Here is a 72,089-nt window from a genome sequence, read left to right as displayed (position 1 = left end):
TTAGGTCGTGTGGGAGTGAAAATATTTCTAATAAAATGTTTTACTCCTCTGTACCTTGATAACGAAAATCTCTATGATTAGGCACCTAATGAAGTACTTTTTGTGATACAGAATTTTGTGCTTTAATACATAACTAATCTGACTTCAAATTAAATGTATAAAAATTACTGAGGGAAGTTGAATGATCACAGTCAAAGTAAAAAAAACAGAAATTACAAAAAGCCTTTTTATATGTAATCCATCAAGAACTTAATCAAACTGCTCATTTAAGAGGCATTCCAAAAGGCTAACATTAGGTATGGTCAGAGAAGGCTTTTCAGAGAAGGAGAGACATTTGTGGATGGATTATAAAACAGGGAGGCAGTCTCAGGAGAATGACTTCAGCAAAGGCTCAAAGCTGCACTTTATTTGGCATACTTAGAGTTAGTTCTTTTATTTCAAAAACTAAAATTTAACCAGAACTATCTTTAAGTAAAAATAGGCTATTATAAATATATTGTAATATCCCATGAGAGTCCCTTTTTTATGTCTATTCATTCTTCTCTTTCTCTAAAGATTGGCTGCTGCTTCTTTTTTGTACATAGTAAAAAAACTTATCTAGTATAAATCCTCAGCATTATTTCTTAGACTTTAAACTCTATATCCAAATGTCCTAGAGAAGGGGTTTATTGGCCCAGCTTGGGTTAGATTTCTTTCCCTAGGTCAATCTGTAATGCCAAGGGTCAGAAAAAAATTAAAACATAGCTGCTGGCCAGGAATGGCGGCTCACGCCTGTAATCCCAGCACTTTGGGAGGCCGAGATGGGCAGATTACTTAAGGTCAAGAGTTCGAGGCCATCTTGGCCAACATAATGAAACCCTGTTTCTACTAAAAATACAAAAATTAGCCAGACATGGTGGCAGACACCTGTAATCCCAGCTACCCAGGAGGTTGAGGCAGGAGAATCACTTGAACTCAGAAGACGGAGGTTGCCCTACTGCATTCCAGCCTAGGCAACAGAGCAGGATTCTGTCTTAAAAAAACAAACAAACAAACAAAAAACACAACACAGAAAAAAAAAGGAAAAAAAAAGAAACAAGAAACAAGAAAAAAATCCCAGCTGCTTCCACTGCAAACATAAGTTTGGGTGGAGCAGTGATTCCTGGAAATGGAGTATTGAGCAGAAAATACTGTATATGTCTACTACACACAATGTTTCTTTAACTGCTTTATTTCTAACAATTTTAAGGCCACAAAAACCCTATAAAAAGCCACTGCTTTCTTCAGAAAGGAATTGTCCTAGGTTACACCTCCCACTCTCCGAAGCAAACCCTTACTGTCCGTTCTTACTGGATCTCCATAGAACCTGCAATGCTCTGTTTCATGTCCTGATTCTTTCTGAGTCCATCCTCTTTGGAGTGCTGACTGATTTAGAAGGTCCCACCTAGCGCCTTATTGCACTTCTGAAGCACAGCCCCTCTGGTTACTCTAGCTTCGTGCTTTACTCCAGCCCCAGATACAGCAACTTGGTTCCATCTATCTTGAGAGATAGTCCACTAATCCATGAGTACATCAAGTCCAAATAAAAGATATCCAGTCAAAAAGATATCCAAGAATGCCAGAGGGCTGGAAATATATTCAGTGCTAAAGAATAACACAAGAATTAAATGCTAGAAAAAGTGAAAAATTGGTAACCAGGGCAGTCAAGAAAATGAAGTGAAAAGTATAGCATGGAACAGTCGAGTTAGAGGTTCAAGAAATCAGATGTCCAGAGTGCTATAAATGCAGTAGGGAATCCTTTTCCCACTGAGCAGGATCTGTGCTGCAGGGAGTGGGACACTTAAAAGGCACTCATACTCTGGCATGGACACAGCTCATTTTCTTTCCACCGCAGTAAAATATATGATTATCAAATGGATATTATGGATTGAGAAGACGAGAAGGGAATTCCCTTCCTCTAGGGGCAGAGAACAAGTGCTATATCCTGAAAAAAAAGAAAAAGAACATTACGGAAAAAATGGTTGGTGGTGGGGTGGTTGAGCGGTTGTGATGATCAATATGGTAAAATTTTTGAGGAATCTATTAGAAATACCCATTGTAGAGAAGCGATCAACATTTGCTGATTTAGACACTGCTCTAGTTGCATTATACTCTTTATATCATTTAGTCAGCAAGTGAAATCTGCAAGGTAGATATAATTCCTGTTTTATAGAGAAGCAAAATGGAGGCTACATGAGATTAAAGAATGGACAGTGGTTAGATATGCCAGGACCAGAATTTTTTTTTTTCTTTTTTTTGAGGTGAAGTCTCGCTCTGTTGCCCAGGCTGGAGTACAGTGGCGCGATGTCCGCTCACTGCAGGCTCCGCCCCCCGGGTTCATGCCATTCACGTGCCTCAGCCTCCCGAGTAGTTGGGACTACAGGCGCCCGTCACCACAGCTGGCTAATTTTTTTTTTTTTTTTTTTTTTTTTTTGTATTTTTAGTAGAGACGGGGTTTCACAGTGTTCGCCAGGATGGTCTCCATCTCCTGACCTCTTGATCCGCCCGCCTCGGCCTCCCAAAGTGCTAGGATTACAGGCGTGAGCCACCGCGCCTGGCCCAGAACTAGAATTTTATACTGGTTATATCTGATTCTTAATTCTGTATACTTTCAACAACGTAATACTGAAGGCTAATTAAATTCTTATTATATCTGGGACATAGTGTGGAATGTGTATCCTAATTAATCCATAGCAATCCAGTGTGTGTGCACGTGTGCCTGTGTGTACGAGTGCATATCTATCTATCTCACCATTTAGGGAGAATCCTTGAAACACTTGTATTTAAATAATAGAAGGGCATCTTTACTGACTTTGCTGTCTTTCCAAACAAGTGGCTCAGGGTGGCTTATGTGTTGGTGGGGGATGGGTGTGAGGCAGAGGGAGGGACTGAAAAAATAACGGCCTTGGTATTCATGAAGCAAGAGGAAAAAATAAACAAATCCTTTGTTCCAGCCCACTTCCTTTCTCCCACTTCTCAGGTCTCCGAAGTGTAAATTCAGGCAATAGATTTTCGGTTTTTCTTCTTTCTTTATAGGTTCCTTAAAAGGCACAAATAGTTGGTGCAAACTACCTCACTGCATCGCCATCCTGGACCATGGAACCCCCAGCCTACCTCAAAGCCTGACTGATTTGCACATCCCAGCCAACTTTTGAGCCCTGGGCTGGTCATATAAACCCATGCTGACTGATGACTGGCAGTCAGCCTCACTTGGCAACTCCACATGAGTGAGTAAAAAAAAAAAAAAAATTCCCCTCCTCAGACTGAGACGAGAACTCCCCCTACACACACAAACATGCATTCAACTATGAGATCAATCTTTATTTTTAACAAGTTGTGCTGATCCTGAGGCTGTGGTGAGGCACTCTTCATGCATTACCTCAGTTAAATCTCAGAACAAGACAGGAAGGAGAAATTCTGACCTCCATTTCACTGACAATGAATCTAAAGTTCAACAATATTAAGTAATTTACTGAAAATCACAGAGATACTATAGTGATGTGGTTATGTCCTAAATGACCTGGAATGCAAATCCAGGTGCCTCTTACTAGCTGTCTTACATTGGATGAGTTGCTTAACCTTGCTAAGTCTCAGGCTACTCACCAGTGAAATGAAAAATACTCGTAACAAAGCAATACTATGCTTCTATGAGGTTGTTCTAAGAATGAGATAAAACTCGACACACACACACACAGTGCTTATCACCTTATTAAAGTTTCAAAAATAGTAGGTATTAATTTGAGGCAGAGTCAAGATTTGAATCCAAAGCACTGTTTTATTCCTCCTACCCTACTGACTCCCTCTAAATGTTAACCACTTCAGGAAGATTTTAAAGCACTGGCGTAGTTCTGCAGAAAGAGTTAGTGGCTGCTCTGCTCTTATAGGACAGCGTTAAGTTTCATCATCCTCAGGGGCCATTGTTTCTACCTTGTCCGGCCATAGATACCCTGAACTCCCAGCATATCTCTTGCAGTCAGAATAGACAACATTATAGAAGTCACTCAGCTGCTTCTGCTAAACATCTTATTCATCTTCCCACCCTTATCTCATTTAATCCTTATTATACACCTATGCCCACTTCATGATTGAAGCCTCTGAGAGGTTAAAAACACCTACGAGATGGCATGCTGAGATTAAGCTCTTCCTCCTTCTGTTATGTCACACAGCACACTGCAAGATTTTCAACGAAGATCCTCATTACAAAAATCTGGAAGAATATACAGTTATTAATCCATGATCTACTTGCGAAATATTCCAACTAATTTTACTGATGATTGTGTAGTTAGAGTATGGGGAATAAATAAGTCATCTTTTAAAATCTTACGGTGTTAGATATTCCTGTAACACTTCCAAGCCAGTAATTCCAGTGTTTAGCAGTTAATCCTGAAGAATGCACCTTAATTAAATCAGATTCCTTGTAAATATTTCTTCCTAATACGTTGAGATATTTGGCCAAACCAATTTTCCAAACAGGGACGTGTTCCAAAAATTATCTTAGTTAGAATCTCTAAAAGCATTCGATTCCATAAATGTCTCTCAGAGCCTCTGCTTTCAAAAGTAATGGGAATTTTGGGCCGGGTGTGGTGGCTCATGCCTGTAATCACAGGAGTTTGGGATGCCGAGGCGGGTGGATTGCTTGAGGTCAGGAGTTAGAGACCAGCTTCACCGACATGGTTAAACCCTGTCTCTACTAGAAATACAAAAATTAGCTGGGCATGGTGGCATGCGCCTGTAATCCCAGCTACTTGGGAGGCTGAGGCAAGGAGAATCGCTTAAACCTGGAAGGCAGAGGTTGAAGCAAGCTGAGATCATGCCACTGCACACCTTGAGAGGTGAGTAATAAATGATTAATGTTTTTTAAGTTACTTTCCAATATAGGAGATCCACATGCCAACAAATAATTAGAATAGAGTGACTCATGCTGTATAGAAGTTGGTGCAATATACTGTGAGTAAAGATGTAAGTGAGCAATCCTGATGGGTGGGGAGAGACAACTAAGGAGAAGTTAGTTTTCAGAGCTGGCTCAGGAAGGCTCTGTGAGAGTTTGCCAGAAAAATTAGAAAGAAAGGGCAGACGAAAGGGTATAAACAAATACTCTGAGGCATGATGAGCATGACATATTTTAAGAAACTGAAGTATTCAGGGTCTTGCTTGGGGTCAGGGATATGGCAGGAATTGATTGGAGAATGGAAGACGAAAGCATGTCCTACCTGAAGGAATGGCAGGACCATTTAAAGAGTCTGGAGTTTCCTATAAATAGCAGGACCTTTAAAACCAAAGTTCTTAATCTGGATATCAGGGGTTATATAAACACTCCAAAATTGCACAAAACAATGTGTAGGGGTGTTTGGAGTGCTGAGCGGAGAGGGAAGAGGGCTCAGAGCTTTTCTCAAGTTCTCAAAATCACCATTATTTAAGAAAAAGACTCACATATTCCACTTTATAATTTCTTGGCAAGAATGGATTCAGAAAGAATTGGAGTCGAGTGCATTGTTTGAATCTCTTTAATCGTGCTAGAGTGTTCCAGGTTTATGACAGAAAGCAGAAGGGATGTAGTAGTAGTGCTCTGCCAGTCTCATCCCTGACTGGCTCAGGGGCAAGGGGGTGGGGGAAGAAAGAGCATACTTTAGGGCCTTCAGAAATATTATAATTCAGCAGCCGTTGTTTGAGCCCTGTCATATTTCCTCTACCTCTTCTGTAACTTGGCTCTTCACAGCTTGAGCAACACACAGGCTCATTCCCGCTCCACTCAGCCTGTTGTAATTTCAGGTCTGGAAGCAATAAATGAAGACCAAAATCAACAACACATTTCTTCATAATATCTTTAAATATTAGCTCTGCTCTCTTTCAGTTAATTATCAAAACATATCTGCACTCAGTTTGTGCTGGAGAATATAAACTATAATTCTTTGTTTACCAGTTATAATCAAGTCTGTTTGTAGGAATTAATATTTCCAGGTTAGCTTTTTCATATTCCCTTCATTTTTTCTCTCTGCATCATTCACATTTTGTTCTTAAATGAACAAAAATATATCGGAGAGATGAATACCTGTACTACATTGTTTTGACCCATCTTAATAAAATTGCTTTTACTAAATTGTAATTGATATGGAAGAGATTAAACTTCATTCAGGAATATTAAAAATCAGTTTTAATATTGATTATAGGATCATGACTGAAGATGTTGATCACTGTAATCTCACAGAGAACTCCGTTACAGAGACCCCCTCAATGTGCTGTTCCAGGAGAAATTTATATCAAATCTCATTATTGTGTAAAATATACTGCCAAGAAACTAGAAAGTTTATACCATATGTCTATAGTAAACTTTGAAATTTGCTTTAAGTTTTTGCTTTGGCTGCTAGAAAATTTAGAGTCACATAGATGACTTATCTCTAGCGATGATGTAGGATTGCATGGTATAGATTTTGGGAAGAATGCTTTTTTAATTCCTTACTTTAGCTTCATTGTTACCTCTATTATTATTATTATTATTATTTTTTGCCTCATATCTGTGTTACCCAGTGGCATTACATGCATTTGTGTAAACTGGTATTTTGGATCAGGTTGAGTGTTATCAATGTATACAAGAAATACATAATTTTTAGAAGCATATATTGCTTTAAATTTATGAACTGAATATGAACTAAATAAAACCCTAGGTGTCAGACCTGTGTATTGTATTTCATCTTTAAATTTGAAAGATCTTTCCTCTGTACTCACTCCACAGAGGTGTCTGTCACAGTTCAGTGAAGCACCCAGAGGTCACTACAAGTGACCTGTGAATTTACATCCCCATAAATAATCATTCGCAAGCAGGCTATGGCCCCAGTGTTCACCCCAAACACAGAGGAACCTTGCATGGGTTAAATTAACCAGCGAGGAGAACATGTGAGCTGAACATATGGTGAAGTGTTTTGAGGTTTAGAAAAGCAAGTTTCTAGTGCAAACAGAGTCTGGCCTCTGAGACCCCACTGTCAGCATGAAAAAAGATCTCCTTACTTACCAGAGTGAAAAGAAGGGCGCTTTCAATTACTTCACCTTCTTAGCTCTACACAATGAAACAGGAGGAGAAATTGCAGATTAATGGAGAGGAAAACAAGTGTAAGTTCCTCAGGGAAGTCATATAAGGCTGCAGAAGGTGCGTAAAAAGTAGTTTGCAGCTCTGATTGGAAGTGAAAAGAGAAGAAATCAGAAGTGAAATCCCACAAATTAAAATTAAAACTGCAATTCCCTTGAGCTCTCTGATCCACACATCCCCCAGACCATCCCCCACACTGCTCTAATTGTACCACTTCAAACCTAATGAGTTGGGTTTGGAAGTACCAAGGTCTCTAAATGAAACCGTTTATCATTGTAACACTCTTATTAGATATTTGATTGAGCACTTGTTTTTAAGGCTTAGAAATACAACATAGAAATCAGTCATTGGAGGCATCTTCACCTGTGTTTAGAAAAAAATGAAAAAAAGTATGCTTAGACTAAGAAACAGTGAGTTGTTAAAGATATTATTTGGCTGACTCCTTAATTTACTCTTAGGAAGATTTGAAGCTGGAATTTTAATTCCTATTCTACTCATTGAGATTGGCATTTTAAAACAGTTGTTGGTTGATTTCAACATGTGAGAAATAAGAGGAGTCTCCTCTTGCAGCTGAGTAGTTAGTAAAATATCTTATTTTCTCTATGTATCTCTGAAATTATATGTAAAATGAAGATTATAACATTACCTATGTCATAGAATTATTACAATTAAATGTTATAATATGACAAAAGTGCTTAGGGTAGTGTCTAGCACATGGTAAATGCTTCACAAGTAGTAGCTGTTATTATTCTTGCACTTGTGCCCAACCTTCTGGAGTTAGAATAGCAAATCAACATTTGTTTGATAGCATAACATTATTCCCCATCATTCTCAAATACATAATTAAAGAAACACAAAATTAAAAAAAATACAATGCCTGTAATCTTGGCAAAGATTTAAACGTTTGCTAATTCTCAGTATTAGTGAAAGTAAAGATACTTTCAATAATTATAGGTAGAAATGCTTTTTGAGCCTTTTTTTTTTTTGAAGTGAAATTTGGCAATATCTGTCAAACTATTAAATGCTGATACACCTGAATGCAGGAATTCCACTTCTAGGAGTATTAATCACAGCAATGTTTATAGTTGCAAAAAAATTTGGAAATGACTTAAATGTTTATAAATGTGCTAACAGTTAATTAAATTGTGGTACATCCATACAATGGGATTTTAGCTAGTTATTAAAAAGCAGGGTAGATCTTTATAATATATTGATTATGAACAAATAACCAAGATAAAGAATTAAGTGTCAACAGGTTATAAAACAAAATGTATAAATGTATAAATGCATGAATTATATTAAAAATTCCTGTAATGTATGCATATGTAAATTAAACCATCGTGTTAACAGGTTAAAAAGTAAAAACTGTATGATAGTCTTAATAGATTCAGAAAAAGCATTTAACAAAACTCAATACCCATTGATAACTAAAAAATAACCTCTCAGAAAGCTAGGAATAGGCCGGGAGTGGTGACTCACTCTTGTAATCCCAACACTTTGGGAGGCTAAGGTGGGCAGATTGCTTGAGGCCAGGGGTTCAAGACCATCCTGGCCAACATTGCGAAACCTTGTCTTCACTAAAACTACAAAAAAAAAAAAAAAAAAACAACCCAGCAGGCTGTGGTGGTGCACACCTGTAATCCCAGCTACTTGAAAGGCTGAAGCAGGAGAATCACTTGAGTCCGAAAGGCAGAGGTTGTAGTGAGCCGAGATTGCACCTGGGCAATGGAGCAAGACTGTCTCAAGAACAAACAAACAAAGCTAGGAATAAAAATAATAATTTCTCAATCAGATAATAAATATCTATGAAAAACCTGTAGTTAGTATCATAATTAATGGTAAAAGACTAAGTGTTTTCTTCTTAAGATTACAAACAATACGGGGCCAGGCACGGTGGCTCACGCCTGTAATCCCAGCACTTTGGGAGGCTGAGGCGGGTGGATCACGAGATCAGGAGATCGAGACCATCCTGGCTAACACGGTGAAACCCCGTCTCTATTAAAAATACAGAAAATTAGCCGGGCGCGTGGTGGCGGGTGCCTATACTCCCAGCTCCTTGGGAGGCTGAGGCAGGAGAATGGCGTGAACCCAGGGAGGCGGGGGGGTGGGGGGGGTGTGGTGTGGAGCTTGCAGCGAGCTGAGATCGCGCCACCGCTCTCAAGCCTGGGAGACACAGCAAGACTCCGTCTCAAAAAAAAAAAAAAAAAAAAGATTGGAAACAATACAAGGATGTCCTCTCTCTACACTTTTACTAAACACCATATTGGAAGTCTTAGGACAAGAGGAAGTCATACGATTGTATTATATCCAGTTAATATTGATGTTTATACAGAAAACTCTATTTGACTTATAAAAATAAGTTACTAGAATTAATAAGTACATTAACGTTACTGAATATAAAGTATGCATAATAAATGGATTGTACTTCTATTAGCAAGAAGTAGAAATTGACCTTTAAAAATAATAGCATTTACAGCAGCATCAAAATTATTAATATTCAGGAATAAAGTTAACAAAATATGTGCAAAAGCTGTGCACTGAAAATTACAAAATATTGCTGAGAGAAATTGAAGAAAACCTAAATAAATAGAGAGACTGGAAGAGTTAACATCAAAATGTTAGTTTTCTACAAGTTAATCCACAATTCACAGTAAAATCTCAGTAAGATTTTTTTTTACGTGGTAGAATTGATGAGCTAAATGTTAAGTTTATTTTTTAAATGTGAAGGACCCAGAATAACAAAATGGGTTAGAAAAAAATTAAAGTTTAAGGACTTTTACTACTAAATTTACACACTTAATATAAAACTCGGATAATTAAAACAGTATGGTACAAATGTAAAAATATACCTAAGTGGAAGAGAATAGAGATCCCAGAAATAGGTTCCTTCTTATCAATTGATGTTCAACGAAGTCACCGAAGCAACCCAAAATATAATCTTTCAAACAAATTATGCTGGACTGATTAGATAACCATACACAAAAAATTAACCTACACCCTTGCCACATACTACACACAAATTTAATTTGAAATGAATAAAAAAACTAAAGGTAATAGTCACACATATAAAACTTCCAGGAAAACAAAGGTAGAAGAAAATCAGTGTGACCCTAGGTTGAGGAAAGTTAGCCAGGACACAAAAAGCAATAGATGATAAAGAAAACACGATAGATCTCATTAAAAGACATTGTAATGAGAATTAAAAGGCAAGCCACAGCATGAGAGTAATATTTGCCAAACATATATCTGATAAAGAACTTTGTTTCTGAACCAAACAACACAGGTTCTCAGTTATAAGTGGGAGCGGGACAATGAGAACACTTGGATACAGGGAGGGAAACAACACATACTGGAGCCTGTATGGCGAGGGCGGGGGCTGGGGAGAGCATCAGGAAAAATAGCTAATGCATGCCAGGCTTAATACTTAGGTAATGCGTTGATAGGTGCAGCAAACCACCATGACACATGTTTACCAATGTAACAAACCTGCACATCCTGCATATGTACCCCAGAACTTAAAATAAAATTAAAAAAAGAATTTGTTTCCAGAATATATAGAAAGAACACTTTATTAATCAATAACAAGAGTAAAAATAGCCCAATCAAAAATGGAAAAAATTTTGAAGAAATATTTTACCAAGAAGATATAAGAATAGCAAATATGCATATAAGAAGATGCTCAAAAACTTTAGTTATTAGAGAAATGCAAATTAAAATCACCACAATGGCATACAACTACATAGCCATTAAAATAGCTAAAATTACAAAGATTAACAATAGCAGGTGTGGCAAGGACATATACGCTAGCAGTGTATGAGACTGTAGGCTTCATACACTGCTAGTAGAATGTGGTTTGGTGAAAATCAGTTTGGCAGTTTCTCAATGACATACACTTACCACATAAACCAGCAATTCCACATCTAGGTGTTTACCAGGAGAAATGAAAACACATATTTACACAAAGATTTGTGCTTAAGTGTTCATAGTATATTTATTTAAATAGCCAAAAATTGAGCACCATGCAAATGTCCATCACCTGGTGAGTAGATAAATAAACCATGGTATATTCAGATAATGGAATAATATTTGGCAATGAAAAGAAATGAACTATTAATACATGTAACAATTGGATAAACCACAATGGCATTTTGGTAGGTGAAAAAAAAAAAAAGCCAGCCACAGAAGATCACACGCTGCATGGTTTCACTTATTTGAATTGTTAGAAAAGGTAAAACCAATAGAGATAGCACATCAGTGGCAGGAGGTCTAAGAAGGAGCTTGATTGTAAAGAAATTTAAAGGAAACTTTTAGAGTAATGTAAATATGACTGTGTCGGTGACTATGTTAATACACACATCAAAACTCAATAAAATGTACACTTAAAATTGGTGAATTTTCCTCTATGTAGATTATACTTCAATAAAGTTAAAAGAAAATTGATGTTTTAATGGTGAAAAGATAATCAAAATATAGAATTTAGTGTCAAGATCATTATGAACTATTATGTATAAAATGATCAATTTATTTTAAAAAATCTATATGCATATGTGTGTACCTTTCTAGAATATAAACAAGCAACAAGTAGCTACTTCTGGGGCAAAGTAGAAGAGTTTGAGGGTGGAGAAAGGGACCTTTAAAGTTTAATTATCTCATTCTCTTCTGTACTCTTAATTCCTTTTTACCATGAATGTGCCTTCTTTATTTATAAAAAATTAAATGAGTAAAAAATGAAAAATAAAGGACCGGTTTGAATACTAAGACCATACTTTCTTAAATAAACAATCAGGGCATAGGGATTCAGTAGAGGATGTGAAGTAGATATTGTCTCCACAGAAATTCTGGTAATCATAAGAATAAATTATATTTATTTTCATAAAAATGGATTCTGATTTCTATAATTTAGAAACTCTATTGGCACAGCTGGAAAAATTCTTGGGTGCTATAAATCGGTAATGGTGATCATTGATTTATGACAAATCAAGCATTTACCATAATGATGCCTATTAATTTCTGGCTTAATATACCAGTAACTCATCATTTGTGTATAGAGGCTAGTTCAGAAATAAGAGGAAAAATATTCGTAAGATTATTTTAGTTCAAAATGAAAAAAAAATTTTATTGGATACTATGGGGAAAATTGATTTTTTCACAACTCTCTATAATATATTAATGACATTATGAAAATTGACACCATTTTTAGCCTCTAAAATGCTAAAGCCTGGTTATATTTCAAGTGGTAATATATAGGCCACTAATATCCTGAAATTAGTTAGACACAGATATGGCAAAGCCAGGCAGGCCACTAATAACCAGGCAGGGAATGTGAGGTGCTCATCATGTGTTCTCTAGGAAGGCAGAGATTTTTGTTCCGTTCAGTACTGTATCCCCATAGACTAGTACAATGCCTGACACATACAGACCAATTCATTAAATATTTTTTGAATGCCTGAAGTACCTAAAAATATGGTTTGTGTAATTGATGACTGAATAAGGTCAATAAATAAATTTTTTCAGGTTATTTGATTCAACAAGTTATGATTACATTCTTCTTAAGGATAACACTGCGCAATGAGCACCATGGTGGGTAGAAGCTTCTTTAAAGCTTTTGGCTTTAAAAAAGGTTTGGCACAACTAATGTTTGTTAAATATATATTATGTGTCAAGTGTCACAGTGGACACATTATTAGCAATCCTTACAAGCCTCCGGGAAAATCAATGAGACTCAGATAATTCAAATGATTTGATAACGTTCACATTGTTGGAAAGTAGTTGAATCCCTGTTCAACTTCCAGTTGGCTTGGACATTACTATGTGCTTTCTATTATCCCAATTTTTTTATATCTGGTCAAGGATATAATAAAGCAACTAATATGTGTAAAAAACAATATACGACCAAGGATAAAATGCGTAACTTATGGAGGAATCAAAAATAGTATGTGAGATCATTGCAGGCTGGAAAAGTTGAAGGTTATTTTTTATTTATCTATTTTTTAAGAAGACAGAATTTAGCTACACCCCCAAAAAACATGATAATGTATTAATGCAGACTCTTCTGGAAGCCATGAGAAAACAAATGAAGATTTCTGACTTGATGTGTGGCATGACGATGGTGATGTTTTGGGAGGTTCATTTTGGATCAACAAGGCAAGCTGTAAGAAAAAAGGAAGCCCTTTGGATTCCCAAGATCTAAGGAGTATTTCATTTCAGTCACTGATGTGTAGTAAGTTGGAATATCAATGAGTACAAGTTTTATTGTGGATTGCTACTGTATTCTGCAATAACTAAAACATAGATAATCAAAACAATCAGAAAAGAGTAGCTAATCACCACCTATGGCATAGAAGTCTGATATATAAAAGTGATTTTTTTTTTTTGGAAAAAGGAAGAGCTGTCCTCATATTCTCTTGGAATTAGAACCCCCAAAACATACTTGTCTCTCTGAACATTCCTATGGAGCATACTTTAAAAAACGTTTGATATGCACTAAAATGTCATTTGGCTCCTCAAGAGTCTAAGATAAAGTTTGAATCCCTAGGTCTTTGGTTTTCAAGTTCTTTGGCTTCACTTAAATAATAATTTGTACTATAATTCTGATTATAACTGATAACACTGTTGTGAGATGTTCTAATCATCTCATTAAAAATGTGACCTCCAAATCAGAATTTCCAAGAGACTATTGCATGACCAAATAAATATTACAAACACAAAAACCAAAATTGAGTAAGAGATGTTAAAGGTCTTAACAGGGCAATAGTCAGTGACAATTTCCCAAAAAGTATGTATATTATAGAGTTTCCAACTTTTTTGATCATTGAAACTTTCATTGGCTACTAAGTTGAAGTACTAGAATTTTTCAAAATGTATTTTAGTAAATACTGCTCTGAATGTAGGTTTTAAACATTGGAGAAAGTAAAAAGTAGAAAACAATTAGTTATTGATATTCTCCAGGTAATAAATTATACTCTTCTCTGCCCTTTGTTGTAGTAGCCCTTATTCCTTTGTAAGCAAGATACAGTGGGAAGAGTATGGGTTTTGTTATCAAATAAATCTGGGTCTTATTCTTGTTTTATAGTGTGTGTGTGTGTGTGTGTGTGTGTTAGTGTGTGTGTGTATGTATGCATGTAAAAACATTTAAAATTTTTCAGTTCGTTTGATGTTGTTTTGCTTATTTTCTCTGAGACTTAATAAATTTAAAATCTTTTATGAATGATTGGTCCATAGCAGAACCAAGGTCCCTACCCTGGTTATATAATGTTAAAATTAAACTTACTGTGCTTTCTCCCTTGATGGCTGGCATTTTTGGCACAGATTCAATGCCAACAGTATGCCTAAAAACAGGGATCTTGTTAAAGTGAGAAGACCTGAATTCCGTTCTTTTGAAACTCTGGACTTCCCGTCCCCCAGCTTTTTTTAACCAAAGGAATAATTTCCACAGACCTCAAAGAGAGGAGAAATCCAAATAATTCAAATAAAAATTCATCTCCCAGATCTCTTTTCTGATGGTCATGTCTCTAGATAATTAGTAACTCAATGGGAAATTCATTAGTTTGGGCACAAGGCCCAATTTCAGAAACATTTTATTTTCACCTTCACACCTTTGAGGAAATTCTTCTTTTAGGTGTCTGGGTTTGGGATCTGAGTGAAACTGTCATATCTTAATTATATTCAAAGCTACCCTCTTGACTTCTATTTCAGCTGTGACATTAGCCTTCACACTTGGATTGGCTTGAATTCTCTCTGGCTTGAGAGTGAGAATTTCATGTTTTCTTTTCATCTGCAGACATCTGTATTCTGTTTAACTCAGGACTGTAATACCTACGGAGCAGGAAGGGCTTGAGCACATTGTGATCGCTGTGGGACTTGATCCTTTCAGGCCAAAAGCTACAAAAATCCTTTTACCAGCACTCCAAAGAAATTTTTTCACACCAAAGACCAAGGATAGAGAACATCAAATTATTATAATTATGATTTTAGAAAACACGATTTTTCTTTAACTGTAGTTTACCCGTCATTACTCACTTTGTCCACACCAGTGTATTAAATGAATTATTAGAAGAAAATCTATTTTTAATTTAGAGAAGTAGCTAACCTCCCTTGGTGCTGTGGAGACACAAACATGTTATTAATTTATATGTTAGATGTACTTACTAAGTGCATTCTTGTGAATGAGGAAGAGTCATGGTCCCATAATCTGTACAGAGTTTTATAATTCTTAGGGTACATTTTTATTCATTACATCATTTGATTTTTTTTTGCAATTCTATGAGGAATGGAATGGGTATTGTTGGTGGAAAATATGAAACCCAGAGATTTAAAGACTTGCTAAGGTTACGTATAAGTGGGTGAATTAAGACTATAACACAAGTTGTTTTTTTTTTGCATTTTCTTAGCTCTTCGTAGTTGTAGGTCTACAGCTTTATGTTGCCTCTTAAAAATGTGGCCACTAACTTTGAGGAAATAATTTAACTGAAGAGAAATGATAAATAAAATAAAACATAATGAAAATTAAAGAGATATCATAAAATTTCATTTTAGTTAAATTAATGTGTGTTTTCAGTTCATTACTGGACTTGTATTTCCAATTTCTGCCCAAGAATTTTGTCATTAGATTGGGCATTTGACATCTTCACTAATCCATTCCCTATAGAAACAGTTAGAGATTTTTTAGACTGGATTAATAAATAATAATAATGTTCTAACATAAGCAGGAATTACTGCTGTTTTTCAAGCTGATCACATTTCAACTGGAGCCATTTTTGAATTCATTTGATAAACTAATCAGCGACCTGGAATGGCCATGCAGAAATATCACGTTTTTCAACAAACAACAGAAGAATCTAGGGAAAAACCAGCTGTGTGTCTACCTTGGAAAAGAAAGACTCTAGAGAACATAAGTATCACCTAAATTTTTGAATGAGCCTCATGTTTAAGAAGGCATAGATTTAGTCACATATTTTTTCATGTTTGCATAACAGGGATAAATAACACTTTGAGTATTGTCAGAAAAGAAAGGAAATACAATATTTGTATATGCTAATATCCATGTAATTTATCAAAATTATTCTCTACAGAAGATATCTTATAGTTTGTGATGCTCTTGTATTGTTCAATATTCATCGCAACTTTGGGGCTTTGATTAATGATTTGAAATTTTACTTTATTTTTCAACCATTAAGTTTCATTTCATGAAAATATACTACCAGAAATGCAAAGTTCATTTTTCTATAAATAACTTGGAGTCCAAAAGAAGATAGTCATAATTTCAGTTTGGAGTAATGGAATTGGGACTTCTTAGCAAGTGGCTCGTGTGTAATGAAATATTAAATATTCTGTGTTGTTTTGGTATTTTCTGACGAGTCAATAGTGCTCCTAACAATGGATTCTGAAAGTCTAGTGGACTCTTGCAATCTTAAAAGTGACTTATTTTCTACAGTAAATTTCCTTGCTAAAGGGAACTGGCTGGTAACTCCTGAAATTGAGAGCCTGAGCATTTCTGGATTTCCAGTGGAGATAAAACAACTCAGGGGACAATATGCATGAGGGATTTTGTGCCTGTATCTAAGAAATGTAAAAGTAATTAGGTGAAAGTGATCAGGAAAAGAATAAGATAGAGATGAAGGACATGATAGAGATGTGATGACATCCAGGGATTTTTACAGTATTGCTCTTGGTCCTTCACAGGACCAAGATACATAATGAGTGAATGAATACACAAATGAGTGAATGAATAAAGTTATGCCTTCTCAAGTATTCATTTTAAGGGAACTTTAAAGAAAAGGGAAAGAGAGACTTTGTGACCAGTTAAGTGTAACATTATTTGTCCACTTTAAGGGTTTTACAGCTTTAGGAAGCATGTACAGACTTCCAGTTAAGATAGCACTATTCTAGGCCAAATGTGGCAATGCTGGATCTTGCAGGGCACTGTCTGCAGGCAGGGAGTGACCAACAGACATAACAGATCAAAAAATGAATGTGGTTGGAAAGTGAACAAAACTAGAAGACATGAATAAGTGTCAGAATTATTTATCCATCATGAACAATTTCTTTCTCTACTTAGAGTCCATCCAAGGCTTCTTTCAACCTTCCTTTTAAGCTTCAGGTCCTACAGCTTTCTCTTGCTGCATTCTATTTATCCTAGATTGTTTACTCTTTCCCAAAATGGCTTATAAATATAAATGCTATTCCTTCTGCCTGAAATGTACTTTTTTCTGTTTTTTTTTTTTTTTTTTTTTTTTTTTTTTTTTTTTTTTTTTTTTTTTGAGACAGAATCTCACTTTGTTGCCCAGGCTGGAGTGCACTGGCATGATCTTGGCTCACTGCAACCTCCACTGCCTGGGTCAAGCAATTTTCCCCCCTCAGCCTCCAGAATAGCTGGGATTACAGACGCCCACCACCACGCCCGGCTAATTTTTGTGTTTTTAGTAGATATGGAGTTTCATCATATTGGTCAGGCTGGTTTTGAACTCCTAACCTCAGGTGATCCACCTGCCTCGGCCTCCCAAAGTGCTGGGATTACAGGTGTGAGCCACTGTGCTAGGCCAAAATGTACTTCTTATCCTCCTCTTCTCACTTGTAAAAATACTCATTCCTTATGATTCAATTCAAACGTATCGTTCAATGAGAATCCTTGTTTCATTTCTGTTCCCCAACCTCCAGCAGAAATAATTTTGTTTTCCTTCAATAGAGTTCCCACTATAATGTTACTACACTAACCATATTATTTCATAATTAGATATTCACATCCTTTCCTACTAGATTAACAATTATTTGAGAGCCTTTGTATCACATTAATGTTGAAATTTCTAGCACCTACCATAGTCCTTAGCATATAACAAATCTGGTAAATAAATGAATAGATGATGTGAAAACTAGATGGTGAATATGCACCTTTGAATGACATTTATGCATCCCCTAGCCATTTATTTATTCATGCAATCATGCATGCATTTATATGGCCAAAAATAAACAAATATATTGAATAACTCCTATGCTATTATTTAGAAATATTATTTCCATCATGGGGCTGAAAGGATTGACTTTTGCCCAGTTTTACCCGCCCCCAAACCATCCCTGACATTGTGAGCTGTTCAGTCTCGCAGTCCATAATAACTAATAGCTTGCTCCCATGCTTTCTTTACCCCAGTGACTTGCTGCTGCATAGCTGGTAGCTGAGTTCTCTAGGGAACCTCTTTCCAGATTTGATTTGTGCCTGAACAAAACCCCGGTAGCCATTTGGAGGTAAGGTCAATAGTTCTGCAAGGGTTTCTGCTCTTTGATACCGTGCAGTGCCAGCCTGTGAGTAATGTGGCAAACTGGATCTAATAGCAGTTAATGAAGCCAGTCCACATTTCCTTGGCAGGCACCTTAGTCCCTGTTCTCCATATACTTGAACTAAGATGCCCTTGCTAGCTTAGCATGGTGCAGAGGGGAGGGCATGGCCTGCCAGATGTGAAAGTACGGGGGCAGAGTAAATTGGTACAAAGCACCCTGTGAGTGCACTACTTAATAATGGAAACGTGTTTCAATGAGTCACCACAATAACCCTCTGCAATAGGGATTATGATCTTCCTTTTACAGAAAGAGAAAATGAGGTATTGAGATACTGAGTAACTTAAGTAACTTAAGTTAGAGCCACAGCTAGCAAATGATAGAGTCAGGATTGAAGGCCAGACCTAGTTGATTTCAATGTTCAAGGGTACATTGTTTTTCTGTACAATCAGGTACCATCCCAGGAAGGTTAATTTCAACTCAATACGAAACAAGACTTTCTAAAAAATAGAGCTATCAAATGAATAAATGTCTTCAAAACTCAGTGAACTCATTAAGCAGAATTCAGTAAGAGGTCAGAAGAACATGACAGAATAAAACTGTCAAAGAAGCTGGAAAATGAATTACTCTATTTGTTGGAATGTTGGTTTATATATTCCCCTTTTTGTCTAAGATTCTGTGATTGCATAGCAATTATAGACAGACACACACACACACACACACACACACATAGAAAGCCCTCACGTTAATGCGTAAAAGATTAACATATGTAAAACTGTGTGTGCCCCAAATGTAAGTGCAGACAAAATTAATAATAGTGGTTAGCATTAATTGAAACTCTACACTACACTCTCCTTTATACTAGAAGATATGCCTAACACATTTCATGCATTATCTCAATTAAGGGACACAACAATAGTAGCTACCATATAGGAATTTTATACAGATTAAATTAATACATGTAAATTGCTTAGAACAATGCCTGACATATAGTAAGTGTTAAATGTTAAATGTTATCATTATTACTATTAAATATTAAATTACTACCAAATGTTTATTACTATTACTAATAACTAATAAATGTTTAACTATTACTATTACTAATAATTATTACTATTAAATGTTAAATTACTATTAAGTGTTAAATGTTACCATTATTACTATTATTCCTTGTAGCAAGGAATAATAATAGAACATCAGTAAGTCACATGTTTTGGTAGACTGCAAATTCAGTAAGGAAAGAGGGAAAGAAAATGAGAGGAGAAAGGAGCAAGTAAGTTGTCTTACTATTTACTATGATGTGGGTAAAGGCAAGTTGGTATTTTAACCCAGAGTAAATATTTAGGCAAGTGTCTTAATCTTGCAAAGCCTTAATTTCCTTACCCCTAAAAAGGGAATGATTATAGCACCTACTTCATAGGGTTGTTTTGAAGATCGTATAATATCGTGCAACCGAAGTACAAAATTTGGTGCTTTGAAAATACATGTCTTTAGAAAAATCTCCAAACACTTAAAATCATGTAAATTCACAAGTTGGCATAAAATAGCTCCAGATGTTTTTTCTTTCTGTTCTCACTGTTTTCTCTCCCCTAGATAATTCTATTGAATCTAATAGGGCTTATCAATGCCCAGTGCGGTGGCTCAAGCCTGTTAAGCCTAACGCTTTAAGAGTCCAACACGGGAGGATCGCTTGAACCCAGGAGTTCAAGACGGCCTGAGTGACACAGGGAGACCCCCATCTCTACAAGTAGTAATAATAAAATTAGCCAGGTGTGGTGGTGCATGCTTGTAGTCCCAGCTACTCGAGAGGCTGAGCAATCAGAAAGATTGCTTGAACCCAGAAGGTGGAGGCTGCAGTGAGTGATGATCATGCCACTGCACCCGAGCCTAACTGACAGAGCAAGACCCTGTATCAAAAAAGAAAGAAAGAAAGAAAGAAAGAGAGAGAGAGAGAGAGAGAGAGGGAGGGAGGGAGGGAGGGAGGGAGGAAAGGAAGGAAGGAAATTAGCCACTCATGGTGGTGCACATCTGTAGTCCCAGCTACAAGGGAGGCTGAGGTAAGAGGATTGCTTGAGCCTGGGAGATTGAGGCTGCATGAGCTGTGATCATGCCACTGCACTCCAACCTGGATAACAGAATGAGATCTTGCCTCAAAAAAAAAAAAAAAAAAAAAAAAAAAAAGGCTAGTAGGATTTATTAGAAAACAGAAAAGAACAAAGAAACAAAGATTTATATGGCTCCAAAATGAATTTCATGATTTTACTAAAAATATGATTCAATAAAAATTTATTATGAATTTATTATATTACCAGAGCAATTGTATTTTTCTCAGTAATGTGAAGGAAACATGAGTATATGAAAATGCATAACATGGAAAAGGCATGCCTTTAGTAGCCAGAGAGCCTGACTTGAAGTCCCACATATACATTGAACAATATTTTGGGCCAGTGTGTTAACAACTCTTGGCCTCAGTTTCTCCATTCATAAAATGGGAATGATAACAGTATCACATAGACAGTTGTGAGGATTAGTTAAAATAATCATGGCAAATGCTGGTGCATAACAGCCATTCCATGTGTGTTAGCCATTAATTGCATATAAAGCAACAACAATTTCCAAATAAATATCGCTATACATTGACAATTTTCATGTACATTCATAGTAACAAAACAGAATATTTAAAAACTAAAATTGGCATGAAATTTTGTGATTTAGGATCATTCCCACACACACAATGCAACCTCCAAAAATTTATAATTTTGATGAGAATAGAATACTTGCACATAAGTAACAACCAAGAATAAGAAACACATGTAAATAATGATATATTAGGCCGGGCGCAGTGGCTCAAGCCTATAATCCCTGCACTTTGGGAGGCCAAGGTGGGCGGATCATGAGGTCAGGAGATCGAGACCATCCTGGCTAACATGGTGAAACCCCGTCTCTACTAAAAATACAAAAAATTTAGCCGGGCATGGTGGCGGGCGCCTGTAGTCCCAGCTACTCGGGAGGCTGAAGCAGGAGAATGGCGTGAACCCGAGAGGCGGAGCTTGCAGTGAGGCGAGATCCGAGATCACGCCACTGCATTCCAGCCTGGGCGACAGAGCAAGACTCCGTCTCAAAAAAAAAAAAAAAAAAAGAAAAAAAAATACAGAAATGTGAAAGATCTCAACTACAGAAAAAAAGTAAGTATAAAATGGCAAGTACAATGAATGCACCCTGCACTAATGATAAGCTCTATAAGGACCAAGACCACACTTCTTTCATTGTTCATTTTACCTCCAGTCCCTCACATGGGGCCTATCACAATTTCTTTTTTCAATACTGTACTTATTGTATAAATTTTAAAAGGTCAAAAAGTGATGGTTATAAAGTCCACTGTAGAACCACTAGAAATGTTAATTTATTGTATCCTAGAGAAAAGCACAATATAATATTCTAATTATATTTTACTAAATACATTTATTTATCCGTATAAACCTTAAATAAAAGGATTTTTAAAAAAAATCTTGCTGATATGTTAATACCTTAACATGTTTTATTTCAACCACAAAGTTTGAAGGCATCTTAAAGAAATACTGATTCAATCTGCTGAGGTTACAGACAAGGAAACAGAAGCCTAGAAAGGAGAAGTGATTTACCCAAGTTTGTTCAGGATCGAGTATCAAAGGCCAGATTTCTCAGTCCCCTGTTTCTTTCTACTGGACCACACTGCTTCATTCCTACTCCACCAACACACACACACGTGCACACACACACATGCACACACAGAGTTAAGCACTTGCTTTGAGTAAATTTTATCTATTTATCCAGTGTTTCTCCATGAAGTTTAGGAAAATAATTCGTCTATATTACCCTTTATAATATAGGGCACGCAGAATGTGTTCAGTAAATATTTGTTTAAATATTGATTCCCTCCAATGGAATTAATATAGAGTTTCAAAAGATAAGATTTTTCAGATCTGGAAAAGGGGCAAGATTAGAGCCCATTTCAGTAGATAAGAATTTGACAATATTCTCTCAACAAATATTCATAACATACTTACATATTAGGCTCTAGGAATAGAGTGAAAAACAAAAACTTGTACTGTTCCTGTTCTCACAGTTATCCCTGCATTGTCAGGGAGGTAACATCAATTAATTAAATAGCTGTACAAGCAATGTATAATTACAAACTGAGAAAAATCTATGGAAGTAATTTAACATGATTTTGTGAAAGCTTATAATGAAGTAATCTTCCACTAGAAAGTGATACATGAGTTTGAATATCTGTTGAAGGATCAGTAGAAGTTAAGGAATGACACCAGTATAACATGAAGAATTTGAGGCTCTATGAGGAGACTGTCTGATCAGAGTGATGAACACATGGTGATGAGAAATGAGATATGGGAAGGATTATTACAAATAAGAATGGACAGATGGATGGAATCAAGGCAAGATTATAAAAAACCTCGAAGATATAATAAAAAGATTAACAAAAAAGGAGACATTAAATAATAGTAAGAAATAATAGAAGATATAAATAATAGAAGATACATATACAAATATAAGTAAGAAATAATAGAAGAAATAATAGTAAGAAATAATAGAAGATACTTATATTTATATGTACAAATATAAGATGACCCTGATTAAGTGCTTTACAGACATTATCTCCTTTGACCTAATTACTTCCATATTTACAGATCAGGAAACTGAGGTTCAGAGATACCAGACAATGTACTGAAATATGTCAATCAGTAAGTGCTCACTTCAAGCCGTGACTGCCTGCATTTGAGTAGAAGTTTTCCAGAAGAGGACTGAAGTAACGACAATTGATGATGCCTTATACAATAGATTGGAGAAACTATAAGACAATTGAGTATGGCTTCTAGAAGGGATTGGAGGAACTAGGATCAGGGGGCTGTTTCAGCATCCAAATGGGAAGAAATCTGGGCCTTACATCAGAGTATTGCTCATGAGAGAGGATAAATCCAGCCAAACTGACAGAATAAAATGTCTTTAAAAGGAAATTTTAATAAGAAACTGGTGTTCAAGGAGGCGGGTGTTAAATTAGGAGGGGGAGAAGTCTATTTAAATTTTATACATGGAGTGCACTAGTAAAAATATAAAACATTTTTAAAAAGTTAGTAATTCAAGGTTCAAGGTTCAAACTTGTCTGAAATGGGCTTTCAAATATTCTTCAGAATTTATGACTCAATGCCAAATGTATTCAACTAATACATATGTTAAAATGCACACTACACGTCTTACTTTTGACTAATGAGATTTCAAATCCACCCTGATTCACTCCCGTTTACAGAAGGAAATTAAAAAATTGATTGGTTACTTCCTTCGCTGCATACGAACACCTTGATTGGCCAGCTGCCGTGGCTAGGCAACCAGGCGGAGAATCTTTGGAACAAGTAGCAGACTTCATCACAGCAGGAGCCGTGAGGCAAGAAGCTCTGGGATCAATTAAAATGCCAGGCTTTTCCAGGCTGGTTTCCAGCGCATCTGTGCATGATTCCACATAAATTTAGGGAATTAGAGATCAGACAAAGGTAAACATTTCTGTGCTTTGCTTAGCATTGATTTAGAATGCGAAGATGAAATATACCACAGTCACCCAGCCTGGAGGGGGTTTACACCTTCAGCTGATTTTTTTCCCTCCTCAATTGCTTTATTATTTTAGGTATGTTGTAATCGAAGGCTGCTTAAATCATCTGTGTGTTCCTCTGGGGAGGGGAGGAGAAAAAGAAACAAAAGAAAAACCAGTTCCTACTTTCATAGACTAAACAGTAGAATGACTCATTCTTTAATTTTATAATCACACCTCTTAAAAGAAGAAATTATTAATGATCTTCATTTTCCAGCTATTAGGTTTCCTGAGCTTCGGTTAGATAAAAAGCTCACTTGTGTCCTCCTAGAAAATGAAAGACCGTTTCTCCCGTAAATCTGGAAAGTCTAACCTTTTGTGGAGTCTTCTCTCCCTCTGTTTTTTTTTTGTTGTTGTTGTTGTTGTTTGTTTGTTGTTTTCTGTTGGTTTTGTTTGTGTCCCTAGTACAGAAGGTCTTTTACTGCCTGTGTGTTGGGGAGAGGTTTAACTTCTGCACTTCCTTTGTACCTGGGGTGAGGTGAGGGTTAGAGGTTTATCTTTGAAGTACCAAGCAGCATGACAAGGACAGTACAGAGATAGGAAAAGTACAGACAAGTGGCTGGAGATAATGACAAGGCAAACAAATATAATGAACAGCAAATTATAGATTTTAAAATCCTACAGAAAAAGACAATTCCTTGATATCACAGAGGTAGCATAGACTTACCCTTTCATTAAACAAGAAGAAGAAAAGCAGAAAGCCATCAGTCTTTAGCTGAATATTAGGAAGGAATCAGAAGTGGGGCTTTAATTAAGCCATCTTCTAAACGAACGTGACCAACTCAATATCTCCTACCCTATTTCCACACCAGTAATAAGTGTTACAAAGATGTCCAAAGTTCTTTTCAGCTTTATAGTTGTAAAATTCTGTGAATTAATTCAAAATTTTAGAAAAGCTGAGGAGAAAATTAACATTTATTGAGCTCTTAGGGCTGGCCTCAATGCTCAATACATTTACTCTATTTTTTAATTCTGATGACAATCCTGTGAGGGAGACAGTATCTCAATTCTACAGGTGAGGAACCTGATGTTTTCATACAATGACAAATGACAAAGCTCTTGTCTTTCTGAATATCAATCAAGCTCATATGATTTCTGCTCCCTCTACCCTCTGAATTATGTCATCCTCAAGAATTCTTATACAATGAGGACTACCCACCTAAAGTTTGACTTAGGTGAAACAAATCGTTCGTTCTATATGTTTTATAATGTAAGTGCAGTATGATATAAATCTATAATGACCACTTCCAGGAGAACGTAAAAGCTTAAGAAAATATCAGTTTAACCATCTCTTGCCATTTGGTGAGCAGACTGTGTGAGAAATGGCAACCTCCCAACAGAACACAATATATGAGAGGGTTGAGAGTCGGACTCTCAAGTCTGATATTCCAACTCTAGATACCTTCAGAGTAAGGTGATACAGATCTTGCCAAAGTACATGGTGAAATATTTTAATGCAAGAGTGAATGTAGGTTAAAACTCTAGCAGCTTGGAGTTTTAATATTCTGTCATCTACGAGTGCCTGTAATTAATGCTGCTTACATTCAGTTGGCATATTTATGACTTGAGTTTCCTCCTTATATCCATTCTTCAGTTTTCCCCTACCTATTAGCAGTGCTCAGAGACCAGGGAGTAATTGACTGCAATTCAGTGGAAGCAGAAAAAATTGCCTAAGAAGACATCAATAAAAGAGTGATTTCCATAAAGGAACAATTACTTTTGCTACATTCTTTGAGCTGATATAAATCTAATTTTAAAAGTTCTTCATTAGTTTAGAAAAATTCTGCTTCTTCTCAAAGGGGAGTTTTGCTTTGCTTTTGCTTCTTTAGAAAGAGGAGTTCCTCAGTTATACAATGCTAGATGGTAAATTGGTATCTTAATTCCCTACCAGAAAAGGATCATACCCCTGAAGCTTCAGAAATCCCTGCCCCCATGGCTTCTGTTGGGGCTCTGCTCTGTCAAAACCTGATGCTCTCTGAATTGCCTTTGGGTAATTCTTTTTCTTCTTCTTCTTTTTATTTATTTTTTTGAAGAATACTACAAATTTACAGCTGAATAGTTTTATCATTCTGTCCTGTAGAAGCTAAGAAATTTGAAAGTCTTCCTTTATTTCCATTTATTCCACTCTCTCTGTCCCTTTTAATTCAAATTGGCTGTGATTCCACTCTCTCTGTCCCTTCAAATTGGCTGTATCTTTGCTGTATAAACCCATCTCTATTCCCGGCCTCTGCTGAGATAGCTGATTAGGTTCATGGTTCATACCATCACTTATCAACTTATCAAAATGTTGGTCAGTTACCCCCTTAGTGTTCTCTTGTGGACATACCTTCTCATTTTTACAACATAGATAGGCTGAGAATTTTCAACATCTTTAAGTTCTGGTTCCTTTTTGCTTAACAATCTCATCTTCGATTCATTTCCCTCTCCTCTCATTTCACTATAAGGAGTCAAGAGGAACCAAGATGCTCCTTGAACACTTTGTTTAGAAATCTCTCCAGCTAAATAGCCAATTCTATCACTCACAGGTTCTGCTCTCCACAAAACGCTAGAATACAAACACATTTCAGCTGAGTTCTTTGAAACTTTGTAATAAAGAACAACTTTCGTTCATTGTCCAATAATATGTTTCTTATTTTCATCTAAGACTTCTCTAGAATGGCCTTTATCATCCATATTTCTACCAACTTTCTGTATTCTTCAAGATGTGCCCTTTCTCTATAGTTATTTTCCTTTCTTTCTGAGGACTTAGCAGATTCATCTTTAATATTCCCTTCATCCCAATATTGGCTTTTTCTAGCATGCACCTCAATCTCTTCCAGCATCTACCCATTACCCAGTTCCAAAACTGCTTCCACAATTTTATGTATTTGTTATAGTGGCACCCTGTTTCTTGGTAATAATTTCTGTCTCAGTTTAGGTAGCAATAACAGAATATCATAGACTAGGTGACTTAAAAATATTAATTGATTTCTTACAGTTCTGGAGGCTGGAAAGTCTAAGATCAGGGTAACAAAATGGTTAGGTTCTAATAAACCTCAGTAGCCCTCTTCCTAGTTTGCATGTGGCCTTCTTGCTGAGTCCTCGCATGGCAGGAGGAGAGGAAGAGAAAGATAGAGACAGAAAAAGAGAGAGACACAGACACAAAGAAAGAAGATCCCCCCATGTCTCTTCTTATGAGGGTACTAATTTGATTATGAGCGCTTTACTGCAATGTCCTAATTACCTTCCAAAGGCTCCATCTCCAATACCACATCACAGTGAGAATTAGGATTTCAACATATGAATTTTAGGGGAGCATAAATGTTCAGTTCATGGAAATTATTACAGGTTTTGAATTTAATGAAACAAACAAGCTGATTGTAATAGGATTAGACATTGAATTTTCAATAATGATCCAGGGAAGGTGCATTGCACTTATTGCTAATTTTGCACAAAATGTATATTCGCAAATATGTAAGAAGAGACTTCTGATTTTGGCAACATGAATAACATATCCAACACAGACTCCTCACCCCCTCAAAAACCCACTATAGTAGAAGTTAACAATAGCAACAACAAATGCACACAAATGAATAGGTGTACTCAGGAAAATAAGTAATAATCCCAAATTTTAGAAAAAAAAAGAGAGAACTCAAAAGAAAAAGGTAAGCAATTTTATTAACCCTGTAACATCATAGGAAGGAGAAAACCCTGATATAGGCCCTATAATCTAGTACTTAGGGTATATTTCTTAGGGATAGAAAAACAGTGGTTTAAAGCTGAAACTTGGGGCCCTGAGTAAAGCTAGAAGAGCATTAGCTTAGCCTCCTTCATGTAAGTGAGACTAAAAACAACTAATCCATAAAAAAGCAAGAAAACTTGACTCTGATTGGGTCTTAGAGTATGAAAAAGTCTCCAATTAGCAACCCAAACTCAGCCTATTCCACATGCAGGTGTGGAGTCTAATTTTAGCTATCTTCTATTAATCTATATATTTGTCAGCTTGAACTACCACAGCAAGACACCTTAGCCTGCTTAAGTAACAGAAATTTATTTTCCCATGGTTCTGAAGGCTGGAAGGCCAAGATCAAGGTTCTGGTCAATTTGGTTTTGATGAGGGCTTTCTTCCTGGCTTGCAGTTGGTTGCCTTTACTATGTCCTCATGTGGTTTTTCCTTGGTGCATGCAGGTGGGGAGGCAAACAAAGAATGAGAGATGATCCATATAATTAGGAAATGCAAATTAAAACGACAAAGCCATACCATTTCACATTCACTAGAATGTCTATAATAAAAAAAAGACAGTATTATTAATGGTGAGAATGTGTAGAAAATGGAACTCCCACATATTGGTGGAAATGTAAAACTGGTACAGCCAGTTTGGAAAAGTTTAGTGGTTTCTTAAAAAGTTAATCATAAACTTACTGAATTAGTTTCCTACAGCCATCATAACAATACTACAGACAAAGAGATTTAAATAATGGAAATTAATTTTCTGAAAGTAATGGAGGTTGAAAGTCCAAGATCAAGGTGTTGGCAGTTTTGGCTTCTCTTGATGCCTTTTTGATTGTAGACATTGGGCTTCTCATTGTGCTCTCACATGGCCTTTCTTCTGTGCACATGCCTTCCTAGTGTCTGTTCCTCTTTTTATCAAGATACCAGTCATATTGGGTTAGGGTCCCACTCTTATGACCTTGTGTCACCTTAATTAACTCTTTAAAGATGCTATCTCCAAATATAGTCACATATACATTTTGGCAGAACACAATTTAGTCCATTACAAATACAATCCAGAAACTCCACCCCTACTTATCTACCAAAAGGAAATGAAATATATGTTTACACATGTATTTTACACATATAAAGACATTTATGTGCATGTCACAACAACATTATTCTAGTGGCTATAAACTTGAAATAATTTTAATGTTTGTGAACTAGTGAATACATAAACAAAATGTGGTCTATCTATCCAATGGAATAATAGCCATAAAAAACTACTGGTCTATACCACAACATGGAAGAATCTCAAAGCCATGGTAAGTTAAAGAAGCCCCTCACAAAAAACTACATATTGTATGATTACATTTGTATGAAATATCCAGAAAAGACAAGTCTATAGAGACAGAAAATAGATCAGTGTTTGCCTGAAGCTAGTTGTGGTACTAGGAATTAATCACAAAGGTGCACAAAGGAACTTTTGGGAAGGATATAAATGTTTTAATATCAGATTTTGGTGATGGCTGCTCAACTCTATAAATGTCCTAACAGTCGTTGTATTGTATATTTAAAAATGAGTGAATTTTATGTTATAAATTATACCTTAAGCCAGGTGCAGCGGCTCATGCCTGTAATCCTAGCACTTTGGGAGGCCGAGGTGGGCAGCTCACCTGAGGTCGGGAGTTCAAGATCAGCCTGACCAACATGGAGAAACCCTATCTCTACTAAAAATACAAAATTAGCCGAGTGTGGTGGTGCATGCCTGTAATTCCAGCTACTTGGGAGGCTGAGGCAGAAGAATTGCTTGAACCCAGGAGGCAGAGGATGCGGTGAGCCGAGATTGTGCCATTGCACTGCAGCCTGGGCAATAAGAGTGAAACTCTGTCTCAAAAAAAAAAAAAAAAAATTATACCTTAAAAAAGCTGTGAGGAAAAAGAAGCATATAAGGAAGTAAATAGTGTAGGTGTTCATAATCATTGCACTTTCTCCTTCTCCTTCTCCATATGCCACATTCCTTTCTGAAAATGACCTGCTTATTTTCCAAGTATTTCTGGTCATTTTTTAAAAAAGCAATTTTGAAATGAGCTATTGATCATGAGCCCTTGGTCTCAAGAGAAATTACACAGTCAGTGGTGACTTTCTCTTATGGAAGCATTCATTATATGGCATCTTTTTTTTTTTTAGCACTGTTTTGTTTTGATTCAAAACTATACAGTTAATTTCTTTCAAATGTTAAATTAAAAATATGTTTAAGCATTACTCTTTTCTGGTGGCCAATTAGAAGTCAAATGCATATACAGTTCTCATTAACGACCAAGGACACACTAGATATCATAATATAGGTAACATGTAAATTTGTTTTCTTAATAAATTGCATGTTGACAATTACATTAATTTATAAATTTTCCTTCCAGACTTTTTCCCTTAAAGGAAAAATCATAGACGATGAGATGTTCTTTCACATTCATATTTCAATTAGAAAATTTTAAGCGACTGTGGAAAGGTTAATGCCACTATGATGCTTTCTCAAATCCCAAAAGTCTTCACAATCCCTTTGGACCTGGCCCCATTTCCCAAGCCAAACATCATTTCCATCTGCATTCTGAGAGTTTCATTGAGCTTTTAGATTTGTATTGTGCTACTTAAAATTTCATACAATTTGGATACACTTTTGCATCTAGAGGCAGTTTATGTCTTAGGCCAAACCCTGAACTTAATTAACTTACCATAAACCTTTTTACCTTATAGCTATATCAGACCATAACACCAGTGCCCAGTTTGTGAAATAGAAGTAACGCATGCAGTAGGAGTATCTTTCTGTGTCAGCTAATGAGGCATTCTTTTCAAACGTCAAAACCTTCTAGCAGATAGGCATTTTTAATCATTCTATTTTCATTTTACAGGGGTCAAAGTTCAAATTATAATTGCTGTAGGACAACAGTAAGAAGCAGATTTTTTCCTAACTTCCTTGAATTGCAAGTTAAAAAAGTCAGATATTAAGTGATAAAAACAAAAACTGAAAAACTAGATTTGAAGTATGATATGATTAAAAGTGACCAAACTTGGATTCAGGTGGATCTGAATTTAGTTTCAGTATTGCTTCTCATTAGCTATGTGAACCTGGGCAAGTAATTATTTTACTTCTTTAATGTTTTATTTTTTAATTGATAGAAGGGTATAAGAATATTTATTTCTAAGACTTATTCTGAGGAATAAGTGGGAGTTCTTAAACTGAGATATTTGAACTACTTTCAGGGTTACTGTGAAGCACTGAAACTGCAAGAAAACATTTGTAGGTTGTTTGAGTGTTCATAGCTTTCATCAGTTCTCAAAGGAATTTCTGTGTTCATGAATCACTAAGAAGGGATACATAGGTGTTTGTAAATACAACTTTGACAACACTTGAGAATGTGTCAATAATGTCAATAATCTATTTCCTTCTCCTTTCTGAAACAAATGATTAGATTAAAATTACAAACAATATAAGATTTCATATTAAATACTCTTTTATACCACATGTATAGATGTTTTCAACATGCAATGAGAAACAACACTCATTTTTGTTCTATACAAGGCTTCAACGGATTGAGCAAAGCCCATCTACTTTGGGGAGAGCAATCCACTTTACTCAGTCTACTGATTCAAATGTTATTCTCATCCAGAAACACTCTCCCAGACACACCCAGAGAAATACTTAACCAAATATTGAGTTCTCATGGTTCAGTCAAATTAACACATAGAATTAATACTAGCACAATAGATTATGAAATAGCTGTCTCTAGAGGTAAAATACATATTCTTAATTTAACTTAGCAGTTATTCATGCAATAGTTTACTTCCAGTATTTAGCCTTATAGAAACCACAATTGAAACACGTATTTCCTACGTTAAATGCTTCCATGTTGACTAAAGATTGCTGACATCTAGAACTTTTATTTGTTTATAATCTGCTTTCTCCTGTTTTAATTTCCAGTTATTATCCTTGTAGAGTTTCATTTTGTCTAATAGGTTATTTGTTCTGCCCTGTAAAGTTGCACTATTTTTTTGTAGTTTCTCAGAGTTTTGCAAACCATTCAGCCATTTTCTTCAAACTTTTAAACTATTAGTAAAGAAAACCTTGAAAAAGTATGCGATGCTTACATTTTTATGCATTGAAACAAGTTCAAAGTTACTGACACAGAATTTGTAAACTTATTTTCAATGAAATTAAGTAAATAAATACTCAGAAACACACATAATTCTTAACAGCAGTAACTGCATGTCAGTTAACATTTCTAGGTTGAGCATTCCAATTCTGAAAACTCCAAATCTGAAATGCTTCAAAATCCAAAACTTTTTGAGCACTGATATGACAATAAAGGAAATGCTCATCATAGCATTTGGGATTTGGGATTTTCAACCATTAAGTAAAATGTAAATATTCCAAGTCCAATATGAAATTTCCAAGATTTGACTGGTTTGGTGTACAACTTTAGCAGTTTCACCTAGTATACACTTTAGATTTAAGGCTTATTTTTCAGGGTCTTTTCACTTAAAGAGACACATTCTCTCTTTTTTTATGAAATATTATTTTTCAGGTTCTTTTTATGATGATTCTTCTATCCTTTGAGTTTTTAGGTAAAACTTCATTTTTCTAAATGAGGTCTTTCTTGACCATAAAATGTAAAAGCACCAAATCTCACCCCCAGTGAAATTAATACTTTTTACTTCTTTAGACTCACCAGTATCTGAAGTACTCCTTTGTTGGCTTACTAAAACTTACGCTCTCTCAAAGGAAAGCACTTAGTACTTTCTATACAGAGATTGAGTATCCCTTATCCAAAGTGCTTGAGACCATATGTGTTTCAGATTTCAGTTTTTTTTTTTCAATTTTGGAATGTTTATGTTATACTTACTGATTGAGCATCCCAAATCCAAAATATTCCAGTAAACATTTTCTTTAACCATCATGTACTCAAAAGATTTTTGATTTTGGAGCATTTCAGACTTTGGATTTTTAGACTTGCGATGCTCAACCTGTAGAAATTACACAATAAACACTGAATAAATAAATGAGCTAATGAATGAATGCTTATGCTTCTGTTGCTGTGTTAGTCCATTTATGTTGCTGTAAAGGAATACCTGAGACTGGGTAATTTACAAAGAAAAGAGGTTTATTTGGAGTCACAGTTCAGCAGGCTGCACAGGAAGCATGGCACCAGCATCTGCTCAGCTTCTGGAGAGGGCCTCAGGGAACTTAGAATTACAGCAGAAGGTATATTATATATATATATATTGCCTAAAATGAGCTTCAAAAACTTTTCTCTGATGATAAGAAGACGTAAAAAGATGAAAGTCCCCAGGCACCTATGAATTAAGGGGAACAAAGATGGAACTGTGCTGAGAAGTGTGTGAGACAGAAGACTCTGGAAGAATCAGAAAAGGAGGATTCAAAAAGTAAATGCTTTGGGGACATTGTTATCCATGGATCTTTCTCATTTTTATACTGTTTGCAAACAAAGGCACTGGCTGCCATTGTTCCCCATTATATTTTCAAGGCTGCTTGTATAGCAAATGGCCTTGGTAGATATTGATATAATCCCCCCAGCTCCCAGAGCAAAGGGTAGCTTTGTTCATGTCTGGTGTACTAAAGATAATGTCTCTTCCTTGGGCAAAGGTCACAGGAAATGTGAATGGTTAGAATCAGACTATCTGGATATGAAATCTGGTTCTGACACTTATTGGTAGGGTATTTTACCCATTTTGGGTATCAGATTTCTAATTTTGTGTGGCAGTTTTAAGAAAATATGGCTCAAGAACTGTTTAAATAAATAAATAAGATGACATGATGACTTGTACCATGTGTCTTAGTCTGTTTTGTGTGCTGCTATAACGGGATACCACAAACTGAGTAATTTATGATAAACAGAAATGTTTTGGCTCACAGTTCTGGAGTCTGCAAAGTTGAATATCAAGGTGCTGGTATCTGGCACATGGTTTCTTGGTGTGCTATGCCATGTTGGATAGGGCTATCCTATGTTGGGAAGGTGGTAGGGCAAAACAGAGAGAGAGATGGAGAAAGAGCCCACACCTGAAAGTCCTTTTATGAAGGCATTCAACCTTCAGTAATTCCCCATGGCCTAGTTATCTCTTAAGTCTGTACAATGGCAATTAAATTTTAACATGACTTTGGGAGGGAACAATCATTCAAACCATAACAGCATGAAAGGCATATCTTTCCTGCACAATTGCTTACTGTTTCTATCTTTGTTTCACCTTCCTTTTTCTCTGCCTTTCATCCTACCTTCTTTGAACTGTCTTTAGAAAATCAAAATGCCCCCATTTCCTTAGAAGGTCACAACCCACCTCAAACTGATAAAGAAACTGATATTTATAGAACACATCCAAATATAATCAGCCTAAATTTTTTTGGACAAAACAAACTAACAAACATAAGTACAAAGTAGAGATTATAGAGGCTTAGACAATTAGTCAAACTCCTCTATCATGAAGTATGTCCTTCACCCAGTTATCTTTCCCTGACATACCAACCATCTATTGAGCAGTCACCAAGTGGGTGTATTGAGAGAGAAGAGGGGATGTAGTAGTATGAAATGAATTCAGCTCCAGATAATAGGAAACCCAACCAACAGTGGCTTGAACAAGTAAAGGGTTTATTTGACTCATGCAAAAAGAAGCCCAAGGTCATTTTGTTTAAGTGTAACAATGCCATCAAAGACCTTTCTAATATGCCACCCTCAACATGCAGTTCTTCAGCTTCTAATATGCCATCCTCAACATGAAGGTCTTCAGCTTCAAGCTTGTCTTTTCTTGGTAATACCAGATGAACTGTGTGAATTACATCCATTTAACTCTGGTACTTCTTGAACTCTCCCTTCAAAGTTCTGTCAAAATTCCCTAATAGTATTTATTGACCAGAGATCTCAAATCCTACTGGTATTTAGCCTCAGAGACATTTTACCCAATGGAGAATGGGGCTGTATTCCATTACCAGAATGCTGAAGGCTGCCACCAGCCTTATACAGCTTTCTTTCCATCAGAATATCCATGGAATTTTCTGTACCCCAATATGGAAGAAGGATCAGGCACCAAGCTCTTTCATGTTCTCTTGCCCTCTCAAGTAAAATTCTCTCTCTCTCTCTCTCTCTCTCTCTCATTTTTTACCCTGACTAATATCTTTATTATGTTGAAATTAAACAGATTGTTGCAAGTGATCATATCTCAGGTTACATTCCTTTTCTTTCTCTGAGAACATCAAGAAAATTCATCATAATCAAGAATGGCAGTTGCAATGGAAGGAATGAGCCCTCTCGATCCCTCGGCACAGGCACAACTAGGTGGAAACCTGTCAACTCCTAAGTTGAGGCCACAGGAAGGGCGTGGGTAACAGGAAAAAGCACAGTGAGAGTATTTCTAACAGGCTCAGAATTAGGCAACTGTGTACACGTACAAATATATATATATATATATATTTTTTTTAGGAAACAAAAAATTCTGTGCCTGAGTAGTTACATGTAGCTACAGCAGCTTCACAATGAATCCAGAATCTAGACCTCTCCATCTTTCTGTGTGGCTAACCATAACTAATGTTTCTTGCTCATAGTTATAAGACAGCTGTTGATGTCCCACTCACCAGTTAGGAGGATTGAGAAGAAGCTGCTTTCCAGGAAATCCCAGTCAACTTCCAAATAGATCTCTTTGGTCAAAAATGTGTCACAGCTCCAACTCTTTTTTTGTAAGGTAATATGGGGAATAAAATATTTTAGTAGTAAAACTGGGTCTCTGCCAATAAGAAAGAAGGAGAGGTTAGATATTGGGTAGATAACTAGCAGCATCCTCCATGTGATAAACTGGAATGGGAGACTATGCTAGCTTTGATAAATTATATCTGGCCTACATTTGTTAGCTCTTGTCACATGTTAAATTATTTTCTATTGAATCCAAGGAATGCACTTAAATTACATTCAAGTTTTCAGTTTGAAATGAAAGTACCTCATTTGTTCCACTCTACTCTTATTATTTCCACCAAATCCTGAATTTCTCCATTCCTTACCACTATGTTCCATGGTCTTATATTCAAAGCCTCAGTCATAGCCCACTGAAATCCATAGCGGTCAAATGGTTAAAAACCAGAGTTCCTGGAAAATCCACCTGAGATGATTAGTTAAAGCAATCTGAAAAAGCAAGATATTTCACTGCCTGCCACATAATGTTTCTCCAGCCCCAGCCCCTGTAAAAATAAAATATCTTTAATGGAAGCCAACTCATTACCCCATAAAATTACTACAACACATGTGCTTGAAAATGTAAGACAGATATTGTGAACTTGGCATGCCGCAGGGAACCACAGAAACGTTCTCCAAGAAATGATTTCATTTTGTTGGTTTTATATTTAAAGTCACATTTTTGGCAGGCAATCCCAAAGACAAAGTTCCAAGAGTAAACTGGCCTATGGGATAGAACTCAGATTCTGGTCACTTGCCCACATGTGTTTAAATCGCTTACCTGTCCTTGTATACCTGACATAATGATCTGGGAGCCTGGCTCTGTTCCTTCTAGTTGTAGACCTCTTTTTGCCATCTTTCCTTCTACCCTCCATACTGAGTGTAGTTTATTACTTTAGCACACGTATGCGGGGTTATAAAACAGTCTAGATTTGAAGTGCTACTCTGGCACTTAATAGCAGTGTAACTTAGACAAATTACATAACCACACTTTGCTTCAGTTTACTCATCTATAAAATAAGCATCACAATAATGTCTGCATCATAAAGCTGTTATGAAGATTGAATCAGTTAATATATTAAAGTTCTTAAAATAGTGCCCAGCATGTAGTGTGATATAGGTGGTAGCTGTTATTATTATCACCCAGCTGGGTAATAGGACATGGCCTAAATTAGCCAGCAAAATGACTCCCCGAAGTAAGTCAGCCAAAACCAGAATAAAAGAATTCTGTAGAAATGTGTGTGGAAGCTGACAGATATTCCCCCAAATACTGCAAATATAAGGGACTCAGCTGTGTGATCAGGGAAAGTTACCTGGGATTCAAATTCACTATTTCCTCTGGATGCTTAAGGACTGTGAAATTTTAGTGAACAGAAGAATCTCAGGGTTTATCTCATATAGTCCCTTCATTTTATAAAGAAAAACCGAATCTATGAGTAAATACAAGGTTACATAAGTAATGAGTGGACAGTTTCCTGGGCCCTGATGCGGTGACTTTTTTTCTTATATTAAGGTAAGATAATTTCTTTATTCCCTCTCAAGTGAAGATGGGAAGAGAAAGACAAGAATCTCAAATAGGCTATAAATCTCCATAATCTCTGCTTACAAAGAGGTCCATTCCAACTCAGAAATATTTACTTAACACAGAATCTTGAAATTGTAGAAGTCTTTGGGCTTGGAGCTTTATAACTATTTACTCAGCTGATTATCTCCATTTCTTACAGTGAAATGTGAAACTTGTTTCTTAAGAGTGTATGTGCAGCTTGAAATCTTCAAGATAGGCAAAAAAAAAAAAAAAAAAAAAAATGTGAGTTAGGTTTTCCCATTTGGGCGCCAAATGTACAATCTTAACCTTTTCCTCTTCTCATCTTTGCTTCTATTATTCTGATTTCAGAATAATGTCCAGCCCCATTATATACATTTCTGTAGCATTTTCATTTTCCCAAGGGTCTTCCTCATTTGACATATATCTCTCGACAATTGTCATTAGCTTTATCATCCCCACTTGACCAATGAGGAAATCAAACTTAGAAAGGATTCAGCGACACTCTTCTATGATCACATGAGTAAAGGGGAAGCCTGATTAAAAAGCAACAACAACAACAAACAAAACAAAACAAAACAAAAAACAAAGAGACAGGTTTTCTGAGTCATTCTGTCTTTCATTTATTCAGTATTATCTTACTAATATGACCATGTGTTTCCCATGTGGATTGAGGATAAGTGGTTTTAAAAAAAAGTCACTCAAGATCCTTTCTTAAAGCTTAGTTTATATCCAGGTCAGTTATGTTTTATTCTAACACATAGTAAAACTATTGAGTGTTATTAATGAGTTTACAAACAAGTCAAAAGGTAAACTATACCTGAGATATCAAGTATACATAAATAAGAGGTTTTTAAGGTGACTTAATATAAAACAAATTATAAATGTGCTGAGGTCAATAAACCAGTGACCAGATAATTAGAGCCAATCAGAACCATAGACATGACTGAGAAAGACTATCTGTAGGTCAGCTTCACTGCTTCCCTCCCAGCCTTACTGCCCCAGTCACTCTAAAGCTCCCAGATTTAGTCACACCAGACTGGTTTCATTTCTTAGAATACCTCATGCAATTTCATCATGTGTTCCTACAATTTGTATTTCCTTTTCATCTTCTCTTGTGCTTCTATTTTTTAAAAATGACTTATTTTATTTATCCTTCAAAGCCTACTTCAAAAGTGTCCAAGACTGATAAAATTACTGTTGTTTAGGAACCCTCCACCAGTAACTGGGGCCTCCTAGGAATGTAAGACACTCTAGGAGATAAGAAGGAAAAGTCAGTTAATAATAACTTCTCAAAGTTTCTCATCCTTGTGAAGTCAGGAGACTATTAGAGACTAAGAAATTGATGATGTGATGTTTCCAGTTCATCCTCTAATTCAGCAATTTTATTGAGCATCATTTTATTTTTCTAAGTAAAAATGCATCATTAAATAAGACAAAAATTATCCTCTTATGATGTTTTTATTATGATAGCAAGGCAGACAATTATATATATACATATATATATATAAAACAACACATGTAAATATATAACTTAAAATTGTGATGAGTGTAAAAACTCGAAAAGACAATAATATTATATTTGAGGGAAATGTAGACATTTTGGTTGAATCTCCAGCACTTACTTCATCATCTCTTGATGAATAACAACAATACATGATTTGGAGAAGGACTTCAGTTCAATTGGTGATGACTCCTATCTCATATTTATAAATTATTCCCATCTACTTTATCAATGATTGGTTCAAGCATAATCACGTGACCCAGTTCCAGTCAATAAAATGTGAAACCAGTTTACTGCAGGCATCTGAGAAAGTTTAAAAAAATTATTTTTTATGGAAGAGCCATAACAAATTAATAGTTTTATAGTATTAACAAGGAGCCTTGTGGCCCAGATTTTCCCTGAAATCATTTTTACCATCATGAAGGGGGAACCAGCTTTAGGAGGAAGATGATGATATGGAAGCTGGAGTTAAAAAAGGAACGAACCTGTTAGGGTACTAAGCCAATCACCTGAAACTCACCTGATCTCAGGATCTCCTCTTGTAGGATCTCATATTTCCTGCTCTTAACATAAACTTGAACCACATTTTCTTTTACCTGTTCCTGAAAACAAATGACACAAAAGGCTAGATGGTCAGGCAAGATTTCTCTAAAAGGTGACGTTTGGAGTGAAACCTAAATGATGAGAAGTAGCTAACTGGCCAAAGATCTGGAGGAGTTGGAGACAGTCAGGATAAAGAGTCTAAGGAGTAAAGAAATAACGATCTGCTTTTTGAGGGTCAGAAGGAAAGCCAGTGTGGCTGGTGAAGTGTGAACCAAAGAGAGAATGGGATAAGAACCAATTGAAACATACACAAGAGTCAGAGTTTTAACTGAGGTTTTAATAGATTCACAACATCTCTTCTTTGAAAGGTTTAGCAGAAATTGAAGTTTTTGTTATTCTTTCTGAAGTAATATATTTTTCATGACATCCAATACAAAGAACACCTTAAATGCTCTCTAGCCCTTCAGCTAAGATCCACGTCTCAAATTTGAAGATCCTAAATTAGGTGATTCTTATAGAACGCTGAGTAATTTACATCGTTTTGTTGGGTTATAAAAATCCAAGAACATAGGCAGAAAAGCTTTGATGGTAAAAAATGTAAGACAAACGGGAAGAGGAAAGAGACAGTCAATATTCTGACTTCCGGGCATACAAACAATTCTGCTTTAAAGTGATTTTAAATATCCAGAACCAAATGGAGAATTAGAGACAGTGTTAAACTAGCACTGTTTATCTTCATAGTTTGTTCTATTATTACTTCTAAATCCTTAACATATTGTAAAACTAAATGCTCCATACTTTACTGATCTGTATAACACTTGTACGTATTCTATTTTAAACCTAATTGCTTAGTTATGTGCATATGTATCTATGTCTTTCCCAGTAGATTGTAAGTTCCTAGAGAAGAGACAACTTTGAAATCTCTTTTATATTCCCTCATCCTCTGACAGCTCTATCAATTTAATAGAAACTCAGTACATTTTTGATGAATTAAATGCTCCTTTGTTGCCATTTAACACTGGCAGACAGGTGCTAAGATTCCATTTCTCAATAATTATAATATATAGAATGCATACTAGGTAAGCTCATTCCAATAGTTTGTGACAAAATTTTATATAAAAGAAGGATTCTATTTCAGTTTATGAATAATTGCAGGTTTTTTTGGTCTATCTTAGAAATTTGACTGATGACTGGTGAAAGAGTTACAGTGCAAATTCTAAAGTTTTGAAAGACAGGGGACATTGTGGGGGGAGGCAATTTACACCACCAGGAAAACTCTTCTATTTCCCTACCATTTGGAATTCTAATGGGTTGTGCACTCTCTTACTAACACCTGTTTATTTTTAACCAGAAAACAAATGGTTGGATTTTTCTGTACAAACAGAGCAAAAGCTTTTCTGCACCTTAAAATTTGTGTTTAGTTTTTGTTTCACTTATTTGCATAATTAAACTAGCTACATATTAAGAGGGAAAAAAAAGAAATTTGACTGATGTCTGAGTTTCTGAAACCAACTATTCCTTCATTTGTTTCATAGAAACAACTGCTCTAAATTATGAACAACTGTCTAAAAACGTACCCTCATTCATAGGGTACGTTCACCTCATTCTTCAAATATTGGTTTCCTTAAGAAATCCGTTTCTGGCACCCAACATTTGGTTTTGATGTCCTTCCTATGTGTTCTCAGAGCAACCTGGTTTGTATGACTCAACCTATGTAGTTCAGTCTTACTCTGATAGATACACAATACATGTTTGGTTGATTAATTAAGAAAAAGTCTGTGACATCCAACTTCCTTCCCATCCACAAGCTCTTATCGGGGAGATAGCCAACATAATAATGTCTGCCATGTGACAGATACAATAAATAAATAAATAAATATTAATGCTGTTGACATTTGCAAAGTAGCATATATTATGCTAAGAGCATTCACACACATTATTTCGTTTCATCCTCAAGACTTCTTCTAAAGCCGGTGATCCTTCTTCTGTTCTTCTCCACTTCCATCTTCAGGCTAAGGCAATGGAAATTGAAACTCAAAATGCGTTTTTTTTTTCTGAAACTGAATATAAGTCTGAAGGATTCTAGAAATATATATATATATATTCTCTTGTGTTCAATGTACTCTATTCATTGAGTCTAAGAATTCCTTGAGAGCCAGGGGGTTATTTATTTATGGTATTCTTTTCAGCCTCCTACTGTAATGCCCAGCATGTGTTATGTGCCCATTAAAGGCCAATTGAATTTAAACAAGGAGCATCATTTCTTAAAATTCTCAACAGTAAGGCTACAAGTACAAGAAAAATATACTTTATTTGCTAGCCATATCAAAGCTTTGCTTACTCAGATTTTTTTTCAATTATTTTGCATAACCAAGATTTTACTGAAGTAAAATAACCCATTAAATAAAATCAGTTTCTCTTGCAAACTAACATTTTTCGTTTTGCTTCACATTTTCATCAGTAGCCTTAAAGTATGCTATTTTAAATATATTATTGATATAAACATATATTTAAAACTGAATATATTACCATGTTTATCTTGCTATTTGCTGGACATCTTAACAAGTAAACTTGATTCATTTTCAAGCTTTTGAGTGAAAATGTTCCTGCAACTGCTAGTTGATCTTGGGTGAATCAGGACTAGCTCCCACAATTAACTTCTCAGGTTTTAAATCTGTCAAAGAGAAAGTGCAAATGATTTAATGTCTGGAAGAATGTCAGTGTCCACTGTATCATGATCTGCTAGTAAGCAACCTCAGTTCCTGTTCTTGGTTCCAGTTGAGGTTAAAATGAAACTTTCTGGATCTGCTTCTGAATGTTCTCTATTTTCAGAGAGAAGAACTACTAAATGATTGACATCTCAGTTGGCTCCGTAACTGATATATTTCAAACTGTGTGTTGAATTTAACTTATTGCTTTACCTTTACAAATTTAATACAATTTAAAAATCCCTTGAAAAGTAAGTTTAGATTTTCTCATTATTGGGTTACTTGACATAGAATAAGGAAAATAAAATATTTTTATCTGTTTCAAACAAATGAAGATATAAAAGATGCTGCCATATTTTCCCTGGCTTATCATGTAGTTGCTGTTATACAAAGAGGAATGAATTCATCATCAAACATCTGTACTTCAATGTCAACATGTGGTTCAATAGCAAACAAGTGATTCCATGATTTAAATGAAGAGCTAGCAGGTTTGAATTTTATGTTGAATCAGTTTCTAGAATTTCTTCTAAAATTTGAGCCAACAATTCTGGGAAAATCATCTGCGGTAAGTGATAAAGATAATATTTCTTTGTTGTTGTTTGTTTGGTTTATTTGTTTGTTTGAAAGGCATCCTGGGATTCCTGAGGAACATAAAGCAGCCAGAGTCACTATCACATCAGGCTGGGATTCTTTAGCTCTAATGCCAGTCCAGATCACAGTTGAAGCATTCTCACCACAGGTTCCTCTCTTGTTAAAGTGGCAATTTGAATATTTCCTCCAAACCTTTTGTTTTAATTATTAAATAAAATTGCCCAGAGAGATTTTTTGTTGTTGCTGTCAGACTTTATATCAGGTAGGCTGTATTCTCTGCATTCCCTGAAACATTTCAATATCTCAACAATCAGCTACTTGGTTGCCTGTCAGTTTCTTAAGAAGGACAGTCACATGTCACGAGAGAATTCAGCCAGGTATAAACAGACAATGAAATCAAAGCTGTACCAACCCTTCCACTGTAGAATCAAGGACTTTAAGAAGTTTCAGGGACCGTCTAGTCCAATATTTCATTTTACAGATGAAAAATTCCGAAGGTCACGTTGGCTCAAGACTTTTTAAAGATCATACCATTTACTAGTAGGTACATCTTCTGGCTCCTAGATTTGTTCGTCCTAAATCTCGTAGTTTAGTCCTCAGATCTTCTCGTTGCCATTCTTGTATCCTCCTGTGAAGGACTAGCAACTTCCAGACTTCTTTTTCATATGGCTCCTGCTGGTTTAGGCCACTGGGAGGCACTGGTAGAGGACTAGAGGACTAGAGGAAGAAAGAAGCAAACAGTGTCTTAACAATATCTGTACATGGTAATGCCATAATATTGTATTTTTCATCTATGAGTATGATTCAAAAATCAAGATTTAATTTTTTCATCACAGATGGAAAATTTCAATGTTTCAAGGGGCTGGTTAGGTCACATAGGTGAATAAAGCAGGCACAGTAGACACCATGGAGAATGCTTAGCCTATCTAGAGAAGATGAACTAACACACAGCTCCAGAAAACTACTGCCCTGTGAAAAGCTGGCCTATGCTGCTGACTTCTCTGAATTTTTCATTGAAAGGAAACACCTAGAACTGCATGTGAAATTTTCTTTTTTCTAAGTGATAGAAAGCATTTCAATTTTTAAAAACCACTATATGGACCAAATGCAATTTAACTGTGAGAGAAATCTGGCAGGCAGTTTATGATTCTGGCTTTGGAACAACAGCTCACCTCTAGGGAGGAAAAGTACATTTAAATATTCACCATGAAGTGCAGGGTTAAAGCACTCACCGGAGTACTTCCTTTCCCCCACTGCCCTGCACATCTAATATGTGGTTATTTCAAATAATCATTCTATCTTGCTAAAACATCTTAACATAGCTGCTTAAATATTGTACTTTACTTAGTGTATTTAAACACAGACTAAGCATGAGCATACAGAGTTTTGGGGAGTTAAAAGGGCAACACTTGATAAAGACCATGAAACTGAGTTGCCAAAAAAACCAAACAAATCCGTTGTAAGTACATGGCATACCTTCAGTTATTATCTACAAATAAACCCTGGTAATGAGGTTTGGGATTCCTCTCAGTTGCATGTTGATGATAGATTCTCTGTGGAACTGACTCTAACCCATTAAGCAAGCTTGTTCCTGCCACCATGGCTGTTAATTTGACAAGACACTGTCACATTAAGTAGAACAAACATGTTTTTGCCCAGTCAGCCATCCAGAACCGACATGGCTGTTACTCTAACAACTGGATATTGATTGGAATCACTCACCCCTTCTGACCCTCCACTGGGAGGTGGAGACCAGGCTCAAGCTGACTGAAGATTTGCCTCATTGGCACACATGGGTAGCATATTAAGGATAGCCACAAATTTTAAACCATTTAGCTCCTTGTCATGTTCAACCTTCAGGCACTGTCTGGTTCTCAGTTTCTTCAGTGGAGCAATAGGCTCCCAATAAATCATTGTTTATTAATTTTATAGATCTACACATCCATCGGTGAGGATGAATTTGTGCTGTTTTAGCATTTACAACTTCATTAATGCAAAACATCATAAGGCACAAAAAGAAATTTTACAAGAAGTCCAAAAGATAAAAAATTAAATATTTTTGAATTCTAAAAGGTAGGATGGAGTCTTCCCTCTCTTTTTAATCTATGTGATTGAGAGACAGCCACTTAGTTTTTGAATGACCAATCCATTTAACCCAGATATAATCTTAAAAGGCTGTAAATCAAGCTCACTGAAAATAGAAATGATATTTACCTGATGTTAACTGTTTTTAATCTGGCTATTTTTAACCTGCTTATTAATATGGGTACCTAACATTTAGTAGAGCTTGCTTTTCACTCAGTCATTCATTTACCACAGATAAATTTTAACATGTGAAATTGCTGGGGTATCATTTACCTGTGTCTGTGTGTCAATCTCGGCATATGTTAGGCCCTGCTCTGTTCACTAAACTTCATATTCATGAGAGAATCCCATGGTTGAAAAGGACCTTAAAGGACGTTTAATCAAATTGTTCACCAGACTCCCTTGCCTGCTCTGGAACAGTCTCAAGAAGTGGGCATCCAATGTTTGCTTGAACACCTCCAGTACTGGTAAACTCATTAAACTCATAACCACCTGGAGAATTCTATTAAAATATTAGACATAAATCCTCCGTTTTTCTAGTGTAGGTCAAATCCTTCTTCTGCAGGAAAGTCATTCAAATATCCAAAAATAGTAACGGTGGTCTCTTTCTGTCTTCTTCAAGAGATATGGTTTGGATTTATGTCCTCACCCAAGTCTCATGTCAAATTGTAATCCCCAGTGTTGGAGATGGGGCCTGGTAGGAGGTGATTGGATCATGGGGACAGATTTCCTGCTTTGGTGCTATAGAGTTCTCATGAGATCTGGTTTTTTAAAAGCGTGTGGCACCTCCTCACATCTCTCTTCTGCTCCAGCCATGTGAAGTGCCTGGCTCCTTCCCTGCCTTCCGCCATGATTGTAAGTTCCCTGAGACCTTCCTAGAAGCTGATGCTGCTATGCTTCCTGCACAGCCTGCAGCACCATGAGCCAATTAAACCTATTTTCTTTGTAAGTTACACAGTTTCAAGTATTTCTTTATAGCAATGTGAGAATGGACTAATACAGCCAGCTAAACACCTCAGTTCTTTGAACTATTTATCTTATAGCAGCTGTCTGCAAACTGTGATCTAAGAGCTGTATCCAGCCTTTCACCTGTTTTTGTAAATAAAGTTTTATTAGAACATGTCCATTCAATTACATATTTTCTAAGCTGCTTTTATACTAGAATGGCAGAATTGACTAGCTGTGAGAGAGAGTGTACAGCCCCAAAATATTGAATAACCTGGCCCTTTAAAAAATAGTTTGTTGGCTACTGTCTCATACCATGGTGTGTCAAGAACCCTCGTCATCTGTATTCTGGATGTCTTTCAGTTTTTCACTACTGCTGTAAGACTGTGACCTGCAAAACTTGAGAAGCTTGTGTCACTTGTTCTGGATACGTTTTCTATTAATGCAGAAAAAAGTCCTTTGGCTTACAAAAATTCTCCATCCTAAAGCACAAAGAAATCCTCAGTTAAACCATTGAGATTAGCCTGATTTATAACAGAAAATATAAATTTTTGCTGTTTTTCTCCAAGTGTATTCTTATTTTATTGTTCCATCATTGCTTTGAAATATACTTTTGAGTACCTGTTATTGCAGAGCATTGTTCTAGACACTACATAAAATACTAAATAAGACAGAGTCCTTCCCAAAAGAGTTTGCATCTGGTTGTATGGAGGAAAAATTTATAAAATAACTGATATATTTGGGGTTTTAAAAATCTCCCTTCACTAGCTTATCAGCTCCATAAAGTCAGGCTGCTTTGTCTGCTTGGCTCTATAATGTCTCGCCAGTGCCTAGAATGGTGCTTGGCACACGGTAAATTATCAGTAAATATTTGTGGGATGAGGGAAATTATTAGAAGAGGGAGACAAAATATAATAAAATATTAAATTATGTGATAAAGACTATACAAAAAACAGGAACCCTGGGAAGAAATAGATCGACATGGTCTGGACATAGAGCTGGATGGAAACTTCATCATGGAATCTAACTTCTCCTTTAAAAATAATTATCTCTTTCACAATCTGCAGATTGCTATTTCTAACCTGCATCAGAATCCTCTAGTTTGCTTATTAAAAGGAGAGATTCTTGATGCTTATGAGGACCTCCTGAGCCAGAATCTGGCTGCCATGCCAGAAATTATTTTTATGAATTCTAAAATTTGAAAACTACCCCTCTCGACAGAAAGTGACACGGTCTCTGTGTGAATACCTCTAGTGATGAAGAACTGACACTACCACAAGCTTCTGCATTTGTTAGCTTTAGTTGTTGAAAAATAATTTTTTACTGAGTTGCAATCTGCCTCCTATCATCTCCAATGATTGGTCTCAGTTGCATTCATTAGAATCACAAGGGACAAATTTATTTTTTCTCTTTCATATGACAACTCTTCAAATGTGGACAGTTCTATTAAATGTCTTCTCCTAAATCAACATGACGTAGATGCTCTTAGCTTTGTAGCTGTTGTTCACTAGCAGAACTTCCCAAGATCTATCAGTTACCCCAACATTCTGCTGAGGTGCCAGAGGAACCTGGCACTCAGAGCCAAGTAAGTGGTTTGGGAATCTGCAGATGAATCTCTTTTCCTTCTATACCAAGTGAAACAGTCTGCCATAACCCATTCATCATTCACACCTGAAGCCAGAGTATGTACCTCCCCCTCTAGCACTTTATGTTCAGTCTCAGCCGACTCATTGGAAGGGGTTGAGGAGAGACGTGCTCATAGATTGTGGATTCCCATCTCCACACCGTTCTTAACACTCCTGTCAAGTTCTATATTTCCAAACATCCATCTTAAAATGTGTCTCCCAGAACAGACTCATGTAGAGGTCAAAGTCTAAGTCGGAGTTGGACTTCACCACTAGTTAGCTGTGCAACATTGGGTGATTATTGTTTAAATTCTTTTAGCCTCCATTTGCTTAATCTATAAAATATAAATAATAGCACTTCCTCATGTGGTTGTAAGAATTTAATGTGGTAAAGAAATTAACATAGTACCTGGTGGTATACAGTGAGAAATATAGGTAAAGCAATTAACATAGTGCCTGGTGGTATACAGTGAGTTTTCAATAAATGTCAGCCATTATTACTACCTTCTTGGTAGAATGAGACTATTACATCCCAGCAATCCTGGGAGTGTTGTAATATTTTTATTTACATTCCTGTCTCCTTGTGCAGATGGTGAACACAGGCAGGGGCCACATCTGACTTACCTCTAGCTCCAGGTACTGAAGAGCCACTGGGGAGAGCTCAGTCATGTAATCCAATACTATCTAAGTAAGTTTTCAACCTCTCTAGTATTTTGCATATTACCAACCCTCTACTTTGTGCTTCTAAACTAGGCCAACCTAATACATGCAACTCTGTGGGTAACCAATTATAGAAAGCCACCATCACAACAGCCTCTTCTTCATAATTGTCTGAAATCCAGCTTCCCTGCCCCTGCCCTTGCACCTATGCTGAGTCCATCTCCCTGTCTTACACCTGATCCCTTGGCTTGGTCATACATTTTTAGTTCTGTGCTCACTTATGGACATATGGACTAGATTTGAGCTTGCTCTCTGACTTGCCCATATTCTGACCCTTATGAGTAGCCATGCTGGTTTCCTGAGTTGCAAAATCCTAGAGCCTAGAGCAGTACCCTGTGTTGGACATCTGGCCAGCACTCCAGCCATCCCTGCCCTGTCATCCAGAGAAAAGCAGTCAGGGAATAAGAAAGATGCCACGATACAGGGTTGGCTACACATCAGACTGATCTGGCTCACCATGTTATTTTAGTTTCAACTCTTTTGCTTTGCAGACAAAGGGTAAGAGCAACACGTCATTAATATGTTATTGCATTATCAGTGATGAAGTGCTAATAAAATTAGTTCAACAAGACGTGGGTTACATATAGGTAGGTGTCAGAAAACTTTATCAGCATCAGTTCTGGAAGTCAGGATGATGATGACATCAGGTCTTAAAATCAAACTGCAGGGGCTGAATCTGACCTCCTTTGTCTTTGTGGCAGTGGCTCAACACCCAATCAATCTTACAACAGGAGTGTGATGCTTTGCGCAAAAGAGGCTGGCGCAATTCAGCTGAGTGGGCGGGTTGATGGAAAGTGACTCTGGCATTACTGAGTTCAAAAGGAATTAAGGATTCATGAGAACGCTGCACAGGCAGGCAAGCATAGATCCCCGGATGAATGCCGAATGAGTCACAAGGGAGACCTGGCTGGGCTTCGAATCCCAAATAAGCAAGGAATTGCTTTTTGATGATGCCGAACTATAAATATCATCACCTCAGAAAACCAGGTTCTCCTTTTACAGTGTCAGGAATCAGCAATGAGGACTACAAGACCAAATGTGTACGTTATTGACAAACATAATGCTTTACATGAAGAACACTGCCACTCTAAAACCAGTTACAAAGCAATTTTGAATTTTTCTTAATATTTTAATTGTATTTTAATCATAGTAAAAAAATCATGGGTGGAATTCAAAAAATTTCCATTTTTTGGGCCACTTCACTGGCAATATCATTACCAGCATTTTCTCTGGTCTTACTCTGGGTCTGGTTATGAAATTGCTAATGTCTAAGTATCACATGTCATAAAAATGAGTGTGTTTCAGCTTTGCCTGCCACTTTTTCACTCCAACTCCTTAGACTTTTTTGAATTTCTTTCTTTCAACCATGGATGGAAAACAAAGAAACAAAAATTGTATTTTTTGCCAAAATTTTCCAAAAGGCATTGAAAACAATGTGTCCAAAACCCTTGGGTTTTAAATACTTGTCTCTGTTGTGCTTGTCATGAGCAGCTCTTGTGGAATCCCTCACTGCAGGACTTGATGAATTAGTGCAGACCTTGCTCACAACCAGGAGAGGTGTTAAGTGCTATATCCTTGTGACTTATTCAATTCTGCCAGTGTGGATGGGCCTTATTTTCAGCAAAGCTGGGCCTACATAATTGCCAAAATAGAAGAAGTCGATATCCTGCTTAACATCCAATATTTTTCTGTAGTCATCAAATGCCTGGGATAGAGTGATATGCATCAACACTGGAGCTCTATGTATAAATTTTTTAAGTATATACAGAGACACATACATAGATAAACCTGATACGGTACCATATTCTCACCATTGCACTTTCAATATAATGTGTCAAACAATGGGAACTAAACAAGATCTAATTTAGGGGAAATAAATTATGTATGTAGAGACCTGGATCAACATGGCTATACTCAACTGTAATGTTCAGCAAGCTGATTAAACCAAGGCAGGTCTGAGCTCTAGACTACGTGAACAGAATTCCATTAACAGGGCCCCTGCATCATCTGGGAAGAATTCATCTACTTTCCCTGCTCTCTTCCAGTTTCTGACTGTTCTCTCTGTAGTTATTTGTCAATTAAAAGGAAGGAGACAGTGCTGCTGCTACACTGTGTTCCTATCTTCACTAACATCTACTAAGAAAATTTCAGCACCTTGCCTGAGAAATGCAAATAAATATTGTATCATTTTGATTAATCACAGTAATATACACAGACCACTCATCTTTTATTAAAAAGAATCACTGGCTTTTCAAAACTTTCTGGCAGTTTTTATTGTTTTCCTCCATTTTATGGTAATGTAAAGGAGAGTCATGCTACAAAAATCGAATACTTACCTTTTCCTTGAATGCAATTTACACCATGTAAACTCCTCCTTGATACTTTAAAATTACTCTGTTGTCTCCTCACCTGGGATTTTTATAATATAAATAAAATATTCTCTGCATTAAGACTTAGGCATATAAATAAATAAATTTATACATTCTTTTCCCTGAAAAGAGTTACAGATCAGAATGTACAATACAAGATATATTTTTTTCTTACAATCTTCTCTCACAGCATGCCTATACATTGTACATTAGAACAAAGTTTGGGCCCTGCTAAACTACATCTGTGCATGTGACATATATTAATGTAAAAATCTTATTATTTTCCTCATAATAGAAGCACATGAAAATTTGCTTAGAATCTCTAGAAGCAAATAATAGAAAAATTGATATCTAAGAAAGTTGGTGGAATATCAGAATAGCATTAAAGCCCTTTTTGAGTTTTAGCAAAAATGAAAGAAAGAAAGAGAGAAAGAGGAGAGAGAGAGAAAGAGAGACCCTCCTTCAGCAAGGTGTTTAGAGGTTCAAGCTTTAAGATACCATTCACCATGCGCCGTCTGGCCTCAGTCCATCTTCCCAGTCCTCCCTCTCCTCATCACCCCTTCCACTAACCTACCTCTCCTGTCCTATTGGCTAATGTTTTGTCCCTGAATATATGCACTATCATACCACTATGACTTTGCCCATGCTGCTCACTATCTTTCCACCTCCTCACTCCTCCTCTACCTATTGGGGTCCACTTATTTTCTGAGACTTAATTCAGATCTCACATTTTCTGTGAAATCCTCCTCAAGTATACCTTGTTCCACATCTCCTACTCACCCAGCTGAAAAGAATGACAGCCCCTGGCACAGCAAGTACAATTTGTCTGTGTCCTTCAGCCCCTAGTACAGGAACTGGCATAAGCAGTGGATTATGAACAAATTAACCAATTGGCAATGAACAAACCTTTCTTCAGTCTCTATGACCTCTTCTTTTTGAATCACATTTTACATTTTATTATTTTTGTTTTTTTAACTTTTATTTTAGGTTCAGGGGTACATGTGCAGGTTTGTTATATACATAAACTCGTGTAACAGGGGTTCATTTACAGAATATTTCGTCACCCAGGTACTAAGCCTAGTACTGGATAGCTATTTTTTCTGCTCCTCTCCCTCCTCTTACCCTCCACCCTCAAGTAGGCCCCAATGTATGTTGTTCCTTTTTTTGTGTCCATGAGTTCTCATCACTTAACTCCCACTTACAAGTGAGAACATGTGATATTTGGTTTTCTGTTTCTGCATTAGGTTTCTAAGGATAATGACCTCCAGCTCCATTTATATTCCCACAAAAGACAAGATCTTGCTATATAGTATTCCATGGTGTGTATGTCTCACATTTTCTTTATCCAGTCTGTCACTGATGAATATTTAGGTTGATTCCATGTCTTTGCCATTGTGAATAGTGCTGCAATGAACATTCGCATGAATGTGTCTTTATGGTAGAATGCTTTATATTCCTCTGGGTATATCCACGGTATTGGGATTGCTGGGTTGAATGGTAGTTCTGTTTTTAGCTCTTTGAGGAATCACCACACTACTTTCCATAATGGTTGAACTAATTTACACTCCCATCAATGGTGCATAATTGTTCCCTTTTCTCTGCAATGTCGCCAACATCTGTTATTTTTTTCCTGCCCTAATTTCCCAGTGAACTCTGCTGCTTATTGCTGTTTTAAGTGTCCTTGTCAAGCCCCGGACTTGTCCCTTTTGATATAATATCCACATTATCCCCAGTATTAGGCCCTCTACAATTTCTTTTGGAGGTTTCTGACATGTCTGAAGACTATAGAACACCATACTGAGTAAGAGTTAAGAAACTGACAGTCTGGACCTTAATATTTTACTTATTTACTCCAAGGCCTAAGACAACCACTATTTATTTCTGAGTCTCTGAATACTCATAAAATTAGGAGGATACACTGAGTGTCTAAGGTCCTTTGCAATGCAAGAAAATCTGTGGCTGGTAAGTTTTTCAAGAGTAGTGCCTCCGGTAGGAATAACTTCAGCTTGATAAAGATTTAATTTATTCATTTATTCATTCAACAAATATTCAGTAAGTACCTTTTTCTTGTCAAGCATTTTTTCTAAGGTCTGGGAATACAGCAATAAGCAAAATGTAAATGTAAATACCATCTATGTAGCTTACATTCTGATAGAAGTAGAGAAAATAAATTATAACTCATGTATGTATATGAATGTGTGAATGAATATTTATTCTATCTTTCTATAAAATCAGGCAGTTTTAAATGCTGTAGAAGGAAAAAGTTTAAGCGCAGATTAACGTGGAGAGAGAGGGACTATTGTTCAGGGCAAAGGTAGAAAGATAGATGGATCTATGATTTTATTCAGTGTACCCAGTGAGAGAGAGAAAGAGAAAGTGTGTGTGTGTGTGTTTGTGTGTGTGTGTTTGTGTGTGTGTGTGTGTGTCCCAGGCAGATGGGACAGCAAGTACAAAGGGCCTGTGGGGTCGGAGTACGACCACTTGCTCAAAGAAGATAAAGAGGTTAAAATGCAACAGAATTAAAGAGTGAATGAGAAATGAAGTTAAAGAGGTTGAGGTAGAAGAAATAGGTCACTAGGGCGCTGTGGGCCATTGTAAATGCTTGGCTTTGAGTGCTGAGAGACTGTTGGAGGAATTAAAATAAATAAAATAAAATAAATAAAATAAAAATACGGTAGAATGCTTTATATTCCTCTGGGTATATCCCAGAGGAATAAAGGAGTGACAAGCTCAGATTCAACCCCTTGGAAAGATCACTGTAGCTGTTGACTTGAAAACAGACAAGAGATGGTCAGTGAAACAGGTAAAGATAATTAAGAGGCTATTATAATAATCCACATATAAAACTACTGATAACTTGGACTTGGGAAGAAACCATGGAAACGGTGTGAGACTGTTGGATTCCATTCATATTTTGAAGACAGAGCTGACAGAATTTCCTTAGATTATTTATGTGCAGTGTAAAGCAGAAAAGGAGTTAAACATTGCAGTAGTTGTGGCCTCAAAAGGTAAGGAGAGAGTTGGCACTTAGTGAAATAGGGAAGAGTGCAAGAGGAGCAGGGAAGGAATTCAGGAGGTTAGTTTGGGACAAGGTAAGTTTGCAATGCCCCTCGAATATCCAAGTGGATGTTTCAAGTAGGCTGCTGGGTAAGAGTATGGAATTCAGGAACAAGTTCTGTGCTAGAGATAAAAATTTTAAAATGATTACGATAGAGATGGCTTTAAGAGATCTCAGAATGGATGATATTACTCAGGGAGTGACTATAGATAGAGAAGAGAATAAATGCCCTAAATACCAAATACAGTCCCAGACACTCTCAGAATAAGAGATTAAGATGATGAGGAGAAATGGGAAGGAGTGATGAGTGAGGTAGCAAGGGAGCCAAGCCAACATGTTCCAGAAGCCAAGTGAAAAGTGTTTCAGGAAGCAGGTGGTGTACTATGTCCAATGCAACTGAGAAGTAAAATGTGATAAAACTTGAGTCAACTCTCAATTCCCATTGAATTACTGGAGTCTTTCTGACTGTGGTTGTTGTAGATCCTGAGCAGATATACATGGCAGCCTGGGCCAGATATAAAGAGCCAAAAGAACCTTGCCTCAGGGCCTCTTAAATTAGCATAAGGTAGGGAACTAGATAATAGCCAGCGTATAAGCATTCCTTTCCACCATCATCACCATGACCACTACAACATACACACACACAAAGTTGTCATATGTAATTCTAAATGCGAAAAGCAAATGAACTTTGTAACGACAAAGTGTAACTTTGGTGTGAGTTATAGCACATCAAATGTTTGATGAATTACAAAGTATAATTTTGTAGCACTAATTGTTAATGGTGCTATTATGTTATTACTATTAACTGCTTACATTGAGTGATTAGTAATTATCCGGCACTATACTAATCATTTTACATATATAATTTTGTTAAATCCTAATGATGCCCTCTGAGATTATTATTAGTATCACTCTGATTTTCAAATGAGTGTATGAAGCCTTAGAGAGGGGAAGTGGCTTGTCTAAGGTCACATAGCAAGTAACTGGCAGATTCTGTTTCAAAACCAAAAGTCAGCTTCTAAGTCTCTCAGCCAAGAAATAAGAATGGGAATGTTCAGTTCTCCTAAATGCCCTGTCCTTTGGATGATACATGTACTTTCAACTGTCTATTACCAGATTTTCTTTTCTGTGATTCCCAATAGGGACGGGTAATCTGGAACTAACTCCAGAAGTTTCCTGATGTTTAAAATACAGGCAATAGCTAGCTTTGCCATTCTTTCTTAGACAGTTAGTCATTGCTGAAACAAAGTATTCCATGGTTAGACTGACCCATGAGTGGCCAAGAGCCATTTGAGTGGTAGCCTTCCATTCCCTCAGGACTGTAAAGCTGACCCAAATAAAGTTATTAGCTAGCATTTCTAGAATTACATCACCGTGTGTTTACCAGCCTCTGAGTTTACTTTTAAGAAATCATACTCCAGAGGTTAGATACCAGACCTCTAATGACTGGGCAGTAGTTGGAACTTTACTATTACCAAGTATTGATTTGGTAAGATATGATATAATTCTTTTTTTTAAGTGACTAGTGGTTGAGATGCCTACTTTGAAAAAAAAAATCCATACAGTAGAAATGCCAAGCCATTTGTCAGAGAGGGAAAGGAATCACTCAAATCCCTTAATAGACCGAAAGAACTTTAAAGTGTCTACACTGTTAAAAAACTGATTTAGAGCACCTTTCCCCCAAAAAGAGACATACATGTAAGTTCAGGCTATCAGTTTACCACTTTGTTTGCTAAAAAAAAGTATGTTCTTGGAAAAATCTTATTTCATGGAGAATATAGTGAAATGACACTAAACTCTATGTTTGATGAATATCAAAATACCTTTCTTGGACTGTTTTCATTATTCTTTATGCTCTTCCGTTTCCTGTGACAACCTTGACCTGTTCAGGTAAACCTTTGACGTGTCAGAGAAGAGAAAGAACAACTGACTCATTCTCAGCAAGGCAAATATGGCTTGAAATTGAATTTCCTAACCAATGTGACAGGTTGTACTGAGTCATCCATATGCTCATCTGGTGTCCTCTATTCTTCACCGAGACTTTCCACATACCACTGGTAAAAGTCTCACTGGGATCAAGCATGTGATGTCTAGCTGTGATTGTGTGTGTGTGTGTGTGTGTGTGTGTGTGCATGCGCAGGGATGTGCAGAACCATTGGCCTTCACTAGGAACAAGACTAGGGGTCCTACTTCATTAACAGAACAGTCTACCTATGAGAGAGAGTTGCCTGATACAATTTAAATCTGGGCTCTGATCCCATCTTTCCTTCCTCAGAGGCATAAGATAACCAGAACACCAGATTTGAAGCCAGATACAACCAGGTCCAAATCCTCATTCTGCAGTCTTATTCCTGTAGCATCTTAGAAACTCATTTACATTCTCTGAGCTTTGGGGCTCTCATTTGATCAAGGGGAATAAGTAGACTTGTGGCATGTGAAGTGTACTTATATATAGCAAGTGAACACATGCTCACCCCTTTATTTTGGACATCAATGAAACTTGAGCAGTAGTATCTTTTGTCACTTTTTAAAAAATTATCATCCTGCTCTAGGAAATAAAGTTATCAAGCTGTTCTTTATAAAGTGAGAGCATTTAACTCATAGCTAGTTCTAAATTTAGAAACCACCTCAAAATCAGGTCAAAGCACTAACGCAAAAGGGTTTGTCCAGCTTTAACCAACTGGAGCTTTATGGGATTCGAATTAAAAGGTGGGTGTGCTCAGGTGCCTCAAAACAACTACTGAGAGTGAATGAATAATAATAATGGCTAACAAATATTAAGTGCTTATTACATTAATCATCATCTGCTGCTGCATAACAAACAATGCCCAAATGTAAAGCAACAAATACTTATTATCTCTCACAGTTTTTAAGGGTTATGAGTCCAGAAGTGGCCAGCTGGGTAGTTCTAGCTCAGGGTCTCTCATGAGGTTGCCATCAAGATGATGACAGTTTAGTCATGTGAAATCTGTAGGATCTGCTCATAAACTCGTTCACATGGTTGTTGGCAGGATTCAATTCCTTGCTGGTTATCTCTGAAGGCCTTAGTTCCTCACCACGTATGCCTCTCAATTCATCAGCTAAGTGTCCTAGTTACATGCAATTGGTTTCTCCCTGGAGCAAATGACCCAAGAGAGCAACCAGGACACAGGAAATGACTAGCACAGGAAATGATATGTCATGAAAACTTCCATAGCCTATTCATTGGAAGTAAATCACTAAGTATAGCAGCTGTCAATGGAATGTGAACTAAGCTCCACATCTTAAAGAGAAAAGTATTGAGGAATCTGTGGACATATTTGAAATCCACCACACCTATTATATGCTCTGAAGCTATTCCAAGTATGTGATATAAATTATTTCTATTTAGTTTGTACCATAATTCCATGAGGTTAGAAATTATCATATTCCCCATTTTGTAGATGAGATACATGAAACTTAGAAAGTTTGACATTCACTCAAAGATGCAATCGTGTTGGGCTTCTAAACCAACTAATCTGAATCTAGAGATAAAACATTTTGAATCATCAAAAAAATTAGTTTACTTCAGTAAAAATTCTAATATTTTTCTTTGAAATTGATAATTCATAGCTAGATTATTTAGCATGCTTCAGTAAATAGAATTTTGGATTAAGCAGAATATATCATTTTCTGACAATGCTAAGTAATTATTTACTGTTTATGAATTAGGATGTATTGTGACAGTTAAATCTGAGTCTACAACATTTTTCTATATGGCTTATACTTCATTCTCAAACAACATCTATCCCAGAAGACTATTATTTAAAATATAAGCAGTAGTGAAGAAATTAAGCCACGTATTAAGGTACAGGAGTTAAAAGTTCTAAGAGATTCTAATGGAGTCTGGTGTAAAATTATCTTAGTATCTTTTCACTCCTTTTTTTTTTAATGCTCACAGATTTATTTCCAATTATCTCATAAACGTGAGGGGAGAAAAGAGCCCCAGTGAGAAATAACTTACACTGTCATTTAAGAGCTGCTTTTCTGCCAGCAATTGCTTGAGTTTAATTTACCAGGAGACAAAATTGCAGTTGTTGAGACAGTCAAAGCAGAAGGGGGAAGAGTCAATGATCCAGATCAAGGCTTCAGTAACGGGCAAGAAAAATGTCAGAAAGATGTTAATAGGATAAGTAGAAGAAGTGGGAGGGCAGAGGGAGGGAAAGGAAGGGAGTAAAGAACGGAAGGGCAGAAAGAAGTGAAGGAAGGAGGACAACGAACAAATGAATGAATGTATAAGAGAATGGATGAAGGAAGAAATCGGTGTCTGCTATGATCTGATTTGTCCCCCAAAATTCATGTGATGAAATTTAATGGCCAATGTGATAGTATTAAGAGGAGAGGCCTTTAAGAAATGATTAAGTCATGAGGGGGAAACCCTCATGGATGGAACTAGGTTCCTTACGAAAGCTTTGAGAGAGTGGGTTCAGCTTTTCTTTGCCATGTAAAGACACAGTGTTTTATCTCCAGAAGATGCAGCAACAAAGTAACATCTTAGAAGCAGAGAAATTGGCTCTATTATAAACTCAACTTGCTAGCATTTTGATTATAGACTTCCCCATCTCCAGAAGTGTAAGAAATAAATTTCTGTTGTTTGTATATTACCCCATGTCAGGTATTTTGTTACAGCAGAAATAATGAATGAAAGGAGGGCCTGAAAGTAAAATAATGGTGTAGGAAAATGCCCTGTGGTGTCAGGGAGAACGCACAAGTTTTATGCAGAAGCTTTCAATGGGCCTCCATTGTCTAGAGCAAGTATGAATGAGCAAACTACTGCCTACTGCCTACTGCCTGCTGCCTGTCCCCAAGAGGGCTAACAGCTGAAGGGTGACAGCCAGAGCTTGCCAGCAGCCTGGGGAGCAAGTTATTTATTTCTAAAGTGGGATCTTGTAACTGCCCAATAGGTTCTTCCTGCCTGCTGCACAAGTAAAGACCACAGTATTTCAGTAAAGAAAGAGTTTAACTGATATAAGGCTGGCCACACCATGTGGGAGATGGAGTTATTACTCAAATCAATCTCCCTGAAAATTTGGGGATGGAGTTATTAAGTACAATTTGGTGGGTAGAGGGTTGGAAAGTGGGGAGTGCTAATTAGTTAGGTCAGAGATAAAATCATAGGGAGTGGAAGCTGTCCTCTTGCACTGAGTCAGTTCCTAGGTGGGGGCAGCAAAACCAGAAGAACCAGTTTATGGATATGGTTGGTGCCAGATGATCCACTAAGTGCAGGGTGTGCAAAATATCTCAAGCACTGATCTTAGGTTTTACAATAGTGATGTAATCCTGAGGAACAATTTGAGGAGGCTCAGAATCTTGCAGCCTCCAGCTGCATGGCTCCTAAACCATAATTTCTAATCTTGTAGCTATTCTGTTAGTCCTACAAAGGCAGTCTAGTCCCTAGGCAGGCAGGGGGTTTGTTTTGGCAAAGGGCAGTTATCATCTTTGTTTCAAAGTTAAACTGTAAACTGAGTTCCTTCCAAAGTCAATTTGGCCCATATGCAGGAATGAATGAGGATAGCATGGAGGTTAGAAGGAAGATGGAGTCAGTTAGGTCAGATTTCTTTCACTGCAATAATTTTCTCCGTTATAACTTTTGCAATGAGAGTTTCAATCCTGAGGGCACAGCATAGAATCCTTCCCCATCCAATTATCCTTTTCTGCTTTAGACAGCACCATTTTTATCCTGCTTTATCAATAAAGGGAAATATTTTAATTCAGAGAAGATACAAGACTAAAATCTCAGTTGTTTATCGAAAGCTGAAGATAATACATGTATTCATCAAAACTAGTATAATGAAGATTCATTGAGATAAAACAAGTAAAGTATTTACCACAGTATCAATGTCAGCTGCAATTATTATTACTATCTATATTGCAGGCTTTTGAAATACGTTTCTCTAGAAAATGCTCCAAAGTTAAAGATGAATATATAGTTCACAAGATATCCAAATGCTCAGTTTATGGCTATTAACATCTTTAAGTCTGCTCAATAAATGGCACTTCTGTAATTTCCCCAGGATCTGAATAAATTAAAAAAATAAGACCAAGGAATGACAGGTGGTTGCCCATATATCTCATTTTGACCGATGAAAGTTGAGCAGGGCCAGTTGATGTGTGTATCTGGGAATTAGGCAGACTTACCAACCTAATCTCAGCCTCAGTGAACTGTGACAAGCCCCCTTTCCTGTCCCTCACAGGTGAAGAGCCTAGCCTTGGAGGAGCAGAGCAGGAAGACTATTTCAAAAAGTAGATGAAAGTAGGAGAGCTGAGTATGCGTAAGCCCTGTTCACTCTTTTCAAATGTACTAAGCAGATAAGTCACGTCTCCTCCTTCTCTAGATTGGAGTAACCCAACATGCAAGAAAAATGTCAGAAAGACGTTAATAGAATAAATAGATGAAGTGGGATGGGAGAGGGAAGGAAGGGAATAAAGAAAGAACGGGAAGGAAGAAGGGAGGGAAGGAGGACAATGAACGAATGAATGTATTAAAAGAATGGATGAAGGAAGAAATGGGGGCCTGCTATAGTCTGATGTGTCCCCCAAGAGATAGACTAAGGTCTGCAGATTCACTGAGTTCCCTTCACATGGAAGCAAACAACTAGCATGCTAGATACGTGTTCCCCAAAACAGATTTTTATAGAGAAATTCTGAATGTTCCCACCCCTGGGTTAGGCCTCAACTGGCCAGAACATTGTACCTTGGAACAAAGACACCAAAGGGAAATTCAAAAGTTCTTAAATTCTCTAGATTTAATACAGTGTGTACTCTATAACAAATTTTTTAAATTTTAGTAATATGCTTTCTTTTTTGCAACATACTTTTATTGGAGAGTTCATTACTAGTTTTAAAACCTGAGGAATCACTTTATTAAAAAAATCTAAAATATATAACCAAGGAAATAATTGCATTAACAATTACCACAATCAGGGAGAGCCCTAAACTAGTAATGTGAATATCTGATTTTCTATACCAGTTCCACCATTTCTTAGCTAAATATCCTTGACTAGTCATTTAAACTCTAAATCTCTGTTATCATATCTTTAAAATGCAAACACTAGGATGCGTAAGATTTTTCACATGCTGCTGAACAGATCACTAAAGGATATATGAGAAAGCACTTTAAAGCTGTTGTGAATGTAAATACGGCATCTTCAAGAATGCCAAATGTATTTTAATATAATAGAAAAAAATTTTTTAATCCTGTATATTGGAAACATAGACTAAGAAAAAGCATCAGTGCTTTAACAGTATGTAACAATAAAACACAAAGAGAAAAGAAAAACAAAAGATTCCATTTCCTCCCACTCATAAATCCATTAATTTTTCATGATGGGCTCAGCCTTGGAGAGATTTTATATAGAAGAGGAGTTTTTCATTATGTTGTCCAAGGACCAAATATTTGGGAGTCCACAAATAGCCAAACAATTGGATATTTCATATAAATGTAAAACCACTATATTTATCCTTTTTTTAAAAAAAGTCATACTGAATCTACCACAAGCTTCTTCTTTCAAATGCTTTTCATTCAAAAATGAAACAAAAGACGTGCTGCTGCTAAGAGCTTCAAGGTCTAGAATGCCTGTGTGCTCCTTATTATAATTCCTTTCTTCAAAATAGGCATTTTGTGTCCCATAAGGACAAGCCTTGTATTCACTCAGCTCTAGGAATTGATTAATGTCTCGGGATGTGATGTATATTTAAGCCAAACTCGTGGCCTATTAGCAATTCACAAACCATGACTTGCACAGTGCTGTGCTCAAATCTATTTTGCATTACAAAATGTTTATAAATCAGCCTCTGTTCCCAGAATGTTATATAAACACGTCAACAAATCACATGTGTATTAAGGGGAGAGAGGTAGAAGGTTGGGAATTCATCATAGCCTCAGGCTGTTCTGGGACAAATTAAATACTACCCTGGCCACCGAGGTCCACACTAGGCAGTCGTTCAGAATGAACTGTAGATAAATTGAACTTCTCTTATTGGAGACAAGCCAGCAGCTCACCCAAACATGAAAAATTGTATCCCCACACTAAAAAAATTAAACCACGCTAAATACAAGCTTTCCATTTCTGCAAGATTGCAGTTTTCCTATTTCTTTAGAAAATGAAGATATTTTATGGCTCAAAAATAGAAGTCACAGGAAGTAGGTGAATAACAGGGAGAAAGGTTGGTGAGGACATTACCTATTTGTATTCCCAGCACCCGAGACATTTTTTGTGGGGAGAGCTGGGAAGGGGGCTTCAGATTAATTGAATATATATAGTCAATTACATATATTCAATTATATATATATATACACACACATACATACATATATGTAACCACATATTTTAAATGTAGAGGATGCCAGTTTGCCTAATACATATATATAACGTTTTTAGCTGGTGAATCATTTTTCCTATTATATTTGGAAACTTAAAACCATTTCCTCTTATATTTCCTCTTATATTTGGAAACTTAACTTAAAATCATTTTCCTCTTATATTTGGAAACTTAACTTAAAATCATTTTCCTCTTATATTTGGAAACTTAACAGACAACAGAAAGTGGATAGAAGAAAGGCCCCTAAGCAAAGGGCTCACAAATTGTCCCTGAACCCACCAGAGAAATAACTGCATAGATTCTGGTCTTCAATGGGATTTAGTCTCATACAACCTTCATTTTTCTCTGTTAATCTAAAAGTATGCAATTGGACATAAAATGTAAGTGGTTTCTGTGCAGTGACCTGTGTGAAGATATGCTTTGATATGAATCAGCTCTCCTAAAAGGTATTTTAGTCGATTCAAAGGTTCATCTGACATAAAACTTTAGCTTATAAAATAAGGGGTGTTCTTTTATGTTATACATATTTTACCACAATTTTTTAAAAAGGAAAAACTGGTTTCTCCTGGAGAAGCATACACACTAACTTATAAAGGGGGAAATGTTTTTTGTAATTGGATCATAGAATTGCAGACTTTCAGAGCTGAAAGGGCTGGAAACTCATCTGCTGCAGTTTTCCAGAATGTAATTCTACAAGCCAGTTATAGCTTTTACAATAATAAAGAGTTCCACAGTTGTAGTCATTAGTCCTGCTCATCGCCATCCAATTTTTCTGTCCTCTAGGCTCTTCCTATCTTTCTCCCTCTTAGTAGACCATGGTCATGTGACTACTTCTGACCAGTGAGTTGTGTGTAGAAATGAGATGCATCATATTTGGGAGGTAACCTTTAAAGACTGCTTTGAGACTCTCCTAAACTTCTTTTCTTACTAGCAAAATGACCTGCAAGCTTCATTATGGCGTCTACTCTACTAGCTGGTATCCCTAAGTAGCTATGAAAAATAGAGCTTTTGTCCATGGTAGTTAAACCATGTTAGACATATAATGGGTAGGGGGAAACTTTCTTTTTTTAATCCAATGAGATTTTCATGTATTTTTTTATTTCAGCAGAGCCTAGTCTATACTGACTTATATAATGGTCAGTTAAGTTTGAAGAATACAGATTTACACAGGTTTCTTTACTACGTAAATCTACAAGGCTTCAAAATGCTAATAGGAAACATAAGTCATCAAGAGAGGACTATATTAGGAAGCATTTATCACACCTGTTTGACTATGATAATTTTTGTTTTGCTTTATTTTAGAATTTTTGTGTTGTGCAGAACACGTGTTGGGATGTCAAAGATCACAATGTTCTACAGAGCAATTAGGGGAATCACTTTTGGTCCAATTTCAGCACTTTACAAAATAGTTTAACAAAGTTCTAAGGAATGAAGGTCTTCTCCAAGGCCATCCTCAGCGAGGTAATCAGTGAGTGGCAGACATGGGAGCTGACGCCTCTTGGTCATGCCCTGGACCTAGTAAAGTGGAGTAGCTTTACAGGTATACCAGGTGTTTGCTAATGATCACTTCTTTTTTTTTTTAAGACTGAGTTTTGCTCTTGTTGCCCAGGCTGGAGTGCAATGGTGTGATCTCAGCTCACTGCAAACTCCGTCTTCTGGGTTCAAGTGATTCTCCTGCCTCAGCCTCCCAAGTAGCTGGGATTACATGCACCGCCACACCTGGCAATTTTTTTGTATTTATTTGAGATGGAGTTTCACCATGTTGGTCAGGCTGGTCTCGAACTCCTGACCTCAGGTGATCGACCCGCCTCAGCCCCACAAAGTGCTGGGATTACAGGCATGTGCCACCACATCCGGCCAATGATCAAACGTTTTACAGAAGTTTTTAAAGAGCCACACCAGTGGAAACATTCATAACACCTTACCACCCAAATTAACATCAACTCAAAAGTTATGTTTGGCCCACAGAGAATTAATACAAAGAAATATCTACGAGAAAACCTCAAAAATTTCACATCTAAGGCAAAAGCCAGAGATTACAGAGTTAACATATTTTTGGAGCTGAGGGGGAAAGTCTCTCAGCTTAGATCTTCTGAACCAGAGCTCTACACCTTTCTGCAAAAGATCATTTCCCCTGCTAAAAACCTGGCAATAAGAACCTCCTTTTTTTGGTGGGAGGTATTATTTGGCCAAAAGTGAGATTTCAGCCAGAAACATGGGGAAACTGAACTTGTTGTTAAGCCACTGAAGACACCTCTTTCCTTTGAAATAACTTATTCTGACTGATGCTAAAGGCGCTGGTAGAATTTCCTTCCCTTCATAAAATCACTGTAGTTGCAATGATAGCTCTGAAGTTGTGGGAGTAAAGATCTGCTAAAACATCATTTGGATTTAATCACAATACCAGAGGAAAAGAATAAAAGCTGTGTTTTTTTTTTTTTCAACAACAGCAAACTGCTGGATGGATATTGCCAGAAATTAATTGATCAAGAAAAGCTCCTAGAAATCTTTTTTTTTTTTCAAAACGTACCTTTTGCGACAGCTTCAAACTTGATCTCTGAGCTCCAGTGAAGCACAAATTACTGTGTGGCATTTTATCTCACAGATTAGAGAAGGTCCTAAATAGCATGCTGTGCCTTTCTTAAAATGCTGTCCCCAATCAAGTTTTTTTTTTTAATCTTCTTTGAAATTTCTCATATTGCATTGGGTTCTTCACCCAAAGGAAATGACATTTTTAGTTAAAAAGTAATAAAGTATAATTAAAACATAAATAATTTAAAAAGATTTTGATATAAGCCTGAAAATGGGCATGTGAATAAATTTGCACCATGTCCCAGGAAGTACATTGGTAGACATATTTGGGAAGGATGAATTCACTGCCTGGAGGGGTCCAGACATAATGGCTAGTACCCCAAGTTCTCCAAGTACTCCCTTGAGGTTTCCAGATAAACTGCTTTTTTAGTCAAAGAGCCTCTACAGAAAGCCTGCTGCTGCATTGCCTCATGGAGAAGAGAGAGCCCCACCACTTCTAGTCAGCTGCAAAAGCCAGGAGTCCCACCACTTCTAGTCAGCTGCAGAAGCCAGAAGTCCCACCACTTTTAGTCAGCTGCAGAAGCACTCTCTCTGCCTCAGCAAACACAAGTAACTGCAGTATCTAACCAGAGAGGACCTTCCTACAAAACAGGAGGTGAAATTAGGATAAACAGGACTTGGGAAAATAATTGATTTTACAGAATGTGGCTGCTGTAATAAATGGCTTCCTTGGAGGACCTAAAATACAGAGGGGAAGCCGCAACTAGAATACGGACAGAAGCAGTAGACCTGAACCTGGAAGCCTACAAACCCTTTTTCTGGTAACATTCATTCACATATCCACCTCCCTTCCTCTCCCTGCAATAGGATACACACAAAGGGGCTACTTGTCAAATAGCAACAATTATACAATGACTAAGCATCGTTGTCTGCGTTCCACATTAAAATGTGATTTAAAAATAAAATCTAATTGGAGGCCCTTTTCTTTCTCCTGAGTTGTGTCTAAACCTTGCAAAGAGGTTCATTTCAAAGCTCATTTTGCCTTCTTTTGTTCCTTGTGACCCAGTTCTTTCATTTTCTCTTTGTCTCTGATTTGATAAATGTATTCTCAGGAAAATATCCTGGATTTAACAGTTATTCTTTCTAGACCTGTGGCTTCTAAAGAGATAATTCGTCCACAATAATATGAAGTAATGAATCTCTAATGGTGAGCTTTTTGGATTCACCGCCATTGATTGATAGGGAGAGAAGGTAGACCTATCTGCTAACCAAGCCATGAGTATTAGGTATTCACCAGTTTGATTCAGTCTCTCACTCACTCATTTATTTAACAAACATGTTATGAACTCCAGTAAACCAATCACTGCACTCATTATTGATACAGAGATTCTTAAAAAGACACAGATCTTGATTTAAAGAACTTTAGAGTAAAAAAGACAGATATCTAAACAAATATCTATAACACAAAGCAAAAAGACATACGACATATGATAGAGGTAGCAGCAACATACTATTAAAGACAGAGTGAAGAATAATTCTGATTAGGATGATTCAGGCCTCAATAGAGCCTTGAAGTAGAAGTAGCAGCTTCATACATGGAGTAGAAGGGTAGTGCAGATGCACAGAACTGAGAAAACAGCATAAGTGATGAACAAGAAGCCTAAACATAGTCTGGTCAAAGCACAAAAGGTCAGATCATGGGAGTCACTGTGTGCTGTGCTAAGTACTCTGGGAAAGTCTATTAGTAACTGTATTAGTTTCCCACTCATGCTGTAACAAATTACTATGAACTGGTTGACTACAAGCAACAGGAATTTTTCTTCTGCTTTTCAGAAGGCCATAATTCCAAAAGCAAGGTGTTGGCAGGGCCATATCTCTGAAGGTTCTAGAAAAGCATTCTTTCTTTCCTCTTTCTAGCTTGCAATTCTTAGCATTCCTTGGCTTGTAGTTGAATTGCTCAAATTCCTGCCTTCTTCTTCACATGGCTATCTTCCTTCTGTGTCTGTCTCTGTATCTCTGTTTTCTCTTATCAGGACACTGGTCATTGGATTAAGGCTTACCTTATTTCAATATGGATTCATCTTAACTAATTCCATTTGCAAAGACCCAATTTGCAAATAGGATCACATTCTCAGTTCTGAAGTTCCAAGTGGACATAAGTTTTAGGGAGACACTAATTAACTCAGTACAGTAATCAATGTCCTTTACCATATTTGAGGCCAGTGGTCAAATAACCTAACTGTTACAACTTCAAGCAGGCAAAGTTTGTGTCTAATATCTCTAATAAAGTTTCTCAGTAAAGACAAGAATACTGGCTACTTCAAAAGGAGCACAGACTGAATAGTAAGTAAGACATGGAAGGATGAAGCTGAAGGGAAGTGTCAAGGATAACGAAGGTTTCAGGTGGAAGTGATAGGATGGTGATGATGACGATGATGCTGATGATGAAACCTAATATTTGTTGAGAGTTTCTTATATGCTGGGCATTTTTCCAATTGCTAGTACTTTATTTATGCTCATAACAATGCCAGTAAGAAAGATTTTATCATTTTGCAGGTGGTAAAGTGTTAACCATTTTTCAAGTGATAAAATTGAGGCACAGAGCAGTTACAGTCTGCCCAAGATCACATAATAATCAATGTGAGTGCTGGAAATTGAAGCCAGGTGATCTAATTCCAGATCCTGTGACATTAACCACTACAGTAGAACTGCTTCCCTAAGAAACACGGTGATATTACATTTAACTAAGAGAATTCAGGAGACGTCCTATTAGGGCAGAAGATCAAAAGCGGGGAGAAATACATGAATTGGAAGAAGATTCAAAGAAATGTGTTTCCTAGCATTTACTTCACAATTGCAATTACATTTGATGCATTAGGATGAGCATTATCTCCCTAACAAAAATGTAACTTGGGTAAAAGATCCAAATGTTCAGAATGAACACTGTGTTACAACACAGCAACATAACGTATCAGGAAATTTTAGCATATTATCAGAAGCAGAAATAAAATTATAGAAAACATTTTTCTGAGATTCCCTTTGGACTTTCTTTTCAAATCTTTATCTCCACATTATGGCATAGATTCCATGTTTTGCTCTTCTGCGACTTGCATAGGTGACAGTGGAGGCCTTGGCCACTAGGATGAAGGATTGCAGTATCACATTCCACATGGCTTTCTTTTCTTCTTTGTTAGTTATCCTACAGAGTCACCTTATCATCAGAAAGGGTTTTGTATGTTGCATCTCTCTTTCTTTTTAAAGTCTTTTTTAAGCACAGATCACCTCTATTTAGCACACACTCTTCTTTCATCACAACAGGACTCTTTTAAAAAAGTCACCTGTTCTCACTATTTTTACTCCTTAACTTCACTCTTCTATCTACAGTAATCTGCCTTCCACTCCCCTAGAGTAAGGCAATTGCCCTGCCTAGATTACGAATGATACTCTCAAGGGTGGCTTCTGATATTTGTATAGTATTTGACATTATTTCCCAAAACTTTAGTGGTTTTTGGAAGCCCCTTCTGGCTTCTCTCTTACCTCTGTAGTTTCTTATGTCCCAGTTTCCATTTTGAGCTCTGATTTCTCTGCCCATCATTTAAATCAGTGGTTTTCAAACAGGATATTATGGTGTCCTAAGAAAGGGATGCCATGGAATAAAGATTTTGATAGGAGGCCTTAGAGATCTCACTGATCTCTAATTTATAGTATTCATGTCCTTGAGTAATCTCCTCTTCCTGAGGGTCAACTGGACTTGCTGACTCTGATATAGTTTGGTTCTGTGTCCCCACCCAAATCTCCTCTTGAGTTGTACTTCCATAATTCCCACATGTTGTGGGAGGAATCTGCTGGGGATAATTTGAACAATGAGGGTGGTTTTCCCCCAGACTGTTCTTGTGGTAGTGAACAAGTCCCATGAGATCTGATGGTTTTATCAGGGGCTTCCACTTTTGCATCTTTCTCATTTTCTCTTGCCACCACCATGTAAGATGTGCCTTTCACCTCCTGCCATGATTCTGAGGCCTCTCCAGTCATGTGGAACTGTAACTTCAATTAAACCTCTTTTTTCTTCCTAGTCTCAGGTATATCTTTATCAGCAGCATGAAAACAGACTAATACAAACTCCCTTCTAATGATTGGAATACCACAGATGTGATATGATGTCACTTCTGAGATTAGCCTATGAAAGGACTGTGTCTTCTATCTCTTGGATTGCTCACTCTGGAGAAGCCAGCCATCATGCTGAAGGCCCATGTGACAAGGGACAGAGGCCTGACAAAATCCATGTGAGTGAGCCTGCAAGAGGGTCCTCTGCAAGATAATCCTTCAGATGACACCACAGACGTAGTTGACAACTGGACTGCAATCTAATAAAACACCTTGAGACAGAGGCACTCAGCTAAACCTAACCCTGATTCCTGACACATGGAAGATGCAAAGTAATAACTATTTGTTGTTTTAAGCTGCTAAATTTGGGATTGATTTGTTATGCAACAATAGACAATAATACAGGACCCTACGTGTTAGGTTTCATCATTCAGGTCATCTTTAATATCTTACTTTCACTCCCCACTGTTCTTCCAATAGTCATTTTAAATTCCCTAAAATTTACTTTCTTAATATACCTTGGATTTATATCCCTTATCTCTACTATCACTCTGTTAGTTCAGGCCAGGCCACCATGACTTCTACCTTGATTATTTTAACACACCCATAGATAGTCTACCCACATCTATACAATACAGAGGTGAAGAGCTCAGGTTCTTATTTAAGACTGCCAAGTTTGAATTTAACCTCTGCTACTTACTACCTAGGTAATATTAGACAAATCATTTAACCTCTCTCCTTAGTTATATCATCTATAGAATGGGAATATTAATATTAATAGTACTTACTTCATGGAGTGGTTCTAGCATATTAGCTTTTGCTTGTAACATGCTTAGAACACTGCCTGGTATACTGAAAGCTCTTAATAAATGCTGTAGTTATTGAAAGGCAGTCTAACATAGTGGTAAGAACATGGACGGCCAGCCTGTTGGATTTGAGTTGTTATTCTGCCATTCATTATTTGAGTAAACCTGGAAAAATTGCTTTACAGTTCTGTGTCTCCATTTCTTTATCTGTAAGATTGAGATAACAATAGTACTCAAGAATAAAATTGTCATGAGGATTACATGAGTTAGTGCCTAAAAAGTAGGCTGAAAAAGACTGGCATTGAACATTACCAAGTGTTTTCAATTATTATTATTGCTGACCATTCTGCTACTTTTTGATTCATTCATTACCTTGCAAAAGTGATATTTCTTAACATCAGATCTGATTATGGCATTCTCCTGTTTAAACCTCTTTGATGGTCCACCCATTACCCACTACTTTGCCTAACAAAACCTTCATAATCTGGCAAAGCTCTCAAACCTCAAGTGTCTCCACTCTTTCCCACTAAACTCCAATCAGACTAAGCTGCTCGACCTTCCTCAGATGAGCCATGTTCTTCTATATTTGTCTGTCGTTGCAAATGCTCTTTTCTAGCATAAATACCCTTTCTACTCTACTGCCCTGGCTAACTGCCACTCATCCTTTCAAAATTCCATTAATAGTATTATATTTTACAGGAATCTTCTCTAACCATCACTGACATTCTGTGCAATACACAGGTATACACACACTAACACACACACATAGGTGGATCCTCCCGTAAGCACCCATAGTTCTCTGTGCACACCTCAATATCTAATATCTAAGAGATTGTAACTAACTATGCACATTTCTATTTCTCTCCACTAGACATGAATTACGGAGTCCCCATCCAAGGCACTGAATGAGAACATCTGGAACACTGTAGGCACTCAATAAATATTTCATCAACAAATAAATGAGGGCTTTAATTTACCATTTCCTTTTTTCTTTGAGAAGCCATATGAACTTCCTTTATTTTGTTCCTACAGTTGACTTTTGTGGCACTACTTTGATATGCGGGTGGCAAAAACCCCATATCAAAAGGGTTCTTTGTAAAGATCAAATAAGAACATGTTTTCTAGACAACTAAGAACCCCAAGAGGCTCCAGAGACTTTATACCCATGTGTTCAACCCAACTCAGGGGAATGAAGTCATAACAATCTCTTTAAGCCCGTATGTTCCATAGCTCTGAGTAGGTGCATACCTGGCTAGAGTCTCTTATTTTAATTCCCCATTCCCACAATATACTATAAGAATTTGGGGCAAGGTGCGGTGGCTCACGCCTGTAGTCCCAGCACTTTGGGAGACTGAGACAGGCGGATCATGAGGTCAAGAGATCAAGACCATCCTGGCCAACATGGTGAAACCCTATCTCTACTAAAAATATACAAAAATTAGCTGGGCATGGTGGCACGTGCCTGTAGTTCCAGCTACTCAGGAGGCTGAGGCAGGAGAATCACTTGAACCCAGGAGGCAGAGGTTGCAGTGAGCTGAGACCACACCACTGCACTCAAGCCTAGTGAGAGAGCAAGATTCTGTCTCAAAAAAAAAAAAAAAAGAATTTGTATGAAATTGAAAGTTTTTGAGTGCTTCAAACAAAAGCCTCAGACCAAAAACTCCAATGTGGTAGGTTTTGTATCTCATCTTTCAACAACTCTCTAAGTAGGCAGGTGGTCTTGTATTGGTACTCCATTAGCCAGGCAATGTATTGATTTCCAAATGTGGGGAGGGTCAAGGTCTGAATCACTTCAAAAGTACCAAGAAAAACAAGTAAAGAGACCAAAGAGTTTCTTGTCTTTTTAGATTTAATCAAGGAACTGCTAAGTCCCTGGTTCTTAAGAACTTATAACAATGAGGAAGTTATGCTTTTTTCTCTCCCAATACCACTTGCTCTTTTTATATATCCTGAAAAAGGAAAATAACTGATGAGAAATGACATGTACTGCTGGTAGAAATGGGAAAAACTGTCGAGATCTCACCAAAAAAATGAGCAGTGTCAGTGTTACTAATAAGATCTCCCACTGAATTCCCTCATTTCATAAAGGTTCTATCTATGTGAGATGAGCAAAGATTTTTCTTTTCAAACAGAGCCTATGTTCTATAACTAGGATAGAGAAGTGAAGGGAAAATATACCTATAAAACTGACTTAAAAATAAAGGAAAAGCTCTTCCTAAATTTGTAATACAGAGAAATTGAATCATTTTTTAAGAATGTATTTTCATTACTAGAGTAAGTAGATCAGGGTAAGAGTGAAAGACAGTATTTGCATTTCTTGCAGTATATACATAGTGAGATCTTTGGCACTTCCTTCGACACAAATAATTTTCCGACAGATGTTGGCTTGAAATTTCTATGCTACTGAAGAAATGGAAAATAGAAGTAATAAACAAGTGATTGGAATGTTTTATGTAAGAAAATACAACTCATAAAAAGTGATGGCAAATAGCAGACTAAAGTGTTGATCAGACTAAGAAACAATATGTCAATTTAAGTTAAAAACTAAGAAATGTGTCCAATAAAGTATATACAGAGCTACACAGTGTAATTCAACTCACTCTGTACCATAAAACCATTCTAGAATATAGAGGGAAAGGAGTTAATGCTTTTCAAAAAATGCTTTGCAGTCTTACCTTCAAATCTGTGACATATCCTTGTTAAATGATCTCCCTGTAGAAGATACTGACTTTATTAGCTCTCAAATGATATATTAATGAAAGCCAGTCTTGCCTGGAGAGGAGAGTCTCAAGATATTTATTTGTCCAGAGGATGACATCACAGATGATAGAAAGGACAGTGGAGGAATAGACAAGGGTACTAAACAGATATGCGACAGAAAAAGATGTATAAGTGGCCACTTGGCACATGAAGAAGCTGTTCATCAGGGACATGCAACTTAATAAACAATGCCATGCCACTATGCACCCACAAGAATAGCAAAATTTTAAAGGACTGACCATAACAAGTGTGGTGAGAATATGGAGCAATTAGTACTCCCATATATGATGGTGAGAATATTAAATTGTACACTTTGAACAAAAGTTCTGAGAGTTTCTTATAAAATTGAATATACATTTTATGATTCTTCACACCAAGATAATTACCCAAGATAAATAAAAACATATGTTTACAAAATGACTTACTAAAA

General features: G+C 36.7%; 1 long non-coding RNA gene across 4 annotated transcripts; it reads left to right on the top strand.

The window, feature by feature from the left end:
* The first annotated feature begins 23,742 nt into the window (after positions 1-23,742).
* LOC107967041 (uncharacterized) lies at positions 23,743-64,967 on the top strand. 4 transcript variants are annotated; one of them, XR_008538007.2, is made up of 6 exons: positions 23,743-23,910; positions 35,306-35,442; positions 42,102-42,289; positions 47,560-47,658; positions 59,330-59,407; positions 63,908-64,967. It is a non-coding gene; the product is annotated as an uncharacterized LOC107967041 (long non-coding RNA). The 4 variants fall into 4 exon arrangements; XR_008538005.1 differs by having other exon boundaries at positions 23,788-23,910; positions 62,760-64,966; XR_001707207.3 differs by lacking the exon at positions 35,306-35,442 and having other exon boundaries at positions 23,778-23,910; positions 63,908-64,944.
* Positions 64,968-72,089: the final 7,122 nt, after the last annotated feature.

This window comes from Pan troglodytes, chromosome 9 (assembly GCF_028858775.2).
Source record: "Pan troglodytes isolate AG18354 chromosome 9, NHGRI_mPanTro3-v2.0_pri, whole genome shotgun sequence".
NCBI classification, from domain to species: domain Eukaryota; kingdom Metazoa; phylum Chordata; class Mammalia; order Primates; family Hominidae; genus Pan; species Pan troglodytes.
This window is presented reverse-complemented; position numbering and strand designations above follow the sequence as displayed.